This window comes from Acromyrmex echinatior, chromosome 2, assembly GCF_024713525.1.
Source record: "Acromyrmex echinatior isolate Ae372 chromosome 2, ASM2471352v2, whole genome shotgun sequence".
Taxonomy (NCBI): domain Eukaryota; kingdom Metazoa; phylum Arthropoda; class Insecta; order Hymenoptera; family Formicidae; genus Acromyrmex; species Acromyrmex echinatior.
In genome coordinates, this window is record NC_141853.1 from 26059545 (window position 1) to 26120492 (window position 60948).

At 34.4% G+C, this 60948-nt stretch overlaps 3 protein-coding genes and 2 long non-coding RNA genes across 10 annotated transcripts in view; 3 read left to right on the forward strand and 2 right to left on the reverse strand.

Moving 5' to 3' along the window:
• Nucleotides 1-13639, forward strand: part of LOC147910709 (uncharacterized) — a 96224-nt gene extending 82585 nt beyond the window's left edge. Inside the window, exon 2 of the long non-coding RNA XR_015544095.1 lies at nucleotides 13068-13639. This is a non-coding gene — a long non-coding RNA (uncharacterized LOC147910709). The remainder of the gene's footprint in view (nucleotides 1-13067) is intronic.
• A 10818-nt stretch (nucleotides 13640-24457) lies between these two features.
• drosha (ribonuclease 3 drosha) lies at nucleotides 24458-47481 on the forward strand. Of its 3 annotated transcripts, none has more exons than XM_011067154.2 (11): nucleotides 24458-25923; nucleotides 27360-27603; nucleotides 27675-27869; nucleotides 27955-28033; nucleotides 28175-28312; nucleotides 28391-28811; nucleotides 29216-30167; nucleotides 30234-30443; nucleotides 30512-30834; nucleotides 31003-31148; nucleotides 46606-47481. In XM_011067154.2, the coding sequence occupies exons 1-11, from the start codon at nucleotides 24989-24991 to the stop codon at nucleotides 46800-46802; spliced, it is 3840 nt and encodes a 1279-aa protein (XP_011065456.1). In that variant the 5' UTR covers nucleotides 24458-24988; the 3' UTR covers nucleotides 46803-47481. The 3 variants fall into 3 exon arrangements, with proteins under 3 accessions (XP_011065456.1, XP_087258956.1, XP_011065455.1); XM_087402830.1 differs by having other exon boundaries at nucleotides 24458-24856; nucleotides 24996-25923; nucleotides 27955-28312; XM_011067153.2 differs by having other exon boundaries at nucleotides 27955-28312.
• Nucleotides 31322-32800, reverse strand: LOC105152726 (uncharacterized). Its single transcript, XR_015544086.1, has 2 exons — nucleotides 31975-32800; nucleotides 31322-31519 (listed from the first exon to the last, which is right to left on the reverse strand). It is a non-coding gene; the product is annotated as an uncharacterized LOC105152726 (long non-coding RNA).
• A 464-nt stretch (nucleotides 47482-47945) lies between the features above and the next one.
• On the reverse strand, nucleotides 47946-50175 carry LOC105152725 (pseudouridylate synthase TRUB2, mitochondrial). Of its 4 annotated transcripts, none has more exons than XM_011067151.2 (5): nucleotides 50015-50175; nucleotides 49688-49788; nucleotides 48523-48931; nucleotides 48298-48434; nucleotides 47946-48229 (listed from the first exon to the last, which is right to left on the reverse strand). In XM_011067151.2, exons 2-5 carry the CDS (start codon nucleotides 49737-49739, stop codon nucleotides 47970-47972), a joined length of 858 nt encoding a protein of 285 aa, XP_011065453.1. In that variant the 5' UTR covers nucleotides 49740-49788; nucleotides 50015-50175; the 3' UTR covers nucleotides 47946-47969. The 4 variants fall into 4 exon arrangements, with proteins under 4 accessions (XP_011065453.1, XP_011065454.1, XP_011065452.1 ...); XM_011067152.2 differs by having other exon boundaries at nucleotides 49688-49805; nucleotides 50015-50168; XM_011067150.2 differs by having other exon boundaries at nucleotides 49688-49843; nucleotides 50015-50168.
• Nucleotides 50176-58161: 7986 nt separating this feature from the next.
• On the forward strand, nucleotides 58162-60732 carry LOC147910713 (uncharacterized). Its single transcript, XM_087416681.1, has 6 exons — nucleotides 58162-58225; nucleotides 58374-58616; nucleotides 58807-59383; nucleotides 59441-59526; nucleotides 59711-59914; nucleotides 60545-60732. Exons 1-6 carry the CDS (start codon nucleotides 58162-58164, stop codon nucleotides 60730-60732), a joined length of 1362 nt encoding a protein of 453 aa, XP_087272807.1.
• Nucleotides 60733-60948: the final 216 nt, after the last annotated feature.

Consider the following 60948-nt stretch of genomic DNA (forward strand, 5'->3'; position numbering starts at 1 on the left):
TAATAGAACTTCAAAGATAATAAAGAGTTTTTACAATAACGTAGATTTAGATATGGTGAACGCCTTTTCTTAATTAGTCGCTAAGGAGAAGATAATGTGACCATGATATCGATTATCTTTTTTCTTAGAGTGAAAAATAAAAATTTTTTGTATGTATGGAGTTGTGTACTAAATTTACTAGATAAATATTGTAACTAAATTTATTAGATAATCATCGTAATTAGCTAATTTGTTTTCAGGGCATTTGTCTTAAAAGCTCATTTGACGGTACTCTTGCTATTTTACCGAACACTAATTCGTATGGAGTATGTTTCGTAGCCTCATGGATGCTAGTTGTAATTAAACATGGCTAAGCCAATCCATCTGTCTCATTGTTTCTGTTCATTTGCGTATTGTTTCAAGTATTCTCCTAATGCGTGATGTGGTCATTCTAGGGATCCATTTGACTGAGGGTGAAATGCAGTTGTACGGAATTTACGGGTTCTGAATATTTTTGCTATTTTCTTCATTAATTCACTGATAAAATTTCTCCCTTGATCGGTTAATATAGCTTTAGGCGTTCCTAATACGCAAATAAATCTGTCGACAAAGGCTTCTGTTATTATTGTTCTGCTGTTTCTGATGTTTGATCCAGTAAAGGTATTCTCATGCAAAATTTAGTTAACTGATCTTGCAGGGTTAAGATATATTCATTACCTCTTCTGGTTTTAAGTAAAGATCCTACGATATCCATGGTCCTACCTTATAAAAAATGATCCTGTATCGGTGATTATCATAGGTTGTTTAGTTTTTACTCAAACTAGTTTTTTTAACTGACATTGTAAATATTGTTGTATGTATCATTGAATATCGGACTTTAGATTTTCCCAATGGTATTTATGTTTTATTCTGTTATATATTCTGTTATACGTCTTTGTGACATCTCGATGTTTTCCCGTAGGTAAACAATGCATTTCTCTGATTATCGTAGATCGAAGATCTTTAGATGGGAATTTAACTAGTCCATTGCATATAATTAATTTGATTGTTGAATCCATAACAACTAATTGCAATGCGGTTTTGATATTGGCATGTTGTTAATATAATTGGTTTTAGCAATGCTAACAGTCTCTAATTTTAAGTTTTCAGTGACAACTGTAAATCTTTTATTACGGCGGAAATCTAGATGAGGGTCATCGTCGGTCCCTGACGTTGCCTTTTGCTGATAGGCAAGACTAAATGATAGTGTTTTTTGTATTTTACGACTTTGACTTTACCTAGAGCGAGATCTCCTAAGGGAGAGATCTCGTTTCTTTCAAATAGTTCTTGTGAACCTGAATCCAACGGTCTTCCATTGGTGTCGACAAAATATGCAACGTTATCCTTTCGCAAAAATAATAGCTCGCGAGAATCGAGAATGTTGTTTTTGATTATTTGGTCGTTAACAATAATAGGCTCCGTTTTTCCTTTAAATTTCTGAATTTTATGTCCTTCCTCAAATTCTTCTTTTTCTTCATTTTCCTCTTTATTGTCGCTTTGTGCATCGCCTTCTCCGTCCAATGAGTCATTTCTATCTTTTATTCTTTCCGTTTCATTCTCTTGAAGGAAATCTCTGGGTAGCTTATCCTGCTAGGCATCTCTTTTTTTTGCTGTTTGGCTTCGAGTCTGCATTTTATTATTTCGAGGAGTATTGCGCGTTGTAACCTTTTCCATAGCTTGTTGCTCTTGTGATTCTTCTGTCTCTTTTTGTGTAAGAGATGTTGAATTCATACCCTCTTCAGATGGATGATCGTTTGGTAATAAGTCTTCAAATGGTTCGTCATCAGTCAAATATAATTTATATATAATTTATATATAAATATTTTTATATTAGGTGTTGGAATTAATTCGTAGCGTTTTTAATGAAAGAATGTTATTTATTTCACATGAGCATTAAAAAATACATTAATGAAAGTACTTCCCATCACTTGTAAAACGCTACGAATTAATTCCAACACCTAATATATAATTTAAAATCCTCGTCCTCTTCGTCTTCCTCATCTGATTCCTTTAGCATTTTTGAAATCGTTTCTGCATCTTTTGGATTATTAAGGTTCAAAGGCTTGTGATGATTAATTATATTGCATTTCGCTTCTTCCGCAGGTCTACCGGATAATGCATCGATATTTACATTAGTTGTACCTGCTTTACATACCACATCATAATCATATTCAGCTAATTTTAATTTCCATCGTAGTATTCACATGTTTGCGTCCTGTGCCTTTTTAAAACAGAGAAGAGGTTTGTGGTCTGTAACTAAAGTAAATTTCCGTCCATATAGATAAGGATGGTAGTCTAAAATGCTTGACACAATACACTATGGCTAAAGCTTCCTTCTTATAAATGTCGTATTTTATTTTGTTTTCGGTTAGAGTTCACGAAGCATATGCTATTGGTCGATTTTTATTTATTTCTCCCTGTGATAGGATGCCTCCAATCGCTATTCCGGAAGCATCAGTAGTTAAAAGGTTTGGAAAAGTCAGGATATTGTAAGACAGGTTCTTCGCACAATTTCTCTTTTAATGCTTGGAAGCAGTCTTCTCAATTTATTGTCCATTCAAATTTAGTGTCATTTTTTAACAAATTGGTGAGGGGTTTGGTTAATTTTGAAAAATTGGGTATAAATCTTCGGTATAAATATCCGGCTAATTCAAGAAATTGTTTGATATTTTTCGGCGTTTTGGGCCTTGGAAATTGCCTTACAGCCTCTAATTTCTTCGGATCGGGTTTAACTCCTTACTAATTACATGCCCCAAATAAATGACTTCGGTTTTCAAAAATTCGCATTTGTCAGGTTGTAATTTTAAACCAGCTTTGCGTAACCGTTCTATCAACAAATTATACTTCCTTTTGTGTTCTTCTAGTGAAGCAGCATAGATGACAATGTCATCCATATATACAAATAGTTCTTCGCCTTGCAACTCTGATAGTACTAAATCCATTAATCGTTGAAAGATAGCGGGTGCTACCTTTAATCGATTCTTTAATCCGAAAGGCATTCGGTCAAATTCATAATGACCGAAAGGAATTGTAAACGCAGTTTTATGACTGTCAGCAGGATCCATCTTTATTTGATGAAATCCGGATGCTAAGTCGCATATCAAAAAATATTGCACTCCGCCTAATTGATTCAGAATGTCGATAATGTTAGGTAACGGGTATGCGTCCTCGACAGTTTTTTTGTTTAAAGCTCGGAAATCTAATACCATTCTCCACTGTTTGTTTCCCTTTGTGTCTTCTTTTTTAGGAACTATTCATATAGACGTATTATACGGTGACTGAGAAGGTTTTACGATGTCTCTTTCTAACAATTCTTCTATCTGTCTATTTATTTCTTCTTTATGAATTTGCGGGAATTTGTATTTGTCGCGTATTCATAGGTCGATCATCCGTTGTAGATATTTGATGTTATAATATATTTGTTACTGACAACTTCTCTCCAAGGATGTGAAATCTGTCCTGGCTGTCAGTTATAAGTTTCATTACACTTGTTTTTTCCTGGAAACTCAAATGCTCCAAACTCAATAGTTCTGTAATTTCTGTGAGTCTATCCTTTCCGATTTTTTCCGATACAATTACATGACTGAATAACATATATATATATGACAAGAAATAAACATTCGCGTGGAATATTTTTCGTAAGTTCGTTTCGACATTCCTGTTCAGTTCTTTCCTTGTGTTTTGACTTACGTTTGCGCATGAATTTATCTATCATTTCTTGAGATTGATTTTGTGTAGACGCTAAGATTTTTGAAAATGGTTTATTTCCATTCGAATTACAAACATTTATATAGGGATTACATGATTGGATTCTTTCTAGAAGTTCATCGATAGTAATATGAGAGGAATCATTTTGATGATTATCATTTTTTGCGGGAATTCCAACTCTTGGTAATTTAATTTTTTTTTAAGTGGAGCTCTTCCTTTGGCTCCCTTTGACAGAATTGAGCATTGCATAGCGAAATTTGATTATTTAGCTCCTTGCAATCGACAGGAGTAGAATTTAACAGGGAAGTATGGAAATTTTTCTCTGCAATTCCAGAATTATTTAATTCTTCAGGAGAAGTTTGATAACTTCCCTCTCCAAGGATTTTGGATTCTAAGATTTTGGGTTCGGAGGAGATATAGAAATATTCCCCTCGATGAATATTTGGAATAGAATTTTTTCTTGATTTTTTAATTCCTCTCATTAATTTATTCTCATCAAATACCTCAAAACATTTCATGTTTCATTTATTTTTTTGTTACTCTTATCTCCTGTCATAACGACTACTGTGCGAGAATGCACCGCGCGAAAAGATTCGAGTGAGAGACCAGCACACGGCTGGTATGATACACGGCAGTAAAGAGAACTCAGTTTCTTCTCAATTTAACAAAAGAATTTTCTTTCATATGCACAATTACAAATTCAACAAATATAATTAATTAAATATTAGATTGACAGAATATTAAATGCGGTCACCTTTTTCCAATACAATTTGGAATCACGGTGATGAAAAATCTCGGCGATTTTCCTCGGCACTTCTCGACAGATTCGTCTTATAGCGGTTTCACTAAGCGGTTAGCACGGCGATTTTACGAAGCGAGATTATGATTCTAAGAACTCTAAGAACTGTTAGACTCTAAGAACTTTTACAAGTAAGAAGGAGGACGGCGAGATCGAAGCATTTATTGCTTTCGGCCTGAGCTTTCTTTTTTGGGAAAAATCCAATAAAAATTTGCCTCATCGTAATTATTACGTGGCATTAGGTATACAAAATTGATTGGCGCTTTGGATTCTTTTCTAACGACGTTCAACGTAACAGTCATGCGCGACAGAAAATCCGTGCGTGGGATTGGTGACAGCGCGTGACGTATTCGTCGGAGCGCGGCGCTCGCGTGCGCGAATTGAATCGTTCTAGAATTTTCGATTGTCCGTTGCCGGTAACGACAACTTGTTTGCGTGTAACGAATTGTTTTTAAAAAGAACAAAGAACGACGAATCGATGATTTTAACGAAGATTAAGATCATGCTTGAGATGAAATCACGAGCTCAATTTATGCATGCGTTCAATGACAATTAATGTCGGTCGACTGAAAGAATTCTTGCTTTTCTTTCGAATTACCGATCTCAAACAACTACGTTTCCGTTCGTAATTCTGTCATTATTTGGACTGGCATCGTTACTAAAGTCTTCGAAATGGATTTGGATATCCCTTGGATGGGTAAGACAATTTTGTGCATTTGCAATTTCGTTTTGATTATCACGCATTTCAATGGTTGAACTATATTGTCGAATAATTCAGTCAGGAGTTTGAGGCGCAAGGTCGGTACTTGTACCTCAACTTCTTCGTCTAGTGCTTATAACGTTTAAATATGACGTTTTTCAGAAACGTTTTCTACTATTGTAGTCCTAGATAAATTCCATATGCTATTTTTAATTTCGGTACATATCCTATTTTTATCTCCGGATTTCCTATTCTCACATAAAATAAAGATTCTGATCGTGATGGTGCGATGATGGTTTTTGGTGAAAAGAAAGGTATCATAACTCCTTATACATCTAAATATCCCTTCGCGTAGTTAATTTTCGAGGAAGTCTGTTTGAAGAAATCATTACCTAATATTCTGGATTGTAAGATTGGAAAATTATTTGATACAATATGAAAGGTAATCTTTTCTCCAAAGGTAAAATTATTTCTCCCAGCGTATAAATGGGATATTCGTTTATGCCATTTAATTTTAGAATATCGCTATAATTGACAATACTGTCCTTAGGTACAAAATTTTCCTTGATTATGTTTGGAAACTGATATCTAACATAAAAGTTACGGGTGATGTTGACTCGCAAAAGTTTACCTGAACGGTAGGTATGCGACTATGCTTGTCGAGGTTCACAGTTACAGAACGCATTTCTAACGCGTTTTTGCCTACTGGCTCTTTTTCGATGTCGACGGGTGTGAGACTCGCTCGGACTCCTGTGCCACATCCAATTTCGAGGGGTCGCCGGAGTTTCCTTGTTCGTTTATCTTTCTTCGGTTATTGCTTGCAATTCGTAATTCAAAGTTTCGAGGAGATGCCCTTGCCTTTTACAATACTGGCAAAATAATGAGTCTGATGCAGCGTTTTGCCCTATCTTAGATCGACAATTTTTAGCATTATGCCCAAAATTGTTACAGATTTGATATTTTGTTTTTTCCAGCAGTTATTAGTCGAATGACATGGCTTATCACACCACTGACAGATTACAGAAGATTTGTTCTGACTTTTGTTATTATTAGTTCGACAATTTTTGGCGTTATGCCCTGATCTAGAACATATTTGATAAAAAATATTATTTCCCTGTAAAATGTTAACGGATTGTCGTGCTCGACATTTGTCAGCGCTGTGTCCGCGTTTCTTGCAGATTTGACATATTAAAATCTCTGTTCCAAAATTTATTAATTTTCTACAGTTTGAAGCTAAATGTTCTTCTTGATAACAAATCTGACAGATTTCTTGTAATTTATTCGTATTCAGTGCTTTACTCGATGCACTTTCCTGATTCTGTCGCAAATCTATCATCGAAGTTCTTTTTCTATTCGTAACGCGTCGGCTATCGTTTCTTAAACGCCTAAATTCCTTGTTATTCTTTGCTCAATTTCTGGTTTCAATCCTCTAATAAAACACTTACACATGTTCTTTTCTAAAGATGTTTTAATACTTTGATCGGAAAAGGCATTTCCTAAAATTTTATGAGCTCCCATTATTTGTTTTCCTAAAATATTTACCCGATTCGGGTATGTGATTACGTCTTCCTCATTCTGTGGATAAATACAGCCTAACTCGCCTTGCAATTCGTATATATTTTTTGAAGCGTCATAAACTTGTTTTAAATATTTGGTTAATTGTGCCACACTGTTAAAGTCCTGATCTTGTATAGTGCGGCGCGTTTCACTCATCATTCTTGTCCTTATGATTTTTTGTAAATTGCGATTCAGCTTCATCTGGTAACATGGATTTTGCTTCCTCGCATTCTTCGATAAAATAGTTTAAAGAGATGTTTTTGCCGTCGAAAAAGAGTATGGCTTCGACAGCGTGTTTTAAGATAGCAAATAAATTTTGGTGCGACATGGTTTCGTCAGATCCCCTCGATTTAGGGATAGCCACAATTGTTTTACGTTTACTTTCAGACATGATACCATCGAATTCGTGCGCGGGTTGAGTGATAATGTCCTCTGAGTGATAATGTTCTCTGAGAACCGTCAAACACAAAAGTTTTAGAATTATCTGAAATCTCTGATTCATTCAAAGAGAAACCCTCCGATTCAGATTCAGATTTGAGGGGAGTGGAGGTGTGTAATGTGTTTTGTGTACTCGACTTTAACTTATTCAGATTTTCTGTAGCAGTTTTATAAAAGCTTTCTATTTCAGATTTACTGCCAGAATTTCATTCCCGTCTTCTAAGCACGAAGTCCAATCCCGGGATCAATCAAAAAGATTAAGTTTCTTGACCCAAAAAGTAGGACCGACATTCGCACTGTCCTTCGGAACAAGTGTCATAGCGTCCCTTCGGGACATTGACCCATATTCTGGGACCGAAAAAGTGCGTGCAACTTACAGATATTCGCCTCTGTGCGTATACTTGTGAGATTGAGTCTAGCCTTCCACACCCTCTCCATTCTCCCTCATTGTCTCCTTCACCGAATTCCTAAGGGTTTGAACATAACGGACCAAATGAATTTTTGGGGGCTCGTCTGGGATACAAGTGCGATCTTAGGTGTTTAAAGAGAAGTGAATGCGATTGATTCCAATAAATGACAGCTAGGGATGACAACTAAATATACACAGTGCGACAAATATGTTCCCGGACACGAACCACATCTCAGCAACCAGTGGCGACATCTGTGCGTTCAAACATGCATTTTAAAGGTTGAACATTTTGCTATCATCTGTCAAAGTTTCATTCATTTTGGTTGACATATAACGAAGATATGACAGTTCATGTTAAACAAGATTTTGGTCGAGGTAGAAATTTTAATATGGAACAAAGAGCAGTGATTAAATTTAACGCAAAACTTGGTAAAAGTGCATCAGAAACATTCCGATCGATGCAACAAGTTTACAGCAGTCAATGTCAGGTCGTACAGCTGTTTTTGAGTGGCATAAGCGTTTTTTGGAAGGCAGAGACCTTTGAAGATGACAAAAAATCAGGACGGCCAATTTTGGTTCGAACACCCGAAATGATCGAAAAAGTACGTGATTTTGTTGCAAACGATCGCAATGCATCACTGAAAATGATGGAGGAGGCTTTAAGTATCAGTAGAGAAACGATTCGAACCGTATTACATGAAAATTTGGGTAAAACGAAGATTTGTGCGAAGTTTGTTCCACACACATTAAGAAGCGATCAAAAATCAGCGATCAATTATTCCAGAGACATCGTTGCAGCCGCAGAAAATAATCCAAACTTCCTAAAATCAATTGTTACGGGTGATGAAACATGGTGCTTTCAATATGATCCAGAAACTAAGCGTCAAAGTGCGGAATGGAAGTCAAAAAATTCATCACAAGCAAAAAAGTACGAAAAGTTCCATCAAAAATCAAGACAATGCTCATCACATTCTTTGATAACAAAGGTACTATCCACAAAGAGTTTGTTCCAACTGGCCAAACAATTACTGGTGCATATTATCTCGAAGTTTTAAAGCGATTGATGGGCAAAATTCATCGTATTCGCCCTGAATATCGTGATCCAGAAAATTGGTCTTTGTTGCATGATAATGCACCGAGTCACACTTCATTGTCCGTCAATGTTTGACTCGAAATCGTGTCTCTGTGTTAAACCATCCACTGTATTCACTTGATTTGGCCCTCTGCGACTTCTCATTATTCCCAAAATTGAAATTGAAATTGAAAGGACGCTTTTTTGATGACATTCCGACCATCCAATCAGCTTCTACACAGGCACTAGAGGCAATTCCGGAAACTGAGCTAGAACATGCATTTGAATCACTATTGAATCGCTGTAACAAGTGTATTGAAGCCAGAGGAGAATATTTTGAATAATAAAACCAAAAAATATGTATATTGTTGTTTCAATTATGATTTTCAGGCCCTGTCCGGGAACATATTTGTCGCACTGTGTACTAACTTACATTTATTTAATAATAAAAAAAAGGAATATTAAGATTAAAATATTTATACATAATAAACTGTAAAATATTTATACATAATAAACTTTTTTTTTACATATAAATAAAAAAATTTATCCTTGTACATATATTTAATACGTTATGAGATGTGCGCGCGTGTGTGTGTGTGTGTGTATATGCATGAGAAGAGGAAAAAGTTATTGGATATTGGAGGCGAGGAAAGTGGTGCAGGAGCACATCGGGATGAGATACTTGTACAAGACGGCTTGTAAAGGGTGGGGTTCTCTGGGATATAGACTGTGACTATTCTATTTCCTTCGTTATAGGGGGACGAATGTAGTCTAAATAGCCGATCCCAGTCGATCGGCTCGATTGAGGAGGAGTTGGGAGGTGATCTAGAAAAGAGGAGGGAGAGAAAATCCTTCTTCGAGAGAAGAAGAGGGAATCGTTCTTCGAGAGAAGGAGAGGAATAATTTAGGATTTCTCGGATGACGGGATCGATGACAGAGGGAGAGGTGAGATCTAAAGGTTGTGTCTGTTCTAATGTTAATGAGTAGGAGACCTCGAGAAATTGATCATCGGTCGGTTGTGGCGGCATGGTTGTGGCTTGGCCAAGGGAACGGTTCCACCTACTCCGGACGTAAGGAGTTCGTCCCCGTTTTCTAATGGACGTACTATTATAGTACGCACTACAATCCGAAAGGTAAAATATATGTATGTTTCGTCGAAAATGCGTATAAGTGTGTATATATATATATATATATATATATATATATATATATATATGTGTGTGTTTCCATGCGGGGAGACAAGGAGATGAACCGGAAGGAATGGCGACTTATTGGTTAGCTGGCTGTCCACGAGATCTCGAGTAGCTACCGGTTGATATGTAGAACTGAGAAGGTATGTAGAAGGTATGAAGAAGATATGTAAAACCAAGAAGATACGTAGAAGATATGAGTTGGTATGTAGAACCGAGAAGGTCCGTTGTCCACGAAGAGCGCCAGAGTAGTCGCAGTGGGGTATGCCTGATGATTGCAATGACGATTTGCTCACAATTTATCTTTTCTTTTCGCACTCATATGAAACCGCGAACTGGCGTGATTATCGCGGGTTCTGGTAAGATTTCCGCACTGCACGCGAATAGTTTAACTCGCGAACTTCACTGACGTAAACCAAGTGATTTTGAGTTTTGTACTGACGCTCTGTGCTTCCGCGGGACCTCTATTTATACCCCGAAAAAAGGCATTGTGCCTTTTGTCTAGGATGCAAAAGTTAGTTGCAATGTCGCAAGAGATTTGCGATTTTTATAGCGTTGTTAAGTGCATCGTTACAGGAGTTTCGAGAAAAAAAGAAGTGATTTACGTTTTTCTTTAAAGAGGCAAGATTGCTTCAGATGGATGACGAATTCTGTTACCCTCACGGAAAATATGGCTAGGTAAACAGATGATTACTGTGTACAACTAGTTTTGCTTGCAGGGCAACCATTGTCAGTCGCGAGTCTGATCTTAGATAACGCTACCGTGGGAAGTTATCCCATGCGTTTTATGATTTTTTAAGCACGACGTGGCGCTTGTTTTCCTAAGATGAAATTGTTAGTCAGTTTGGGACGACAAAGTTTAGATTTTTACTATTGCGTGACTTCGGTGCATTTATAATATTTTTTGCAATCTGGTCTCTTTTCGGGCCTGCATTAAAGTTGTTATTCCTTCCGGGTTGATTGGCGTTTACTAGTTTTCTGGTCTCTCTTTTCAGTTCTGATCGTTATCAGAAGGCTCCGCTCGAATCTCGCATAGTCGTGACGTGGAGCCGAAGAAAAGAATCGTGGCGTCTGTAGAACGTATCAGTTCGTTTATGGCAATTTTCGATTAGCGAGATGTAGTTTCATTACCTTGAGATATCTAGGATGGATACTCAGTGATGTTCCCAAATGCCAATGGAGATGTGCGTTTAGGCTTCTACTGCTCCTTGGAAAAATTTGGCTGCCGATTTGAGTCACATTAAAGGATGTGCGCGATCACCTTTTGTTAATATTCGATAGTGATCATATTATTATTATTAGCGTTAGAATGAATTAATTAAGAGTATGGAGATGTCCATGGAATACACGCTAATAAGATTAATTGAATATTTAATAATGATTCTTACACTGATTAAACTTTTAATAATTAATTTTACACTAGGATAGCTTTACTTCTAAGTTAACATAGAGATTATCTCTTATAATTAAAACTTATGATTTAGAAATTGGATTGACGTTTTGAGTTAAGACCGAGAATGAAATTTCTAGAAATTGAAGTTGCGAGGATATTCGACTTAGCATTACGTTCGCACATGTGTTATTTTTAATAAGTTAAAGTGGAAGGAGACTCAATTTCCGCGCGTCCACCTTGTACGACACGCGCTACTTCTCTGCTCTCTCTCCTAGCTTTTGCTCTGTGAACATTCCTAAAACCTTCCATAATCATATTGCTAGTTCGCTCGTGATAGGAGAGATGTCAGGTGCGGCTAAATGATGTGGCTACGTTATGGCTACTGTGTCCAATGTGGCGCTGAGCGTGTCTGGACGCCAGCGATGACTAACTAATGGCGAAGGACAATTGGCGGGAAATCGTTAAGTTTGCGAATGAATGTTACTCGTTGATTCTGACTCATATGCCATAAGACGGTTTAATATAAATTTGATTATTTAGAAAATATAGATTACAAAAATAGAGACATGATTGCGTAAGACGGCTCGGATATCGGTATCGCGTTGCTAGGTACGTTGCTTAGAATACAGGAAACTAAGAAAATATACACTATGAGTATTTAGCGTCTGACGACGCTAACAATTATCGAATGACATGAGCAATAATCGATGTCAATCTCGCAGTGAACACAAGGTGATTCTTAATCTTACCGAGTCTTAACCTATTATCTATCACAGAGGCTTACACGAAGTCCGCACGCAGAACGCCATGATACCAGAGAGAGCGAAAGAAAGAACAGTCGGAAAAAAGAATCAACTCGAGCGCCGCAACTAATGCTCGCAGCGCCGCAACTAACGCTCGCAACGCCACAACGGCTTGACGCGTTCGTGTCTTGTGCCGGTGATTTTATTAGAAATTATTCTTGGACAAAATTAAAGTTATTGCAGACGTGACAATAGACTAATTACTGGTTTGGAGCAGCTATGCCGCCCCCAACAAAAAAAAATAATATATCCTACTCGCTTGAGACCTAATTGCCTAAAAGTTGCAACTTAGGATGCGGTCCAAATATTTGACGTTACAAATATTTAAAAATTTTTGATTGACTAATCGGAAGAAATAATTTTACTAACTGACCAATCAAAAAATGCTTCGAAATATTTGTAGCATCAAGTGGACTGTAGTCTATTTTCACAAACGTAAATTCTATCTCCTGAAGAGAAAAGGAAGAAAGATGAACTGGTGCAAAAGTTCAGCCAAAAAGAACAGGCCTCTAGTCTATACACCTCACTGTTTATATGACAGATTTTCTAACAACTACTTTTCTTGGAACGAAGTAATTTTGTTATGAATGGTCAGAAAAAAACCAGCGATAAATTTTTGATGGTAATTATATTAATTGTGTTGTGTAAAGTGCTGTAAAGTCCAAAATGTCATATCAAAATCAATATTACAATTGGACCTGTCAAGTTGATGCGATTGTACACAACGAAAATAAAGCGAAACTACGACAAAATAGACTAATAACATCTGTATGCATTAATGAATGTTCAAATTTAAAAAGAAAATATAAAAAAGGAGATTTTGGATAGATTCTTTATTTGAAAGATAATGTGAACATGGATTTAAAAAAAATTATTATTAAAAATTATCAACGAATAACCAGTTATATGCTTCTATTTACCCATTAGTTCAACGACGGTATTCATAGTCTATTCTTATTTCAAGACTGTCTTAAGTACAGGGTGGGCCATCTATTGGTACGTTTTTGAATTTCGTCGTATGGCAACACCGAACGAGCTACAGACCCGAAATTTTGACAGTTTATTAGTCATACCGTCCGCGGCACGAAACAACATGTTTTCTCTTGAAGAGCGTTTTGAAATTTTAAAAACTTATTTTCAAAGTCAGTGCTGTGTCGCCGAAACTGTACGAATTTTGAAAAGAAATATGGGTCGTGATAGAGCACCCACCGAAGGAGCTATACGCAAATTGGTGAGGAAAGTTCGTGAGAAAGGGATGTTAGTGGATGACAGAAGTGGTCCCAGAGCTCGGACAGTGCGCACACCCGAGAATATTGAGGCTGTGGTCCAAAGTGTGAGACAATTCCAGCTTTGAAAAACAATATTACGACTGTTTTGAGTGAAATTGGCGCCGAGGTAGTCCAAAATGTCATTAATAATTGGGGTGACCGAATGGCATACTGTAAGGCCAGTAGAGGGAGCCACATGAACGAAATCGTTTTTCATTCTTGACGCGGATACTTTTAGCTTCACAACAAAAAAAAAATTAATAAAAAATATCAATGTATGCTCATTTGATCGCATTTTTAAAAACGTACCAATAGATGGCCCACCCTGTAATATCTTAAAACGCTAATACGGCCCTCTGATTGGTTCGTGACTCCTTAAAACTGTACTTAAGACGGTCTTAAATATAAGAATGAACTATGATCGATATTCATAATTCAGTTCTTATATTCAAGACCTTCTTAAGTTCAGTCTTAAGATGTCACAAACCAATCAGAGGGTATTAGCGTTTTAAGACATTAGATGGTCTTGAAATAAGAATCGATTATGTATACCGGCCGAATGCTTTTTTCCATGATCATTTCATATATGCCACAAGTATGTACAACAGCCATCTAAAAATTTTATGAAATTATCGCAAATAATAACAAATAATATAATAATTAAATAATAATATAATAATTAAATAATAATATAATAATTAAATAATAATATAATAATTAAATAATAATAATAATTTAATAATACGATTAAATTAATATAATGTATTGAGCGATCATAAAGAAAAGTCTGTATAAATAAAATTGGAAATAAAAATAATCAGAGTTAAATGAGGTAAAATCGCACGCAACACATTTTTTATTGATAAAAAATTTATATTTATTTATTTATTTATTGTGATAATTATTTAGGAATATGGGCATCACTACGAAACTTCATAAAAATATATTTATTTGATACGTTTTCATTCAAAATGGAAAAATCTGGCAGAAAATGTGATGGTATGCTTCACGAAGCGAATTATTAAATGTTAGAGTTGGCTAGAATTCGGAAATATTACTCGAATGCTCCCACATATCATTTTATCTTTGTGTTTAACATTGGATAACAAGATAATACACTCGGGTGACGTTTACATTACGCAGTTCTAATAATTATTCAGATAAATAAAACTCGTTTTCCTTACTTAAATAATCGCTTAAAACAGACTGTTGCATTTTTCTACTTAATTTTATTATATTCTCTCATTTCGAATGAGTATATTTTTATCAAGTTTTGCAATGACATCCATATTCTAAGGCTACATTCCTGTCTGACGAAACTTTTGCTCGAAATACTAGTATACGTTACATGTCTTATATATATTTCAAGTAAAATTTTCTTTAGAAAGAATGTTTTGAAATATAACTTAAATAAATCCCTTGTAGAAAAGTACTACTGAGCACTAGGAGTATTTTGAGGCACTAGTACTGAGATTTTCTATGTATCCACGTTTCGGCAAGATATAAAATGCAGGAAATGAGTATACATCACAGAAACTAACTATTAATAACTCTATTTAAAAAAAAACGCTTTCAGAGACTCTACACTCTGATCGAGCTAAGAATAAGTAATGGATTTCATTTACATATGTCTTTTTATAGAGATCGCATCATTTTTCCTTACTAAAGTTTCCTTACTAAGTCACTAGATAACAAAATATTGCGAACTGCCGCCATTTTAGCTTCATGACGTGCGGTTATTCAACATTTATGTATGATAGTATTGTAATAGTACAGTCATATATAAATTTTGAATAACCACGCGTTTATATATTGTAAGAGAAAATAAAACCTCACAGATAAAAAATTATATCTCACAGATTACAGCCCTTTTCAACAATGTTTCTTTGTCAATTAATTATCATTTTTCACGTCTATCGCCTATTGGCACGCGAAATAAACGAAAGTCTGTTTCGCTGCGGTTTTTGCAATTCTCAATACAGCAACCGAGTGTGTGTGTGTGTGTGTGTGTGTGTGTGTGATTTCAATTAATGATTCATCTCTCATTGCATTGTTGTCTCATTTCCGGTTTTGTTGCTGGTGAACTTTGTAACAACAGTTTTGCTGACGCCTAACCATTTGCAAGACTAATGACTATTGTATTGTATTTTATTTTATGTTATGTCTACTACAGTCTATTGTATTACATTTTATGTCTATTACTCTGTTAACATGTAGTCTTTCTTATAAAGCTTCGCAATAAATAAATTCCGAAAAAATTATTTGAACTTAATTGGATCAAAATAAACATTTTTTGTCTCTTGGATTTTGTTGATAAAATCAATAGTTTTCGAGATAAAAAATGTCAAAATTTCAAAAATAACTACCTTTGATTTTTTTCTCACAACTAATCATCCAATCAATACGAATAAAAAATGAAAATATTTGGCCAATCTTAAGCTATAACGAAAATTTTATTTTATTTTGATCCGTACTGTTATTGACAGTGAAAAACTTTATTAGAATAAATCGCGGACGCTTTATTCCATTTTGCATAAAGAAGCATTTGATCACTACTCGTTACTTATAAAAAGTTTACACACGCTATTAAAAACAGAGATAACCGAAAATGATTTAACGCAATGCGAGTACGATCTAATAAAATTTATAGGATATTACGAAATATATTATGGAGTAAAATATATGACATTTAATGTTCATACTCTAAAGCATATAGTTGGAACGGTTAAAAAAAACGGGTCCTCTTTGGACATCATCTACTTTTGCATTCGAAAGTAATATTTATTACCTAAAACAGATGAATAGATCAACAGATGGAAAAATTATTGGAAATTTTACACTTTAAAACAGGATATATTAACTATTCGATACTCGCAATTTACGATTATTATACTTACGAATTATTGTATTTACGAATTTGTTTCAATACAAATATTAATCCATGTCTTATACATATAATAGCAATAACATTGTTTTAGTTGGTAAAGGCTATGTAGTAAAGCTCAATAGAAAAGTTTACCGAGCATATAAAAAATGTATCTTTAATGGTCAAATTATTCACAATACAAAATATTAGAAAGCTTAGCAAATAGATGATATAATTCAATTAAATTCAGGAGAATATGGATATCATTTTAATAGAAAACAAAAGTCATTTTAAATTAGCAAAGATTGTAATATATTTCAATAGGCCTTTCGAAGTTTTACACATAGAAAACAAATAACGACTGATATTCAAAATTGTATAAATAAAAACGTCTTTAAATCAAAAGTAAAAATTAAATACAAAAACAACAGTTAATAATATTAGGTGTACAAATAAGTTTTAAAGCGTTTTTTGTGTAACATATAATTTAAACTTAGAATTCAAATATTTTCGCGCTCTTTTGATATGTAGTGGCGCTTAATGTGTACTATTAAAAAACATAATTGACTTCATAAAATTGGAAATTTAATCTCAAAATTAAACGGTTTTAAAATGGCGAGCGACAAGCAATTTATTCGACACTGCATTCGATACAAATTTCATCAAGGAAAAAGCGCTGCTAAAGCATATGAATCAATTTGTTCTGTTCTTGGAGTCAATGTTGTATCCAAAAGTACGTGTGAGTTTTAGTTTATGCGATTTAAAGAGGATGATTTTGATGTTAGCGATAGAGAACGTAGTGGTGCTCCTCAGAAGGTTACAAACAATGAATTGCAAGCATTACTCGATCAAAACTCATGTCAAACACAAAACGAACTTGCACAGCAACTTGGAGTAACTCAACAAGATATTTCAATTCGTTTACGGCAGATGGGAAAGATTCTGAAGGAAGGAAAGTGGGTGTCGCATGCATTAAGTGAAAAAAACAAAAATGATCGTCTTGAGAAGTGTTTGAATCTGTACAATAAACAGCATAGAAAATCTTTCTTGTGGAAAATCATGACTGGTGATGAAAAGTGGATTTTTTACGATAATTCTAAAAAGAGAAAACATTATGTGGATCCAGGACAACCCACTACATCAACGCCAAAACGCAACATCCACAGCAGTAAAGTTATGCTACGCATCTGATGGGACATGAAGGATGTGCTATATTATAAACTGCTCCATCCGAATGAAACGGTTAACAGTGATCGCTACAGTAAACAATTGATCCGTTTAAATCAAGAAATCGAACGAAATCGTCCATTTACTGGCAAAGGAAAACGTCCTGTGAAATTGCTTCATGACAACGCTAGGCTTCATGTTGGTAAACCTGTAAAGGAAACGTTGCTAGCTTTTGGTTGGGAAGTTCTGCCGCACCCGGCGTATAGCCCAGACATAGATCCGCCCCCTTCTGATTATCATTTATTCCGGTCAATGCAAAACGCCTTGTCCGGTGTACACTTTCGAGCATTTGAAGAAGTGCGAAAATGGGTGGATAATTTTATCGCATCGAAAGACGAAATCTTCTTCGCTTCTGGAATTCGCAAGCTGCCCGAAAGATGGCTAAAGGTCATAGATAATGATGGAGATTATTTTGATAATTAAGTGTGTTTTCGTTTCTAAATAAATAAATATTAAATTTCATTAAGAACGCTTTAAAACTTGTTTACACCTAATATATATCAAACTATTATCAGTATATAATGAACTATTATCAGTAATTAAGAAATTTGTATATCTGGTATTAACAAGTAATAACTGATATTCAAAATTGTATAAATAAAAAGTCTTTAAAACAGAAGTAAAATACAAAAATAACAGTTAAAAATATATATCAAATTATTATTAGTAAAAAACATAACAAATATAACTAATAAAAAGTACTTATTATTAGATAGTGCGCCAATTACAATTAATATATAAATCTGGAAAGATGAGATATCCTGATAATTGGAACTCATCTCCAAAGACATCTCTAATATGATGTCATGCGACAGTTCGAAACAAGTAAATGAGATCTATGGTAGGGAAAAAGTGAAAGAAAGGGGTGGGAAAAGCGATTGGAGTATAGGAAAATAACTGTCGGATAGAGATTCGGTATCGATTTGCTTGTTTAAATCTTGATCGACTATACTATTAACTATTGTTTTTGTATTTAACTTTTACTTCTGGTGATAATTTAAAGACGTTTTTATTTATACAATTTTGAATATCACTCTGAGGCAAGAACGAATAATTATAGCATTAGTATCTCAACTTCATTTTGTACATTAACCATGTGCACCATTACAGATACGTGCGTACGTGCGTGTATACGCCGCGTAGCACCTATGGTGTATATGCGCTCAAGATTATGATCCGACATGATCTATTTTGATCGTCACTATCATCGTTGTCGTTGTCTTCGTCGTCAGGGAGATGCGAATTCAGAACGTCAAACATCCGTCACGCTTACTCTTGTCCTGCTGTTGACATACCTGTGTATGTGTGTGTACACGCGCACGCGTGTGTGGATCTCACAAAACATCCACTAACAAATTGCTGCGGAAGGAACACTTGCGCACGATACCTGAACTTTATACTTGACAGATAAATCAGACATGAGAACGATGTACGCGGGAATTCCTTCCTCTGCTGGAACGTTCGGTCTTAATTTTTAATTTTCGATATGTCGCTGATAAATATCTACCGATTGTGAAATTAATGATTTGAGATTTCGAATTATCCTACGTGACGCAAAGATAGATTGGATTTGGCTATTTAATTGAGAATCCTCTTCTGAGGGAAAACCTTTTCAGTATAGGGACCATTATTGCTCTGACGTTTTCAACAGATAAGAGATAAGTCGAGTCTTAAATTGGTTCGAAAAATATCCCAGTAAAATTGTGATCCACGATACACAGTGAGTCGAATTATTTCTCGTGCTCGACAGAAGGGACCAATAAAACATTAGGTTAGTTGAAATTGGAACACCAAAATAAAAGAATTGAGAGAAACATTGCTTATATTTTACAGAGTAATCTAAACGATAAATTGTCCCGCGCGTTCCGACACGACTGCTATGCGCAACACGCAGGATCGTTTGAAAAGGCGTAATTAGGCTAAAAGTGTATAGTGTTGCCAGTAACATCGTAAACAAGCAAGGTTCTCGAACAAGCATAAACGCTGCATAAAAGTAACCGCTGCACTGTAGCTAATTATCACGAAAGTAGAGTGGGCGTTTATACGCGCAAATGAAATTACATTTACGTCGGCAATGTTATTGTTGGCAGTTGGGACAAATGTATCGATCATGTGTACCATTCCACAAGTCGCGCCAGTTTCGAAGTTGCCGAATTAATTAACAGTAATTCCGCGTTCCTCAAATGTACGCCTCAGTTGAAGTCAGAATGAAATATTGATTTTGATTCTTTGACGTACAACACAATTTTCGCGCGGTTTATAGGGATCAGTTGAATATAGAGGTAAGTAGAATAATTGAGGCTACATTAAAAACAAAACATGCAAGACATGCGTAAACGTGTCTGAGCACGCAGCAGCGACTGCCGCTAAAGTCTGCTGTAATATCTTGTTGCGAACACATCTGTGATAGAAATTTTGCCACAATTTTAAAAAATCGTACACCTAAGTAAATATTTTTATTCTTAAAGTTTTTGTTTTACAATTGTATATGATTGTCTGAGATATTTGATTTTTACTTAGATAGTAAGTGTAGTTTTTAATAAAGTCCAACAGATTTTTTTTGTTTATATGTCTTTGTTATCGTTTATTGTTAATATTTTAAAAAATGAACGGATGGATATAGTAGACTAACTACAGCATGGAACTATATGACTCATTTATTGACGACTCTTATTGTACTTACTCAAAATTTTATTCCTTTAAAAAGATTTTACTCAGTAAATGTTATAAGTTTAGTTCTTTCATGTCCAATCTCGAAAATTATGCTTATTCGACGTGTTATTGCACGAAATGAACAAATTTTGCAAAAAAAGTATTGTTTTGCCCTGCGAAGCGAATGTTTGTGTTGAAAATATATTTTTATAAAAGTTTTATTAATATGTAGCCAAAGATGTAGCTACATTAATCTTTATTTTAATAATCTTAGTCAAATTACCCCGGTCCCGGGATCAGATGGAATGCATTAAAAAAATGCATTTTTTTCATATTGGTAGTCAGCTTCCCCTTATTATTAAAATATTATTGGGAGTACAAATTAGTTCGATTAATTTCCCAAAAGCTGGCTCTGGCTGTTGTGAATGGTTCATAGTGACAACTGATTTTGGCGTTTTCAGAGAGGTTAGACATCTGCTAATAATATTCAGTTTATATCGCTTTGAGTTTCATACAAAAACCTTGATTTTTACTGTGTTTGAAATGTCGAATTTTGTGTTAACTAAGCAGCATTTGCGGGAGGTTCTAATTTTTTGCTTTAATTGGAAGAAAAGTGTAGCTGAAGCCCATCGAATGCTTGTCGAATTTATGGTGACACTGCTCCAACTGATAAATCATGTAGGGAATGGTTTCGACGTTTCAAGAATGGAGATTTCAGCGTTGAAGACAAGCCTCGTTCTGGACAGCCAAAAAAATTCGAAGACAAAGAATTAGAGGTATTACTCGAAGAAGATCAGAATCAAACGCAAGAGGAGCTTGCAGAATCATTGGGAGTAACTCAACAAGCCGTTTCTGCACGATTGAGAGCCATGGGAATAATTCAAAAACAAAGAAATTGGGTGCCTTATGAACTGAAACCGAGAGACATTGAAAGGCGATTTTTCACTTGCGAACAGCTGATTCAAAGATAACAAAGAAAAGATTTTTTTGCATCGGATTGTGACTGGAGATGAGAAGTGGATATTCTACGACAACCCCAAGAAGAAAAAATACTACGTTAAGCCCGGTCAATCGTTGCCATCGACCTCAACATCAACACCAAAGCCGAACATTCATGGTTCGAAGATCATGCTCTGTATCTGGTGGGACCAAAAGGGTGTTGTTTACTATGAGCTGTTGAAACCTGACGATTCCATTACGGGCGATCGGTATCGGTTACAATTGATTCGTTTGAGCCGTGCATTGCGAGAAAAACGGCCGGAATACGAGCAAAGACATGATAAAGTTATTTTTATTCATGACAACGCTCGGCCTCGTGTCGCAAAAGTCGTAAAAAAAGATTTGGAAACGCTCAAATGGGATGTTTTACCGCACCCGCCGTATTCTCCGGACGTTGCTCCTTCTAATTATTGGTTGTTCCGAAGGATGCACGATTTGGCAAGTCACCGATTCACTTCTCCAAAATTGGATCGCCTCCAAAGACGAGTCATTTTTTCGAGATGGAATTCGAAAATTGCCTGAGAGTTGGGGAAAAAGTAGTAGCCAGCGATGGACAATACTTTAATTAATCTGTTCATTCATTTTTTAAATAAATGCATTTTTGAACACAAAAAAACGGACCGAACTAATTTGTACTCCCAATATTATCTGACATTGTCAACAAATTACTGCCGGAAATATAACAAAGCCTGCTAGATATGCTGTGCCAGCAGATTAGTAGCAGAAACCGAGCAGTCTTGCATAACCTGACGGCAGATTGAGAGCAGATTGAGAGCAGAAACTGATTCTAGCAGACTCTGCTCGATTTCTGCCACAATTTTCTGACATTGCCTGTCAACAGGCTTTGTCGATAAATCCATAGCTAAATGCGGACAGATGGCTATAGTTTTGTAGTTCAAAATCTGATGATGGAGTTGCTGCCAATTTGGTCCCAAATTGCTAACATTTTACTATCAGGGCAATTATTATTTGTTAATACCAGATATTCGAATTTAATTAATTTTAATTTTATAACTGTTCCTGGATTTTGATGTAAAAAATTTTACGTATGTAATAACTATTTTAGTTTACGACTTACTTGTATAAATTCTCAGTTATGCAGTTTTTTGTTAATTATTATATATTTATAGATAATACTAAAAAATAGCTTTGTCAGCTCAAGTGCACTAGTTTTAAACATTACGACTGCATCCAAGATTGTCTATTACCCAACAATCGAGAATAGATTAAAATAAATGGATTAAAATAGATTCAGATTTTCAGAAATACGGATTCATAAATATTAAAATGAATCTTTTTCAATCCTGAATGCATTTTTATTCATTTATAGAAATTGCATAAAGCAAATGTCAATACCTTTTCAATTCTGAATGCATTTTTATTTATTTATAGAAATTGCATAGAGCATATCTCTATGCTTTTCAATCTAAAAATAATATTAGTATTTTCTGTGCATCGTGAATATTACTCAATTCAGAATTGTGAATATAAAATACAATTTTTTTAATTCAGTTAAATTCAAAAATAATAATCTAATTGAATAAAAAAAAATTTTTATTTAAAAATGGTACCATAAATGCTACTTAAATTATTCAAAATTATAAGTAGGAGATTTTTCGTTTTAATTCAACAAGTTCAAAAAAGTTGTAACGTAAAAATAATATGTTCTTTTGTTTCTCTTTGATTAGAAATAAAATGAATGATCGATGTGAACACTCGCAAACTAAGTTGAATACAGCACGAATTAGATTAATCACGGCGCCCAAAATCGGCCAAAAGCAAGATTAGATTATCCGATACTTACCCAATGTTGTCTCATAGTAATGTAAATTATTTATATTTTATTATATCTATTAAATTATGATATTTTTATTATATTTATATAATTTTGTGCACTGATTTAGCTGGTTGTAATTGAAGTAGAGAATGATAACACATTTACCAATTGAAGAAGAGTAGCGGGTAACGTAGAAGACTCACAATCCAGAGGTCTCAGGTTTGAATCCTACTAAGATGCGTTTTTTAATATCAATTTGAAGTAGCTAATTTCAGGTATAATTATTATAAATGTCTTAGAAATAAAATTTGTAATCCTTAAATATAAATGTTTTTTTTGCGAATATTAAACTAGTGTCAGCTTGGATCGAATCCATTTCAATCCATTCAATCCATTTTCATGAATTTAAGTATGCATTAAAAAAATTTTAATCCATTTTAATTCATTCTCGTTTGCTGGATAAGCAGAGTATGTATATTTACAATTTCAAGTCTTTTCCGAATAATGGAATATCTATTTTTAAATTATTTTACACTTTCTATATTGAATAAGGCTCACAATTATATATAACCAGAGTAGGACGCTATGAAGATTTCTACTATGAACCCAGCAAACGAGAATGAATTAAAATGGATTGAAATTTTTTTCTATCCATTGCGTATTTTAAATAACAAATACTTTTTTGGATTTAATTGGATTCATCTGGATTCAATTAGATTCAATTGGATGCAATTGGATTGAAAAACTGTATTTCCTATTCAAAATTTTGAATTGAACAATATTCAATGTATTGTGTGTGCACAGAAAAAGCTAATATCATTTTTAAATTAAAAGATATGCTCCATGCAATTCCTATAAATGAATACAAATGCATTCAGGATTGAAAAGCATTCATTTTAACATTCCTGAATCAATATTTCTAAAAATCTGAATCCATTTCAATTCATTCTCGTTTGCTGAGATAACATTGAAAATGACTTAATTAAGGTTGAAATGTTTGTTTTAATAAACTTATGTTTTTGTAGTTAATCCAGCATTAAGATCTAGTTTGGCTCGTAATCCTTGTTTTATTTTTAATAATAATATAAATAAGATAATAATAATATATTATTATTTATATTATTTATACAATAATAAATATAATAATATAACAATATATTAGAGTAATATAATATTTTATAATATTAAAGAAGGCAAGTAGGTAACAGGTTAGGCTTCGCTGCGTTCCTTCGCTCATAGGCTGTGGTCAAAGTCTCGCTACAAACACTTTGAAAAACATTTGATGGACGCTTTGAATCAATTAGAAGAAAGAATTTTACAAACTGACCAATTAAAAAACGCTTCAAAGTGTTTGCAGCATCGCCATCGTTGACCATACTATAGTTCGACGTAGCTTAGTTTCCACCGAGAGTTAAACTAGAGGAGAATGTAAGAACCAACTAACAAGTTGAGCATTCCCCTGTCGTTCGACTATAATAGGGGAATACTCGACTGTAATTGGTTGGTTCTTACATTCTGATCCAGATTAAACCCTTGATGGAAATTAGGCCAGTGTTGAACTATGAGTGATACTTCGTTTGAATGGAATCAACGGAGTGGGGGGGGTCTTCGCCAGCGAAGCTTCGTTGCATGAAATGGCATCTTAAGCATTGCCGCATTGGCGCGTTCTGTATGCAAGAGCTATTATGATTTATTGCGGTTACGAATGTGATTAAGTGATATAATTAGTAATGGATATAATTAACAAGCATGAAGTAGTTATGAAGGAAGAAGTATAAAGTGTGTTAAATAATGTATTATTTTGTACCAAAAGGAATTGGTAAAGTAATATGTAAAAGAGAACTGAAAAAATAATCTGAAATTAAAGGTTATTAAGAACATGAGGAAAATGATTAAGATACAGAAGCAACTGTAATGTGTCAAAGTTTTAATGCTTAATACACTTAATTTATAATTAAAAAAAGAAGTATTGTCCAACAGGTATAAAATAAAAGATGGAAAAAGTTTGTACTAATAAATTTTTGTTCTGATTATTTGAATAACATGTTATATATGTTGAGCTTTGCATCTTTTCTTAAAAATTACTTTCAAGAGAAATAATTTCGCATAAAAATGACAGATCCCTCAATGATGAATACGGACCAGACATACTGTTGGAATACCGAGATGTTTCAGCAGAACACACAATATTATCCAACTTCTCAGATATCAAATTTTTCTGACTATTCTCAACCTCCCAATTATAATTCATCATATTCCTACAGCGTACCTCCTCCAAATATTTCTCTTGATGTATCGAACATTCCTTCTTCAACTATATCAAATAATATTCCTCCTGATGTTAATTTGACAAATTCAATGTACTATGCATCTAATACCTATCAAAATGAAATCAATTTCTCCAATAATATTCCTTATCAGAACCAAATGAATTCACAGTGTAGCAATCAGTATTATGGCAGAATGGATTCTGCACAAGAATATATGAATGAAAATTATGCCAATTGGAATACGAAATCTGAAAATGTATACAATGATAATACTGGTAATGAATGGTACTCTAACAACTCTTCCACGAGTTGGACAACATATGCATCTACTTCATGGTATGATACAAGTACAACAAAGTATAATGACAAAGAGAGATTACATCTGACGCAAACATATGAAGCATCGCAAAAAATGGAAGAATGGAGGTACAATAACAGAGAAATATCCAAGCATACAGTTAGTAAACAGAAATCTAAAAGTCCACATGGTACACATGAGAAAGTATACAAATCACAATATGAAGATTACAGAGACAGATATCGTTATCATAATAGGGAAATATCTAATTTGCGAGACTCTTCACATGATAGCAAGCATTTTGAAAAATCTAAACAACATGGAAGTCATACTTGCTCAGAAGAATCATACATAAGCAATAGAAGTAGGAAAAGATCAAAATCACGGGAGTCTCATTTAACCAAGGACACTATATCGACTAATAACAGTAAACGAACAAAAAGTCTTACTGAGAGAGAGATATTGTTAGAGAAATATAGGTAAGACTTTTGTATATTATAAAACTGATTTTTCTAGAAAAAAGAAATCGATTACTGTTGATTTTTATTCTGTACAATCCTACATGCTTCCTACATGCAAGAATTATGTAGATTTATTTATTGTTACTTATATTATCAAGAAGAGACATCATTTATAAATAAATAAAACTGAATCTACTCATTCATCCATATCTTTAACTTATTTCCTTTATAGATCTACTTAAATTAATTAAACTAGCTACTTAACCTAATTATTGTTGTAGCCTGAGTCTATCACTGTCACAAAAAAACCAAATCTATACAAACATTCTCTTTCAATTTACTTATATTATATATACACAGTTTTGCTTTTTATAACTTTCTCAGTGCTTATTATTTAGTTATTTAGTCACTACTCATTTTTTCTCTTTTATAATACTTGTCCTATGTTGTATCTATACATCTAGAATCAATTCTACAATGAGCTCTTTGTTTCCTGTTCTTGCTTTTTGCCTCTTGCTTCTTTCCTCTTTACAACCGTTTTATCGACCATTGTTTTTCTTGTTATATGTTTCTTGTTTCTTCCGAAGTTTAACTTTTATTTCAGACGACATAAAACAAAAAACCGGATAAGAAAAAAAACAAGATGTAAAAAATAGCAAAAAGCAAGAAACAGAAAACAAAAAGCACATTGTAGAATAGCCATTATTGACCAAAAAGGCAAGAGATAAACAGAGACAAACAGCAAGAAAACAAAGAGCACATTGTAGAATTAGCCTAAGCCTTTTCTCTTCCCCTTCATTCTCTTTGTTTCCTTTCTATTTCTTTTCTTTTTATTTCTTTAGAACATTTAATTGTATTCAATTCTTCATTCTAAAGCCTACTTCACATCACCTTATCCTTGCCCAATTTTTTGAACCTGCTTGTCTTCTGATACTCGTCCATACAATCTATTTCCATACTGCAAAATATATATCTTCAATGCTTTTTCTTTAGTCAAAATTTATTTGCTTCTATATTCCTTGTAAGAGCTATACACAGAGCTATACAAGCTATATACAAAAGTCATGTAATTATGTACATAACATTTTACTATTGGATTGAAAATTTTTGCATCCAAGCTAATTTTCTTTATTACCAAATAATATCGCATTATAACATTATATTTGATAGTTGTGAAAACATGGAATCTGATAATCCCGTGTTTAACATACAATTATCAAGAAATAAGTTTGAATTTTCTTGTCAAAAAGATCAAGAAAACGATTAATTTTCGGATTTTTGTATTTCGACATGTTAATGCTCAATTTTATTTAACATCTCACATTTTCTTTATTGTACTGATGATGGTCACGACTTGACCGAAACGTTTACATGTAAAATTTTAAATATATGACTTCTACGAAAAACATTTTACTGTATGCTCCTTATTTATGTTTTATTTTTTTTTACATTAGGCGTAATTATTGTGCAACAAGTAAGGACATAAAGCGAAAACTAAATGAATTATCAGTATTGGGATCTAAAGGTTTACTTGAAAGTGAAAAAAAGATTTGGACACGCACATCGCCAGCAGATTTGTATTATGTCAGGGATGAAAATAATTCAAAAATAGTGAAAAGTACTTTGAAACTACAAGAATTATGTGTAACATTTAAGAAAATGTTAATAGACAGAGCAGCTGCAGCGAGAGAATTGCAGGTATTCCCATAATTATAAAGAAATATAAAGAAATTATGTATAACTATTATATAATATGTTATCTCATTTAGCCTCCTTATGAACCACCTCCAAGAAAAACAAGAGCACGTCTTTGTCGTCATAAATCTGAAGCTTGCAGTAGCAGCTCTTCATCCGATAGCGACAATTCTATGGATGAAGATGACAGAACAATGGAAGAATTAATGGCAAAGAAACAACATCCACAAAGATTGCATCCTGAAATGTGGTTTAATGATCCTGGCGAAGTAATATCGAGAAATGTTTTATAAGTAATTTTTTTTTACATTGGCCTTAACATTTCAAAATATAGTGTTTTTTTTTAAATTATAGATGAATGATGGTCCATTATGTAGATGCAGTGCAAAATCGAGACGTTCAGGTATACGACATGGGATCTATGCTGGAGAAGGTGCGATAAACAAATGTGATTTAAATACGAACAATGCAGATAAATTATATCATTATAGAATAACTATTAGTCCACCGACAAATTTTCTTACAAAGACACCGACGATTATTAAACATGACGAACATGAATTTATATTTGAAGGCTTCTCCATGCTTTCTCATTTCCCATTGGTTAAGTTACCTACATGCAAAGTTATAAGATTTAATATTGAGTATACAATTCTATATATAGAAGAGAAATTGCCGGAAAATTTTACAATACAGGAACTAGACTTCTTTCGTAAGTAGTTTGTTCTAATACATAAAAAATATTTCTCTTCTGTTATCTAACTTAACAAAATATTTTAAATTTTTACAGAGACATATTTATTTAAAGAGATTTTGGAACTCGTAGATTTTGATTTACATGCAGCTCAGGACAAATCTGGCTGCGGACAGTTTCATTTTATGCCAAGATTTGTACGTGACTTGACTGACAATGGTCAAGAGATTCTATCAATGAACGAAGTTCTGAATTATTTGATAAAGAGTAGTACTCTCTTAATAGATCCAGACAATCTATCAAGATTAGTGGCGATGCCACAATATAAATGGCAAGATTTTGCTGATGAGGTAAAGGGAATGGTTGTGACTTATCCAGGCAAGAAACCGTGCAGCGTTCGTGTTGATCAATTGGATAGAAATCAAGAAGAATTGTGCAATAAGACACTGCTTACTTATCCCGAAATAGTTCATTTTGGTATTCGTCCACCACAACTTAGTTACGCAGGAAATGCAGAGTAAGTATCTTACAGGATAAGCTGGTACAATTTTAAATCAATAAGATTAGAATCCAATTTTCGAGATTTGGTTTATTCTTGTTTGTACCTTTTAGTAGTTTTTACATAATGAAATTTTTGCATCAATATATTTCGATTTTCGATTAATTTAAAATTATATTTTTCTGATTATAGTACATATATATACATTGATTATATACATTGCAGTACATAACTTTATTTTAATACCATTATGCGTACTAATATAGAGTAATTTTTACATTTTTTACCTTTTAAAATAATTATTAAATTTCTTAGAAGTGATCAATAAATTTAATGAATGCCATAAGAAACCTTTCTTTCAATTTTTTGTAAATTACATTTTTCTTAATACATAAAGCTTCTATGAACATGCTTTTTACTAGTTACCAAAAAGCCTGGAGAGATTACGTGAAATTTCGACATCTACTCGCAAACATGTCAAAACCATCCTTCGAAGATAAAAGAAAATTAGAGGCAAAGGAAAATAAATTGCAAGAGTTACGTACTCAGAGCAAAATGAAACGCGATGTCACGGTCGATGTCAGTTCCGAAGGATTTTACAGAACTGGCATTATGTGTGATATTGTACAACATGCGATGTTGATACCAGTACTAGTCTGCCATTTGAGATTCCACAAATCTCTGGATAATCTAGAACGCACGTTAGGATACGAATTCAAGAACAGGTATCTACTCCAACTAGCTCTTACGCATCCCAGCTACCGCGAGAATTTTGGCACGAATCCGGATCACGCGCGGAATTCCTTGACGAATTGTGGCATAAGACAGCCCGAGTACGGCGATCGCAGGATCCATTATATGAACACGCGTAAGCGTGGTATCAACACTCTGATAAACATAATGTCCAGATTCGGCGCGAAAACGGAAACAGAATCATCGATAGCGCATAATGAACGGTTAGAATTTCTTGGTGATGCGGTTGTTGAATTCCTTACTTCCATTCATCTCTTCCATATGTTTCCGGATTTGGAGGAGGGCGGTTTGGCTACTTATAGAGCAGCAATTGTACAAAATCAGCATCTTGCCGTATTGGCGAAGAAACTGAATTTAGAAGAGTATATGCTTTATGCTCATGGTAGCGATCTCTGTCACGACTTGGAGCTAAGACATGCAATGGCGAATTGCTTCGAAGCGTTGATGGGTTCACTATTTCTTGATGGAGGAATAGAAGTGGCTGATCGGGTTTTTGGGGAGACGCTTTTTAAGGGTGAAGAGGATCTTGCTAAAGTTTGGGTTAATTATCCACGACATCCTCTTCAAGAACAGGAACCGACAGGAGATAGACAATGGATTTCCAGCTTTGAACTGTTACAGGTATTAATCAGCATTTAAACAAACTTTCAACTATGAAATCACTTTTTTTTTATCTTATGTTATCAGAAATTAACCAAGTTCGAGGAATCAATTGGAATAGAATTCACTCATATTCGTCTTCTTGCTAGAGCGTTCACAGATCGTAGTATAGGATATACTAATTTAACATTAGGATCTAATCAACGACTAGAGTTCCTAGGAGACACCGTGTTGCAGCTTATCGTTTCTGAATACTTGTATAAGTACTTTCCGGAACATCATGAGGGACATTTATCGGTAAGCATTATTCGTAAATTGTTTTGATAATTTTTTTTTCTATTAAATTTATAATCATTTTGTTGCAGTTATTACGAAGCTCTCTCGTAAATAATAAAACGCAAGCAGTCGTTTGTGATGACCTCGGTATGACTCAGTATGCGCTTTATGGAAATCCAAAAGCTGAATTGAAAACAAAAGACAGAGCAGATTTATTAGAAGCTTTTCTTGGCGCGCTTTATGTCGATAAGGGTTTAAAGTATTGTCACGTATTTTGTGATGTATGCTTCTTCCCACGTTTGCAAGATTTTATTATGAATCAAGACTGGAATGATCCAAAGAGTAAATTACAACAGTGTTGCTTAACTTTAAGAACTATGGACGGTGGTGAACCAGATATTCCCGTGTACAAGTAAGTTTTTATTTTTTTGCCTATGAAAAAAGCCTCTATAAAATTACATATGTGTACATAGTATTTATTTTTGCAAATGTCTAAATTTTCTTCCTAGAGATACAAGGAACAAATGATGCAAAAGATTTATTTTTATATGCATTCTTATGTGGCTTGCTTTTTCTTTAGAGTCATCGAGTGTAAAGGACCAACTAATACAAGGGTTTATACAGTCGCTGTATATTTCCAAGGAAAACGTTTAGCTACGGCTTCAGGACATAGTATTCAAGAAGCGGAAATGAATTCTGCCAAAGAAGCTTTAGAAAAATCACAAGGTACATAGAAATAAAAATAATAATTATATAGAATCGAAAATAATCAATAATTTACACACACACACACACACACACGCGCGCGCGCGCGCGCGCGCGCACGTACATACATATATACACACGCACGCTCGCACCCACAAATATGGAATCAATATTAGGAAAAATTAAATTCGTCATTGTACTTTTTCATACAACTTTTTAATATTTTAAATATTGGGTCATCTAAAAAGTATCCGCGGTTTTTTGTCACTAGATGTGTGTTGATGGTCATATATCTAATGACAAAGTACCGGTAATAAATGGTGGATGTTAAAAGCGGACATCGAACAATAATTAAAACATTTTTTTCTTTTAACTGCACTGCTCAGAGGAATCTGCAAGGCACAAAAGTATACGAGTCTTTAAAAGGATGCTGGTGCGACAGTCGAATTTGATCGATGTCGATAAAACAGATTTTTAATTCCAAATAAAATATTGGGCCATCTAAAAAGTATCCGCGGTTTTTTGTAGATGTGTGTTGATGGTCATATATCTAGTGACAAAGTACCGCGGATACTTTTTAGATGACCCAATATTATGTGCATCGAAGAAAACATTACATACATTAATTGAAACATTACATACACTCACCGACTAAAAGGGTTGCAACAATTTTTTTTCTACGGTTTTCAGAATATGCATAATCATCGAGCTGGTCCTTATTTATGGATCCATAAGTAAGAATCAATCACTCAATAAACAGACTGCATTTCAAAACTCATTAAAAAAAATTGTTGCTTTTAGTCAGTGAGTGTACATTAAATAAACCAATAAGTAAAACGTTAGGTACATTTCTTGCTCTGCTATATCCTACATCACATGAATGTGAGGTTATAAACACTCAAATCGTCAACATAGTAGAAATACAAGGATATTGCGCATCCCAAGTATACCCAGCCAATGAAAATTGCAGCTTGACTTAGAGATCCTAAAAGTAGAGATCAGCCAAAGCCCGACATGATGTTGTGAAATCGGAAATCACGTGATCTTGGAAATACGCACCAATATATCAACGCCAATTTCAATGAGAATTTTAATAGCAAGCTGTGTCGCTTCTCTCACTCTCATCGGTTTCATAACAATATGGCAGAGCCAATCATAGATCAAGTCTACAGTTTGGTCGATCTCTATTTTTAGGATTTTTAGCTTGATGCGTCATCATTAAGCGGCAAATTTGAATTGTCTAATAACATTAGCACAATAACATTAATGAATTATGTGCAATTTGATATTAAAATTATGGAAAAGTGCAGAAATGTAAGTTAATTTTTGTTGTTATTTACAAATAGATAAAGTATAAATGAAAGTATTTTTTTTTGAATATTTATATTAAAAAATATTAAAGGATAAAATTTTCAACACAGAGTGACATTTTAAAGCCAATCAATATTTTAAAGAGTTTTCATGTAAATGTGTAAAAAAATAAAATGCTTTGCACATACAATTATATGTATTAATGTATTAATTTAATGTATTAATTTAAATATAAAAATTGTCGAGGGACAGTTTATATTTAATAATGGAGAAAAATTTTGAGAAATTATGAGAGGAAGATTACGTACAAATAAAAAAACATGGAACATTATCAAATATCAGATTCAAATATCAAATAACAAGCTTACTATCAAATAACCACAACAATGATCTCACAATAATGTCAAACAGTTGTGACAGCGAGCAGTCATATCTGTGGCTGCGTTCGGAAACGTCACGCGGATGCTTCCGATACATCATCTGCCCTTGTTTAATATTAGGTGCCTTCGAAGTTATGCATGAAATGCATAATGCATCATTTGTCTTTATTGTTCACCAAATAATAAAGAAGGATAAAACGATACATCATGCGCTTCATGCGTAACTCGGAACGCACCCATTTAATGTGTAGCTATTATATCGAAGCACTCCGAAAAGTACCGAGTCTACACGAATATGACGTCATCAAGCTGATGCGCGTAGAGTTCTAAATTCGTTCCACAGGATGAGAATACTCTTGTATTTCTACCATGTTTCTCAAGTCATTTCTCTTTTAAGCTTCAAAATCATAATTTAAAGATCTCATGTGATATTCTTATAAATTATAAATTATTCAAATATGAGAAACTACTTTTTGACCTGTATAGTCAAAGCTTAAGGCAGCTTAAGATCGTCTTGGTCAAAACTGTCCTTATTCAATCAAGATCGTCTTGAGATCATAACAATTCATAGTCACGAAATAAGATGATCTTTGAGAAGAAATTCTTCTTTAAAGCTCCTGACTACTCAGCCAAAAAACTCTGCGTTGACACAGAATCAGACGGTGGTCTGGCGAAATCGGTAGCCACACACTTAAACCCATGTCCGTCTGCGGCACGCCGAGCATGAACGAGCATGAACAGCGAGCTCCTCATACTAGTTACTTGTTTCAATCGAAAATATTTTCTCGGCAATTTCGGCTGCTCGGCGACTCTAGGCATCAATAAGGAGCGGAGAGCATTCTAAATAACATATAAGTTTTAATAAATTATAGTAATAGTATACCCCTCCCATTAATCCAAAGAGAATAGTATAAATCATATTAAAACGTAACAGTTTATGTTTATGAGATATTTAATTGTTTATGATTTTTTATGCGCGTTACATATCCTTTCTTCATAAACTCGAGTAGCAAGAATAGTTTAGTAGAAGTAGAATTTTACCGGGAAAAAATTATAAACCAGTATTTCTTTTCAAGTCTCAAAAGGCCATCAGAAAAGAAATGCGTATGTTTGATGTATGAGACTCCAGACTTGTGAAGAAAATACGTAAAAAAAATCGAATAGTTGCAAAAAGTACTTCTTTCGCTTATGAAACGAAAGATATTGTATGGAAAAAAATTCGGTATAAAAAATGTATTCGAAATACTTACAAAATGAGACGTGGAACATTAAAATCAATCTATTAGTTTAGTAGAAAAAAAATAGAAGACACTGAAAAAGATTTTTTTTTACTCGTTCTCTGTTCATTGAGATTGAACCGCTTTGAAATTATCGTAAAATGTAGCCCTTGTAATAACGAACAAATCTAGTCCTGAACAAGCCTGAAATCATTAGTTTTTGCAAAAAGCCATTTATTCATTAAAAATCTGCGGAAAACTTAATTTCTTCATTTTTAAGCAATCGTATAGCAATTTACAGGGGTGATTTTTCTTCTTCAAGAGTTGCGCTATCACGTAATAACAAAACGATTTTTTGCAGTTAAACTATTATAAAACGACTTTAAAAAGTGGGTATCTTTTTCCGTATAAAAAAATGAAATAATTTCGTTAATATGCATCATATCAAATAGCCGTGTAAAGCATTCGAAATCTGACATTTTTCTACGAATTTAAAAAAAAAAGATTACCCTCCGATTATTAGGAGCTGAGATAACCATTTTTTTTTCCCTTCAAAAAATCACTGTGGCTCTAATTTTTAAGATTAAGAGTTCCGTCTATCCAATTTGTATCAATTTGTCAAGGAAGAATTAAATTCACTGTTTAAAAAAATCTCGAATTATAATCATGAAATTTTTAGTTTAAAAAATTTTTTTTGTTTCTTGAATTTTTATTTTTTTGATTTATTACTAAAAAATCATGTTTGAGTATGGAATGCATGTCTGATTAATAAATTTAAGTCACATTAGCTACGTTTCTTTATTTAACATGTTGTAAAAAGTGTCCAATTGGACAATTAATGTATGTAAATAATTTGTACGAAATTATCAGTACAAAATTGTTTTTGTGAATTTAATTGTGATGACATGATCAAATATAACATATGTAAATAAATAATTAATAAATAATTTAAAAAAAAAAATGTTAGTCAAATGTTAGTAAAGATATAACACTAACTTTCACAAATATAGAGTAAATTGATGTTACACGAAAAATATATTTTGCAACTATATTCAATAGTTACATTAACATTTGCAAATTGTTTATTAATTATTTGTTTATATATATCATATTTGCATCTGCAATTAAATTCACAAAAACAATTTTGTATTGATAATTCCGTACATATTTAATTGTCTAATTGGACACTTTTTTACAGCATATTAAATAAAGAAACGTAACTAATGTGACTTAAATTTGTTAAACATGCACTCCATACTCAAACTTGATTTTTTAGTAATAAACAGAAAAAATAAAAATTTAAGAAACAAAAAACTAAAAATTTCATGGTTACAATTACTTTGCGAAACATTTGGTTAAGCTATTTGTTTGTATCTCGTCGAGCTATCCCAGATTTAAAAAATCATGTTTCCACATCAATTATTGCTGAAAAAATGTAAATTTAGCAAATTTTACCACGCGCGAATCACCGAGCGGCCCGATCTTCTCCATTCAACAGCGCGCCGGCTTCTCTCACTCCGCCCGGCGCACTGCCTCGCGTTCTTCAACGTTTCAATGGTTTTAAACAAACTTTTTCGGCAGCAAAAAATTGGAGAATTTTTTAATAGCAAGTTCAATTCTTCCTTGGCAAATTGATGCCAAACGGAACTCTTAATCTTAAAAATTAGAGTCACAGTGATTTTTTGAAAAAAAATTGTTGTCTCAGCTCCTAATAATCGGAGAGTAATCTTTTTTTTTAAATTTATAGAAAAATCAGATTTTGAATGCTTCACATGGCTATTTGATATGATGCATATTAACGAAATTATTTCATTTTTTTATACGGAAAAAGATACCCACTTTTTAAAGTTTTTATAATAGTATATTAAAGTCATTTTATAATGGTTTAATTGCAAAAAATCGTTTTATTATGAAGTGTAAACGTTGCTGCAATATTTCGAATCACAATCGGCTCATCTATGAAGCATTGGATGATTTCTAAGATAAATGTGACGTTGCTGTAAAGTATATGTACATTTGTCTACTGGGAATATTTTAACGAAAAAAATTTAATTATAATTTAATTTGTTTTTTTATTTTTAGAATGTATTTATTAAGAGAGAGAGTTTATTAATTATTTTTATATACATATTCTTATACTTATATAACGCAATTATAAATATTCTTGAAAACGCATGGAGTATCGACGATTTGAATCCATGGTGGTAACTTTTGAGATAGCCTACCTATGCTAACATTGAGTTAATAAGCGTCGCACGCTTATCTGAACACTTTTTTAAATTTGGCATATATTGGATTTTATTTTGTCATTCATACTGATCATGTATGTAATATGCATGTATTTATATATAGGGTGTCTGATAACTCTTCTGACAACGCTCGTGGGCAGGTAGAGTGGACTAAACTGATTGTGAGATGAAAAGTCCTCTACCATTTTACAATTTTTTTAGTTAACAAGATATTAATTATTAAAAATCGCCGAATATTGGTTTTCAATAATTTTTTACTCAAGTATTATTAACTTTACGAAAAAATAGACAAGAGACAAAAATTGTTTATTTTCTTATAGAATTGTGACAATTTTTTTAGATTTTTTCAGAATTTTTTAGTACCACATTTTCTCATGTTGGTAAAAATATTATAGTTGCCAATAAGAAAATGCAGTACTAGAAAGTTGATAAAAAATTCTGAACAAATTCTCAGAAAAAAATTCTACCTGAGGAGAAAATAAACAATTTTTGTCTTTTACTGTATTTCTGTAAAGTTGATATTACTTGAGTAAAAAATTATTGAAAATCAATTCGGCGATTTTTAATGATTAATATCTTATTAACTATTGCGAAAATTGTAAGATATATAGTAGAGGACTTTTCGTCTAAACTTTACGAGGGCAAGGTGAAAAGTTCTCGGCCTAACCCATAGATGGTACTGCTACAAATAAATGTATTTTTAAAGTAAAAAACTTATTCTTTCACTTCTAGGCCGAGAACTTTTCACCTTGCCCTTGTATAGTATATTTATCTTACTATAGTGTCTTACTTCATGCAGCGTAAAATAAGGAAAAATTTACAATTCATTTATGCTTACTATGTTATTACATCACATCAAGATTACGAATTCTTTCAACAAAATTCGTACATCAAAATCGACATTTGTTTATCAAAATTTTAGAGTATATTTATCTTACTTTATGCGGCATGAAATAAATAAAATTTTACAAATCATTTATGCTTACTATGACATCATATCAGGATTACGAATTTTTATGCGACATAAAATAAAGAAAAATTTAAAAATTATTTAAGCTTTATATAGCATAACATGATAATTGCAAATGTGCATCATTATATAATGTAATTCATTTAATTATGTATGATGTAAATATTTCATATAGTGATATTATAAAAAGAATATTATAAATCTGAAGATATATTTTCATACATATGTTTTTGTAATTCTATAACAAAAAATTTAATCATTCAAATAACCTAAATTTATATTTACCTTAATATATACATTTTTATAATGTCATAAATAATCATAAAATTGTTCTAAATTTTCAGTAAATCAATTTGTGATCATCATACAAGTCTGGATATCTATCGTTTTATAAGCGAAAAACGTGCTTTTTACAACTATTCGATTTTTTTTCACATATTTTCTTCTTTCGTCTCGAGTCTCAAACATACGCATTTTTTTTTTGATTGCCTTTCGAGATTTTCGTGAAAAAAAATGCTGGTTTATAATTTTTTTCCAATAAAATTCTATTTCTACTGAACTATTCTTACTACTTGAATTTATGAAGGAGGTAGATATATAATAGATATATGAAAAATCGTAAACAATTAAATATCTCATAAACTGTTGCGTTTTAATATTTATATTATTCTGGATTAATGGAAGTACGCTATACTACAATTTAAACTTATATCTTATTTAGAATGATCCTCGTCCCTTATCGATGTCGAGCTACCGAGCGGCCGAGATTGCCGAGAAGGCATTTTCGGTCGCTTGAAACAAGTGTGAGAAAGAGTTCGCTGTCTCGTTCACTCTCGGTGCCGACGACGAGCACACATATATGGGCTCGTGCTTGTATGTGTGTTACAGAGGCGCACCATGAATGGTTAAACTTGTAGGCGTGGAAAAGTGACGTTTTGATGACAAAATTTATGTTACATGTCATTTCGTTATTATTTGCTTAATTGTGAAAATGTGACTTGTTTCATACTTATCAAAGTTGTAACTATCGATGAAAACTAAAATTATCTTGGAATTTTATATGTAAAAGCATATATTTTACTCGTTTTAATAGTTGTCAGACCGTGTGTTTCTGCCTGAATGTAGGCTCACTTTACGTGCCTTTTATGACCATTTACTGACTGTTAAGGGAGGAAAGGACAGTTTTCATCGATTTTTTCAAGTTTAAAATGATCTCGTCATTTCGTTTCATCCAAGTTGTCTTTATTTAAAAATGGCATGCACCTAAATTAATGTGTCATTCCTCGCTTCTGACGTCACGACTTATTATGGCCCATCGAGCGCGCGGGCCGCGAGGAGCGAGGCTTACCGTCGCGAGCATCTAAGCTTAAAGGGTGCGGTGCGCCTGCTAGGCCATTCCCGCTCCTCGCGGCCCGCGCGCCGTGCGCTCGGTGGGTCATATCTTTGACAATAGTAAGTCGAGCGGACGCGCGTATTCGGCTATCTTTAAACGTTAATATCTCGTTAATTATTGCGATTGTTAATTATTACAAAATGGTAGAGGATTTTCTACTCAATTTAATCCACTCTACCTGTTCGGGACAAGTGGGGCCGTATATTCATGACACCCTGTATATTAAAGCTTAAATCAAGCATTTCTTTAAAATAGATGCTAACTATGAACGCGACTCCGCCGTTGTCCAAATTCCTATAAATTTTGAAAAATGTTACAAATGTTTCATAACGTATTATTAAATTTGTTAATTAAAATTACTAATATTACCTAACGATTTAAATAAGTAAATCTATCGCGAATCGCGTTTCCGACTTTTTATATATGCTTGTTTTAATATAAAACATAAAATATCATATAAAATAATCTTCTAATATTACATTTATATAGGATTCTTCTAATATTAAATTTATAAGAATCGTTCGTTTATAATCGGTTAAATCTCGATCTCAAAACATTTCCCGTACGAATTTTGGCCACAAGTTTATATTATCAACATTTTGGACAGCGAGCCAAGGATTTTTATTTAATTGCTTTATTAAACATATCACTTTTCAATACAATCAAATAAGAGTTTGCAGCAGAGAAATATCTTGTCTACAAGATCTTACCTACAAGAATTTGTGATCACACGTGATCATAGCGCATGATCATATCTATACATTTAGTCAGTAAGACAGATTTCCTAACTTTAATATTCAATATCTCGGTTCGCGGGATATTTTTTTATTGTCAAATACATATTTATTTTTATGCAAAAAATTCAGTGTATCTTTAAAATTTGAGATGAACGAGGTTTTCTTAACATTTATTATTTTTGCTTAAGTCCATCTCGAACACGTATTGGCGAAGACCTTCATTTTATTTATTATACAGGGTGTCCCGAATTTAAATGGCTAAACTTCGGGAGCGTGTAGAGGATCGATAAACTATAATAAAAAAAAAAGTTCTGTAGAATTTGCTCGTTTTGGAAAAAAATCGCAAAAAAGACAAAACGTTTTTATTTTTATACTTTCTCATTACTTATTCATGTTGTATTTATTTACTTGCTTAATGTAGATATTGTTAAAGTGTTGGCCTCTTGCAGCAATGCAAGCATTATATCTAGTACGGACAGCTCGTATTGCAGCCAAACACTGATCTGGCGATATTTGGTGCACTGCAGCCTCGATTTGATTTCTCAATTGTTCTCTTGAGTTGACTAGCGACGAATAAACTTCCTGCTTCAAGATCTGTGTACGAGGGTAAATCAATAAGTACCTGTGTTAGTAATGAAGACGCAAACTTTTCACAAAATTTTTTTTATTTTTCAACGTAGTCCTCTTTTAGGAAGATACACTTTTCCCAACGCTTCTGCCATTTTTTTTAACCCCTCAGAAAAATACGATTTGTCGAACTCTGCAAGATAGGCCTCTGTTTCGGCGATGACCTCATTCGATGTGAATTTCTTTCCACCGAATCATTTTTGCAAGTTTGGAAACAAGAAGAAGTTACAGGGGGCTAAATCCGGAGAGTATGGTGGATGCGGCAGCAATTCGTAGCGTAATTCGACCAATTTGGCTGTGGCGACTGCGGAGGAGTGAGCCGGTACATTGTGAGCAATCGCGGCCCATCGGGCCAACAGCTTTTTCATTCCCAGTTATCATGCAAAATATTGAATGCCGTTCCGTACGACACGCCTATGGCCTTTGCTACTTCATGCACTTTCGTTCGGCGATCAGCGAGAATCATGTCGTGGACTTTTTAACGATTTCCTCAGTAACCTGTCAGGCGGCCTGGGCGCTCCTCATCAAAAACAGACGAACGACCACGTTTGAATTCGTTGAACCAATATTTGACGGTTGTTATAGATGGTGAAGAGTTCCCAAATATAAGAAACGAATCACGGATCGATATTGCTCTTTTTCCATTGTATCGGAAAACATTAAACACGCTCACTACGAATTGCTGTCAAATCAAGATTATTGCAAGATTATTGACTTTGAAATTTTATATGGCGTCGTTTGAAAGATGATAGTACACGATGGCAATGCCAACTTGCATCAGCAATGTCGCCTGTCTTGAAACACGGGTACTTATTGATTTGCTCTCGTATACATATAAAGGGTGAGGCATTTTCGTCCTAATGGATATTTTAAAAACTAAGAGAGATACAAGAAAAAATTTTATATGAAATTCTCAATCTTGATTGAAGGCTTCAAAAAATAAATTGTGGAAAGATAGAAAATCAATGCGAGCCAGCATAGAGTTAGTATTGACTATTAACTTAGAAAAATCATTCTTAAAATAAATCATAATATAAAGGCATTTCAGTATCCTCTTATAAATTTAAACCATTCTTTTGTTTCTTAATATAAATAAACTCTGACAAGAGAAGTGATAATCGCAAATTGAAATGAATTATATATTATTGGAAAGATCTTGCCGAGTAAAGTTCAGCTGTACAATACTTCGCTTGAATGGCGCCTCTAAAGGGCGCTATGTGCAATACAAGTTATCAGTTTGATAAAATTTTTGTGTTCCTATACTCGTCTGAGTCAACTCCGATGACCTTGACATTGATGTATGTTGTCAAAGTCATGATCTGGAATGACCTCCAACATTTTTAGTCATTTTAACTTATTACCCGTTATTGACTTAAATAAGTTTTAAATGGAATGTATGAAAGATGATCAACTGTAGCAAAAAATATAAGTAATAAATACTGCCAATATTTCATTATGGATACTCTAACCTCCATTATTTGCTGGTAAAATATTATCACGACCTCAAGTGCGCTATAGGGAGGCTATGGTAGGATTTTGCACTTCATTTTTCTATTTTTTATTGGTTTTTAATTTTCTAATTTTGTATTTATTTTTATTTTGTTTTTTTTTAATTTTTTACTTTTAATGTTTTTTGGGTGCCATGTTGCATCCGCTATTTCGAATTTTGAAACTTTGATTCTGGTATTACTAGCGATAAAAAAACTTTTACAGATAAATTTCCATGTAACGTTTTTTCGAACGTTATCATTACCATTAGTCTTTTTGCTTTTCTTTTTCTTTTTTCACTCTCTTATTTTAGATTCTGGAATAAAACGAAAAACGCAACAAACATGTTGAACAGCAGGATACCTATCAGGAAAAATGGTAATTCGTAACCAAATCTTGTTCATGCAGGCCCATTTGGAGGGAATTCCTGTTCATGACTAAACTATTCGGCGGTGGGTTCTGTACCATACTAAGCTGATTGGATTGATAGATTTCAAAGCAACGGGTCACAATTTTAAGATAAATTATGAAAAGAAGAGCATAAGGAACCACAGCACAAGTTATAGTTTGTGATATTTAATTATTATTACATCAAAAATTGATTATTACAATAAAACATTAAACGTTTCGGCCACAATCTGGCCATCTTCAGTAAATTAATAAATATTCTTAAGATGCAGAGTTACATCAAGTTGGAATAAAATTCAACCGTCGTGTGTTATAATTGTAAAAAACGTGTCTACTTGTATGCGACGCTGCTTCGTATAATAATGTTAGAACGTCAGAAGTCATATCATGAAAAGTATAGAACGAGAATTTCCAGATTCTAATTTAAAATAATTTATTCTATCATTAATATCTTTTAATCGGAGTATAAAACAATAGAATCGTTATCTGTTTTACAGCAAAAAATATAACGATGAATCTCAAGTATAACCATTGCACAGATAGAAATTTGTCGTGACATTATGTGTTGTTATTGGTCATATATTTTACCGCTATTTATATCCATGAGTCAAACAGTTTGGAAATGATGCTCTTTTTTTCATAATTTTGAATTTATAATCACATTTATTTTTTATGTTTTTTTGAAATTTAAGATAAGTTTTGATTTTAACATAAAGTAAAATAAAATAAAAATAAATATAAATAAATATAATGAAATTAAAAAATTAAAAACCAATAAAAAATAGAAAAATGAAGTGCAAAATCCTACCATAGCTTTCTCATAGCGTACTTGAGGTCGTGATAATATTTCACTAGCAAATAACGGAGGTTAGTATCCATAATGAAATATCGGCAGTACTTATTACATATTTTGTGCTACAGTTGATCGTCTGTCATACATTCCACTTAAAACTTATTTAAGTCAATAATGGGTAATAAGCTAAAATGGCTAAAAATGTTGGAGGTCATTCCAGAGCATAACCTTGACAACATACGTCAATGTCAAGGTCATCGAAGTTGACTCAGACGAATATAGGAACACAAAAGTTTTACCAAACTGATAACTGAGTAGCTTCTCTGTGGCGCACTTTGGGGTCGTGATAATATTTCACCAGCAAATAACGGAGGTATCCATAATGAAATATGAGCAGTATTTGTTAGATATTTTTTGCTACAGTTGATCGTCTTCCATACATTCCATTTATAAAACTTATTTTGTCAATAATTTTTTTAACGAGTAACAAGCGACGGCTAAAACATTGGAGGTCATTCAAGGTCATTGACAACAATATCAAGGTCATCGAAGTTGACTCAGAGGAGTGTAGGAACATAAGAGTTTACCAAACTTCTATTGCACATAGCACCCTCTAGAGGCGCCATTCAAGCGAAGTATTGTACAGCTGAAGTTTATTCGGCAAGACCTTTCCAACAATATATATGTAATTCATTCCAAAATTTGATTATCACTTTATGCACTTCCCTTGTGAGATTAATCGCTTGTAATTCTTTTCTTCATCTAAAATCTCGCATGCTGACAAAGGAAATGTAGTAGTAGCTCTTGACAAAATTGATGTAAATAAAATGGAATTTTTGCTTTCGAATACTGATACTATTGTTAAACGGAATCCTTCAAATAAGGTATTATGATTAAAAGATTTAAAAGATTTGTTAAAAACTTGGAAAAATCGAGAGTTTCTGATCATATTTGTAATTTTTTTAAACTCAACAAATCCAACATTACCTAGTTGAATGCTCTTTGTATTTTATGTTTGTAATTTGCGAGCCACTAGTGAATTTATCAATTTTTCAAAAATAACAAAACGATTAGCTTTGCCTACGTGGGATTACATAAATTAAGTTCTTTTATTAGAGTTCAAAAGGACAAATTACATTCTTTTTTACATTCTAACGCAGTATATAAAATTAATTGTTTTGTAACGCTTTATAGTAGGCTAAACGAAAAGATTATTAACAACTAGAATATCAGAACATCGTAATCACATCAATAGACGTAATCAACACTTAATCAACACTAGGTTATTACGGAATATAGATTTGAATTTAATCATGATTTTGATTGGAACAATGTCAAGATTTTAGATGAAGAAAAGAATTACAACAAGCGATTAATCTCAGAGTCTACTTATATTAAGAAACAAGAGAATAGTTTAAATTTACAAGAGGATACTGAATGTTGGATTCTTTATATTATGATTTATTTTAAGAAGAATGATTTTTCCAAAATTAATAGTTAATGCGCATACTTTGTTTTTATAATTCGTTTGACTTTTCGTTTTCCTTTTATTTATTGTATTATTCCCCCACTTAGTAACAATTTCGTTTTGACCTTTTCACACACTCTTGAAATGTCTTACTGTACACGTTCTAAATTATCTGACCATCATCAATATGTAATGTAAGTGTATCCAGTTTCTTTAATATTTTTTGTATTAGTATTTTATGTCTTTTATTATTTTTCATGTATAACTGTATATTATAGATAATGTAATTCGTTTGAGTATTTAGTTAAATACAGACAAATTCTGTATTTATTATATTGACGAAATAGTAAGCGGTCAGTACATTTAAATTTACACAATTAAATTTTTTCAAAAACATTGAAGATGATCCAATAATAAGGATCGAAACGTCTGTAATTTTATTTCATTCCGAAATATGATATTTTTACATACCAACAACCTGTGCTGGCTCGCATTGGCATTCTATCTTCCTTTTATATGAAAGTTATAGGTTTTCTTGAGAAAAAGAAGGTGGAAATAATGGATTTTGGATAAGGTGCACTATTAAGGTCAGGGCAAGGTCAACATGAATTTTTTTAATGAAACCTCCCATTTTTCATTGCGTATTTTTATAGCACACTTCGAGAGTTTTTCAAAACTATAATAAAATATTTTTTCATGAAGTACTTTTCGAGTTATAAGACTTGAAAGTTACTGTATTATGTAACGGAAATCAGTCAGCTAGACGTAATGATGTAACAGTGATGTCAATGTACTTCTTGGTATATATAATAATAACTATATAATAATTTATCGAATCGTTATATAATAAAACTTAAGCAAAATTTTTTTGTAACTTGATCATCGAAACGTTATTAAGCTGTTAATGCGTCGAACATCGAGTCTCATTTGACGAGTTTGATTTAATGCAAAAATGGCTTAAACCGAATTTTAAAAGTGATACTGTATGTTTTTTTGATCGCTCAACACGATGCAATCATTTAATTGTACGATATATGCCTTAAGAAATACAGCCCGAGATTAATGTAATGTAGTGTGTAATAAAAGAATGATCAAATTTTGAGTTCAAAGTCGATTTTAGCAAGATTCCAAGCAAGATCCAAATGAGTCGTTACTCCTTTCAAATTGTAGGTCTGTTCACTCAGAATAAGATCCAGTTGGAATTTTCCCGGGATCTCTTACAGGGCCTTCAAAAATTGCATTTAACTGAATTATCAAACGTTTTTAAGGATAGAAAAATTTTTTTTACAAATTCTAAAGTATAATTTAACGATAAAAAAAACTCCATTAGAAAATGAAATGAGTACATAATATTGGGTCATCTAAAAAGTATCCGCGGTACTTTGTCACTAGATATATGACCATCAACACACATCTAGTGACAAAAAACCGCGGATACTTTTTAGATGATCCAATATAAAAAAATATGATTTAATAAATTAAAATAAACTACATATTATATATGTAGTATATTTTTTTTATTATGTATTCATTTTATTTCCTAATAAAGAGTTTTTTATTGTCAAATTGAAGCATTTGAGAATGTCAAAACCACAAAGCAATTTATTCTAGAACTTTTTTAAGGATAGAAAAAAAATGTGTTTTATTCTTATCATCCAGTTAGATGCAACTTTTAAAGGCCCTGTCGAAGGTCCTGGGAAAATTTCAACTGGATCTTGTTTTGAACGGACTTGGGTAAACAGACTTACAATTTGAGGGCAGTAACGACTTATTTGAACGATTTTTGGGACTTTGTTAAAATCGATTTTGAACTCGAAATTTGGTCATTTTTTCACATTAATCGGGCTGTATTTCTTAAGACGTATATTGTAGAGTTAAATAAATTATTGCATCGTGTTCAGCGACCAAAAAAACATATAATATCTCTTAAAATCCGATTTAAGCTATTTTTTTGCATTAAATCGAAACATATATTAAGGAAAATCGAACATTTAAATCTTTGATTTAAAAATCGTTCACACACACAAACACACACACACACACACACACACACACATATACACTCACTAGCGACCTCTAAATCTTAATATTTTTTTGATAAAAATTTTAGGGGTGTCCTTTTGGCATAAAATGGAAACTTTTGAGTTAAGTGGTCGATTAAAAAAATTTTTTTTCTTAGCAGTACATACAGAGTGAATCAAAGTCGTTGAATCAACTTTTTACCCTAAGAGAAAATAATTGACTGCACATGTTATAATTCAATTAGGTCGATAAAGTCGATAATTTTTTCATGATTCACCCTGTATAATCTTAAAATTAAAACTTTATTCAAACATATGAACAAAGAATAAACTGTTCTTTATATTTAAAGTTTAGAAAATAGTCTATTTAATTATAATGTTACAATTTTTAATGAAAATTTGGATTACTTTTGTAGATTTATTCCCGCAACTGGATCATCAAAAACGTGTAATAGCAAAAAGTATGAAGATGCAACAATGGCCGAACAAACAGAGAGTAAAAGGAAAATCTGAAAAAAGATCATATGACAGATCCGATGATTCTGATTGTAGCCAAAGTCGGAGAAGAAGTCGTAGTAGGGAACGTATTACTTCAAAAAAAAGAGAAACTTAATAATTTCTTATTATCGTTATTGATATAATAAAAATATCAAGATTTTCAGAAAAAAATACATAGAACATAATATAAAAATTTTTACAATTTTACATGTATAATTTTCTAATGTTTGTATCTTTTATTCTACAATATTTTATGACACAATAATTTCAAGTTCGTCATATTGAAATTTCTTTTCAGAAAACACTCATTAGGTAAACAATAATTAAATATTGACAATAGAAAAACATTGATTGCTAATATAACTGAACCTTCTTTAGACTTAACAATATCAAGCACAGCACATCTCTTTTTATATCTTTATACTCAATCTTTTACTCATCCGATTCTGTTTCAACTTATAACTTACAATCATATAGTACGTACCATAGTGTTATAGTTGTTTTGTGTCATAATACCTTATTTAATTAGTTCCTGATAACTGTAAAGCTCTTAAATTTAATTAAGAGAAATCCTATTTTCGATCAGAGCGGATTTTAAATATTTCGGATTTTTAAATATTTAAGTATTTTAAATATTTCGGTGTGAATTTATATACATATCAATTCTGCAAACCATGCGTTATCTTTTTTAATCTAGAATCATAATCATGAACAAAATTAAAGTAATTAATATCACATATTAAATTGCTTGTCAATTTAATAATATTGATGCTAATAAACATCTTATAAGAATACCTTATTAATATAATTTGATGTTAATAAGAATCCCAACTGCGAATAATTTATTGCGAAAAATATGTAAAGATCTCAGTTCTTTTGTTTTTTATGAAATATCATTAGCCCTTTCATATAATGGCTGCATTCAGCATTTTGCAATATGATTAGTTTAGATATATAAAGAATTAAAAGAATCAATTCGTATCGAAGAATTTTGCAATAGTTGCAAAGCTACTTTCTCTGCTGAATGCAGTCATTGATTCGATTTTTGTCACTTTGAATGCGCTACTTCGCGCTACAAATACTGCGTTGCACATATGTTATTAATTATATTATTAATTATGCAATTTAAGAGGTATCGATTTTATTTCCATTCTAATGTCCTATTAAACTAGATTATTCTTTTATGGAATGAAGAATATAATATGTAATATAAATCATAGAAGTCTTCCTTTTTACTATATATGGATTATTATGTACATTTGATCAGTTTAGAAGATTTCAATTATTTATTTCGTTCTATCAATATCGGACTATCTTGTTTCAACAAATACCTATTTTCATTAATTATAGTGTTACACTGTACAATATTATTACAAAAGTTTTCCAGTTCCCAATGTTTTTTCAACAGGGCAAGATTTAGATCAAACAAAGCATACCGGAAACACTGTATTTGAGTACACGTAGCAACACTATGGAGCTGCATTCCCAAATCATGAACCAAAGTTTTCAAATATGTATCATTCTCATTTATGCAAATAATTTCTGAAAAAGGTAAAAAATGTATTATTCACATATGGCTTTATACATTTAACAAATATTATTACATTTACCTAATGTGAATTCAGGAGATTTAAAATCTATACATTTTATATTGTATATCATTGGAATGTTTTTGTCAATAGGTCTTATCGGACCTTGCACAGCCAACTCATATGCAGCTTGACTCTGTATATCTAATCCACATAATCTAGGAAAAAGACATAATTAAACTATAATACTCCATGTATATTAAGTCATAATTAATTAATGTCATATATAACTATCATACAACATACTCAAACATCTTTCTCTGATGAGCAGCTTGCATGGAAGCGCATATTTTATCAATTGCATCCCGCTTAATGTATTTATATGTAGACTTCTCGACAACTTTTCCAGTTATAAAATATGTGTCTGTTGCCTGTCCTAAGAGACCTTTAACTCTATAACTAGTTGGAGATTTGGACTCTTTCAATTTGTGAACCCATTTGGTACCATCATTAATACCGCAGATCATGAGACCAGACATATCTCTGCTCAGATAATTAGCGCATACCAATACGAAGTCTTTAGGTTGATATCGTGGACCTACGACTAATGGATGATCCATATAACTCGGATGTGTAAATACTTTCATCGTCTTAGTTGTATCACCTTCTATACAGATATGTTTGATTGGTTGACGTACACACATACTGTTCAAATCTAAAAATTAAGAATTGTTTTTGATATAGTTTATATACTTTTTTTTTAATAATAAGATCACCTCTTCTCCAAGTAGCACATCAACGCCTGCAAAGCACATTATATGTTACTTGGAATAATATTACAAAGAAAAGTAAGAAAGTCCAAACAAACAATAAAAGAATATCAAATAAGAACAAACATACATTTTACTTTAATCAAATCAAAATAATTCAAGAAGAAGTGAATACAAAAAATTAAATGATAATTAAAAATGGCAAAAAGGAAGAAGATAAAGAATAAAAATTATGAATCATGTCCGAACAAATATACATAACAATAAAAAGTGTCGAGAGAGAGAGAGAGCTGCTTCTTTCAGTTGCATTATTTTATATTTAAAATAAAACAATATATTGCTTGGAAAAATAAAGAAACAAGGAAGAATTGAATTTAAAAAAGTATGAAATAATACTTGGTTTTGTAACCATTATGAGAGATATATATAACTTTCCAAATGAAACTTGAGACAATAATCACATGTAATGTATCCACTAATGATGGCTAAGAATGGTGCCGAAACATTAGTTATTTATTGATTAATAAATTTGATAATTTTGTTGGGCTCCAATTACTGCGCTTGACTCTCATTGCCAGTGTACTTTTCCTTATTTATTTTTAATAAGTCTTATTTCATCACTTCTTACAATGAAATAATATTATCCATTATTATAGAATATATTGATAAGAATAAGTTTTAAAACATAAGGATATTCTAACCTTCACAGAGACGATGAATTATGGTATCCCGTGCGTCTAAATATGTGACCATTGGTGGTTTGTAAACAGCAAATATTCCATTTAATGCTTTCCATGCTACTCTAGAGTTGAAAACCAGCTTTTTCATTTTTGAAGACAGAGTATTTATTATCTTGTCTAAAAAATAATAAGTCTGGATCTACAATAGGTGTTTTAAGCCTTAAAAAATTTACCAACTACAGTATGCAAGGAGAATAATTCGATTGTAATTCATCCATTCCTTATGGCTTAAAGCTTAAAAATCTATTGTAGATCTGGGATAATGGGCTTTCTACAATAAATCATTACCTAAGCTTTATGGGTCTGGACACAAGAATTGTCGTAACATTTACTTAGAGACTTACGTTGTAGACGTAAGTAACGCACAAGCTTCACGTATGACGTATAACTTATTACCGTGTTTCCAAGAGATGGCAATAAATTATACGTCATACGCCAAATCTTGTGCGTTACTTACATCTACAACTTAATTAAGTCTCTAAGTAAGTGTTACGACATTCTTGTGCTCAGACTCTACATGCATTCTACAATAAGTTATTAATCATAAATCAGAAGTTAGGGGTTCCGCACAATAAAAGGAACAGAGAACAGAGAACAGAGAATAAGAATTTCATCCTATCAGAAATCATGTATTGTGGAATATACAGTTTTTGATAGGTTGAAATTTTTGTTCTCTATTCCCTGTTCCTTTTATTGTGCAGAGCCCTTTAGAAGGAAAATTGATGACTGTGATTGGTCAATTTCCAACTTCTAACTTCTGATTTATGATTAATGACTTACTGTAGAATGGCTATTAGTTCTTAAGCCATAAGAAATCGACCAATCATAGTTAATTTTTCTTCTTATATTCAATTGTGATTGGTCAATTTTTTACGGCTTAAGAGCCATTTCACACAACTTGCATAGCCGCATAAACATATACATAAAGAAAATCATCCAATTGCATTTTGTCTTTATGATAGAAATGTGATTAGATAATTTTCTTTATGCAAGTTTAGCCCTAAGACTTAGAGCTTAGATAATTACTTATTGTAGAAAGCATATAAAGTGGGGAGCACAGATTCTTGTATAATGCATAATGCATGCTGTATGAGCGAATTAACCAATCAAAATCTTTCTTTTCCTTCCATTTCACAAAAAAGAAGAATTTCGATTGGTTGATTCCCTTATGCATTGTGCACTATGCGTTATGCAAGAATCTGTGCTGGGATTATAATTAGTTTATATCCACACAACTTACATATTATAGCCACATAGATATATGCATAACGAAAATTATCTAATTGTAATTAAAAATTATCTAATATTTCTCCTATAAAGACGCACGTAAAATGTGATTGATAATTTTTGTTATGCATACGTTTATTCGGCTATACAAGTTGTGTAGATATATTCTAAGGACCGCACCACACACAAAATGACATAAGCTGCATAAGCATAACATAAAACTACTGGACCATTGAATAGCTTTTAGTTACGCATAAAGTACATAATGTATCATTTTATCTTTCTTTATTATTCAATGAACAACCGAGACAAATAAAGATTATGAGTTTCGCAGATTTCCTCCGCGTCCAAATCCATTTTTGGAATGCCAACATTTCGTGAACCTTATAGTCTATTCCATCGGGCGAGGAACAACCTTATACTGAGTTGTTCTTCCGAGCCGTTTCTTTTATATTACGCTATTTGTTGGTAGGGAAAAGAAGAGAATTGTAGGTGGGAGGAGAGATGGGGGAAATTGGAATATCTTCAACAATTGAGAGAATGGTTTTTCATATTTTATTTATGTTGTAGCCTTTGGCCCGTATTCAGAACGCGCTTATAATTATGTTAGCGCGCTAGCATGCTATAATTTACGTTACGCATACTGTAGAATTTCAGAAATAAAAGTGCGTTCTGAATACGCCATTATTTCTATTTAGAATGTTAGAGTATTTTTGTATGGCTTCTCTATACTTTCTTAGAAAATATGATATAATGTTGACTATTGTGTTTTGTCAAACAGTATTTAATAATAAGGTTCCTCGAGGTGGCGCATTGGATGCACACGTGGGTTCATTCGCTGCAATATTTTACGGGGCTTTTCTTGCGTAAATAAGTTTGTACAGCGCTTTTTCGCTGTAGTTTGGCCTGCTAGCTGGCGTGAGTCTGTATTCATTTTTGCTCTCCTTTATCGTGTCTCTCCGCGAATCGCGTTCTCTCGGTCCCATGTCAGGAGGCTCTCGGCATCAGGGCGGGAGGGGGGGGGGGGAATTAGAGGCCGTCGTTAAGTCTATAATATCGCGTAAATGACTCCCCCCCCCTCTCAATCGAATCGAGTTCTTTGCTTTCTCCTTTTTCCTCATCATCTTCCAATTCCGATCTTGATGCGTATTTGACAGACAAACCTCTTCGGACAAGAATATGAACCGAATGCTTATTAATTTGATGGCGAAAGCCGCCGGCAGTAATGGCGGCGGCGGTGGCGTCCTCCTCCTACCAGCCTTTGTCGACGACACAGCCATTAATTCGCCGCTTCCTGGACATTGATGAGAGAATTAGCCACAAACGTAGTGCTGAAGTAACAAGCGAAGGGATGAGATCAAAGGTTTCGGCCTTCGATCCGCCTCACTCTAAGAATAATCATTCGAACAGCACATCTGAATTCCCCCTGGGTGCGTCAGCGTTGGCACCTGCCAAAACGAGGAATACCTCTATTAATAAATATTCTAAAAATGACATTCCTCCCTTTGTCATATATGTATACTCGGACAAGTCAACGCCGATGCATTTTTCTGTGCTTTCTCGAGTCTGTCATTTCTGAGTCTATCAAGAGTGATATTCTTCTCATTAAAAGGCTTGGCGCCGGTAAAGCTATAATAGAAGTCAAGTCTGCAGACGCGGCTAATCGTTTGATCTCTAATCCTGTCTTTGATAAGACGGCCTTTGAGCTTTCATTCCATCTTTTAAAGTCCTCTGCACTGGAATTATCAAGGGCATTGATCAGTCTATGTCGCTGGATTGTCTTAGAGAAAATCTAACCTCAACGGTCGAAGTACTTGACGTACAACGCTTAAACAGACGCATAATAATCAATGGCAAGGCTACTTACACGTCCTCGCGAACAGTCTGTATAAAATTCGCAGGACAATCCGAAGGAGGTAGTTTTATTTAATGCTCTCTACAAGGTTGATGCATATATTCTAAAAATTAGGATTGTTACGTTTGTTACAGAATTGGTCGTATCGGTTGCGACTGTAAAAGTATCAAACCAAAATGCCTCTTCTGTGGATTCACTAGAGAAGAAGATTTTTGCTTAAATGATCAGGCGCATGTCAAGTATATCAATTGCGAGGGGGATCATCTCGCAACCTCGCACACATGCCCTATTATTATTAAGCACAAAACTATTCTCGGCCTGGCCGCGCAGGACAATATTCCTTTTGTGGAAGTTAGAAAAATAGTCCAGTAACTTCCCTCCTCCGCCTTCTCACAACACGTTTCTTGATTTTAAAAACTTTCTTTACCTCCAAAGTCATACTTCTTCTGTGCACAAAATTTTATAGTTATGTGCTAAAATTCTCCCTATTCTGCATCTAACCTCTCCTCTATGGCACCACTAACTTCATACAATCATTTCTAACATCTTGACTATGACGACTCAAAGGATCCCTTCTCTCCTAATCCTCCCATAAGCTATGCCAAGAAGGCAGCGTCGCCGTCTCTAAAACACGGTCAACCAACTTTTTTGGGCCTCCCCTCCAGAGAAACCATTAATCCGAAAATTAGAGTCTGTTGCAGGGAAATACAAAATTTTTCTGCATCATCTTTGGATCACTCAATTCAACGTACAAACAAAGCAGGATATTCTCAGGATCACCTAGATCTCCTGCTTGCATCCAATGGCCGTAATGACACTAACTATGATGCAAAACATTATTATATTAGGTGCGCAACTAAGTTCTCGCTGTTATTTTGATGAAAATGCAATTTATTGTGAAAAAATGGTTACAAATGAATCATTGAAAGTATTGCCCATCGCTAGCTACTACTTTTTCCCATCTTTCTGGCAGAGCTTGTATACCATCATGAAAACTGTTCATCTTTTGAAGCTATCCACGAATCAAGCCATTTTTGGATGTCTTCATAAGAGTCGAACTGCTGGTCAGCCAGACCATGTGCCATCGAACGGAACAAGTGATAATCAGACGGTGCAATATCTGGAGAATATGGCAGGTGGGGTAGGACTTCCCATTTCAGCGTTTACAGGTACATTTTAATGGGTTTGACAACGTGAGGCCGAGCGTAGTCATGTTGTAGAATCACTTTTTCGTGCCTCTCCGCATATTGTGGCCATTTTTCGCGTAGTGCTCGACTCAATCGAATCAATTGAAGTCGATACTGTTCCCCAGTGATGGTTTCGTTCGGTTTCAACAGCTCATAATAAATAACACCGACCTGGTTCCATCAAATACACAGCATAACCTTCGCAGCGTGAATATTCGGCCGAGGCGTCGACGTAGAATGACCGGGCAGCCTCCATGACTTTCTTCTCTTTGGATTGCTGTAATGAATCTATTTTTCATCACCCATCACGATGCAATGAAGAAAACCCTTCCTTTTTTGTCGCTGGAACAGTTGTTCACAGACGAAAAAACGACGCTCAACGTCCCTTGGCTTCAACTCATAAGGAGCCCAAGTTCCTTGCTTCTGAATCATTCTCAACGCATGCAATCGCTTGGAAATGGCTTGGCGGGTAACTCCTAATACTGAAGCAAGCTCTTCTTGCGTTTGGCACGAATCCTCATCGAGCAATGCCTCCAATTCAGCGTCTTCGAAGGTTTTTGGCCTTCCTTCACGCGGACGGTCGTCAACATCGAAATCACCGTCTTTGAAGCGACGGAACCAATCTCGGCACGTTGTTTCACTTAGAGTAGCATCTCCGTAAACTTTTTGGAGCTCTCTATGCGCTTCAGCCGCCGTTTTCTTCGAATGAAAGAAGAAAATCAATACTTCCCGCATATGACGATTATTTGGCACAAAATCAGACATTTTCACACAACCAAAAGAATATGACGTAAAAACAAAATCACTAATGTTTCAAAGCGGTTTGTTTACCATATGTTTAAGCTTGGTTCATGACGTTTAGGTTATGTCAGAATCGACCAGCACTTACTGCTGGAGCCATCTGTTGACAAACAGCGGGAACTTAGTTGCGCACCTAATATATATCACTCAAAGTAAGCGATAAAAGGTCTCCATGCCCACCACCCATAGAGAAATCGACTTCAAATGTAGATATGATCATTCAGAAGATTATAAACTTCCTCGAAAACTGTGAATCTCTGGTTAACATTCCTGCCGTCACTGGCATGATATCCCCCATCATTTCTCCATTTCAAAAAATCTCCGAAATTCTATCCACTCTTGGTTACTGCTCCTAGTACTCTATAAGTAATTTACATTCCTCCTCTCTTAGTAATGCTGACTTATTAGCAATGTATAGTAATCGCCTTCACCCGCAATAAGCATTCACAATTATTAGAATCCTACAATGGAATTGTTGCGACATTCGTGGCAAATTTCCTCAATTACAACATCAGCCGACAGTTTGACGTTTTTTACTTGCAAGATACCCTGCTTTATCTACCCTGCTTTACTACGCCTTTTCGACTTTCGCCTTTTAAGGCTCCTGACTACTCAGCCAGGAACACTGCGTTGAAGATGGCGACACGGAATCAGATCGTGTGGCGTTGCGAGTGTTGGTCGTGGCGCTGCGAGCGTTAGCTGCGGCGATGCGAGCGCCAGTGGCGGCGCTGATGCGATCGTTCTTTCCGTTTCTTCTTCCGTTCGCTCTCTCTGGTGTCATGGCTTGCCACGTGCGGACTTCGTGTAAGTCTCTGCGATAGTCAGTAAGTTAGAACTCAGAAGTTAAGGTTCTAAATTACTTTGTGTATTCCGCGAGACCGATACCGATCACCGTTCATGTCTGTGATAATTATTAGCGTCGTCGGATAATTACTTAGAGTGTATTTTCATAGTTTCTTGTATTGTAACTCCGCGACACAATGCCGGTATCCGAGCCGTCTTACACGCGCAATTACGTCTCTATTTTCTAATCTATATTTGTATTTAGTATTTAGTTAGTTTAATATCAAGTTTGTATTAAATTGCCTTATGGCATAAAAATCAGAAGCAGTGAGTAGCACTCATTCTCAACCTAACGATTTCCCGCCAATTGTCCTTCGCCTTTGGTTGGTAACCATCGGCGCCATATTGCACAGCAGTCGCTCCAACAGCCCCAAACTGGTGACCCCAACGTGATTGCGTGGCGTTTTTGCGCGCGTTTGACCTCTCTGTTTAACCTTATGCGCGCGTTTAAATAAACCGCCGACATGCCGAGTGGCTCAAGCGATTCCCCTACGCGCAATCAGGACAGCGCGTATCGTCGCGTGTATCGTCGCGTATAATCGAAATACCTGTGCTTACGGCGAATCGGAATTAAATCCATGCCGTTTTGAAAAACGAAGCCAGACCTCTGGTTCGTACAAATGGAAGCTCAATTCCTCACCGCAGGCATAACTGTAGTTGACACGAGGTATAATTATGTGATACAATGCCTTGACGACGACTCTTTGTCCGAAGTTAGCGATATCATACTCAATCCGCCCGCGATGAATAGGTACGCGCTCAAAGATAGGTTAGTGAGAAGCTTTGCGGACAGCGCCGAAAAGAAACTACAGATTATTAATTAGATTATTAAATAGATTGATTTAGGTGACCGCCGCCCGTCGCAATTGCTCCGTCGGATACGAGATCTCGCGCAAAATGGCGTCAGAAGAGGTGCTCAAATCTTTATGGCTATAGCGCTTACCACAACAAGTGCAGGCTATACTAGCGTCTAGCAAGCACGAACTCGAAGAGCTATCGCAACTAGCAGACCGAATAACGGATGTGCTATCCACTGGCGTTAATGCCGTCGCAACGGTTGCGCCAACGAAAGCTAATTCGGTAGATCCGCAATTATCCGCAATTATAGATCGGGTAGATTGGAAGCTCGTTTATCGCGCGACAGATTACAGGCCTCGCGAAATTCTCGTCGCAGAAGCCGTTCAAGGTCACGATCTGAGAACAAGCCGTGCTGATATCATCGACGTTTCAGCGGTAACGCCGTCAAGTGTACGCAATCCTGCAGCTGGAAGCCGAAAACATCAACGAAATAGGAAAACTAGAAGTCGAACTATCTCCGACGGCAGATGGTTCGACAGTGGCGAATCGCCGTTTGGTCGTCCGGGACCGCGTCACCGGCATTAGATTCTTGATGGATACTGGAGCGGATGTCTCGACTATACCCGCCTCAAGACGCGACCTTGCGCATATTGGAAAACAGGTGCTCTACGCAGCAAACGGAACGATCATCTCTACATATGGACAGAAATTACTGCGGCTCGATTTGGGATTCCGCAGGGTTTTCCAATGGCCCTTCGTTATCGCCGAAGTGGATACATTCATAATTGGCTCGGATTTTCTGACGCGTTATAATCTGCTGTCTGAGATCCGGCACAAGCGGCTGATTGATGGCGACACGTTCCTCCAAGATCAATGCACAGCTTGTTAGTAGAACCGTTCCAAAGTTGAGAGCCTTTGCCGATGACTGCCCTTTCAAAGAAATTTTAAACGAGTTCCCAGAGATAACCCGAACATCGATTACGCATAAAAGCCGCACATGGAGTAGAACACGTTATCGAGATAACGGGTCCCCCGGTGTCAAACAAAGCCAGACGACTCTATCCGGAGAAATTAAAAGCAGCCAAGCAAAAGTTCGAATATATGATGCAACAGGGTTTATGCTGACCTTCCAAGAGCCCTTGGGCCAATCCACTACACCTGATTCAGAAGAAGAACAGCGACTGGCGTCTGTGCGGGGATTACCGCAAGCTCAACGAGGTAACCGTTCCGGACCATTACTCAAGTCCATTTCTACAAGACAGCACACATTTCCTACACGGTAAAACCATATTTTCCACAATCGATTTAGTACGCGCATGTCAGCAGATTCCAATCCGCGAATCAGATATTCCGAAATCACACCATTCGGGCTTTTCGAATTTCCATACATGACTTTTGGACTTCGTAACGCAGCTCAAACTTTTCAACGATTCATGGACCGGGTAACCGTAGAACTCGATTTCTGTTTCACTTACATTGATGATATTCTAATCGCTTCGCAGGACGAAACCCAGCACAAAGAGCACTTAAAGATTCTGTTCGATAGACTGCAACAGCATGGAATCGTGATCAACCCGAATAAATGCGTGTTCAGGCAGAAGAGCGTCAACTTCCTTGGGCATGTGATCAGCACCGAAGGCATCAAGCCCTTGCCCGAAAAGATCCAAGCAATTATCGATTTCTAGGAACCAGCTACTGAAAAAGGACTTCGACGATTTCTGGGAATGCTCAACTTTTACAACCTATTTCTAAAAGATATCGCAAGCATACAGGCACCATTGCTAAAGGGTAATTTCTGGGCGTAAACGCAACAACAATGCGAAAATCGAATGGACTTCTGAGCTCAAACAATCCTTTCAACGAGTCAAGGAATATCTCGCTCAAGCCACCTCGCTCGCATTTCCAGACAGCAATGCAACACTCTCGTTGTAAACAGACGCCTCAGACAAAGCAATCGGCGCGGTATTGCAACAGTACAGCAACGGATTTCTACAACCACTCAGCTTCTTTTCAAAGAAACTCACGCCTACACAAACAAAGTATAGTGCATATGATAGAGAACTATTAGCTATCTATGTTATGGATCATAAATCTCATTTATGCATTCAAGAAGAAGTCAGAACAAATGTCGCCAAGACAAACTCGTCATCTACTCTTCATTTCGGAGTTCACAACCGATGTACGTCACGTTTCAGGCGCCGATAACATGGTAGCAGATGCATTATCTCGCGCCGACATTATCGTGATGCCAACTAGTCTCGATATGCAGGAGATTGCAGAAGCTCAAGTCTCGGATGATGAGTTGCAGCAACTGAAGTAATCTACATCAACGTCTTTGAAGCTCAAAAAGTTTATCTTATCGGAAACAGCATCCAATATTTACTGTGACACTTCAGAAGAAGAGATCAGACCTTACATTCCTGGACCACTACGAAGGCGAGTTTTCGATATGGTGCATCAAATGTCGCATCCAAGCGGCAGAGCAACTCACCGGCAAATTGCGCAAAAATTTATGTGGCCTTCCATGTCTAAGGACATTAAAGAGTGGGCCCGCACTTGTCTAGCATGCCAACAATCTAAAATTCACCGTCATAACCACATCCCACCTACCAAAGTACCAGTACCAGATACTCGTTTCGAGCATGTACATATCGATATCGTCAGTCCTCTACCTCCATTCAAAAGTTTCAGATATTTATTAACAATGATTGACCGATTTACTCGTTGGCCGGAGGCTATTCCATTACAGGATTGTACAGCAAACACGGTGGCGAAGATGTTTTTCACTCACTGGGTAGCCAGATTCGGAGCTCCACGCTTGATCACGATCGATCAAGGCTCGCAATTCGAAGCGCAGCTGTTCGACACATTAACCAAACTCATTGGCTCTAAACGTTGTCGGACAATTGTATATCATCCGGAGTCGAATGGCATCATCGAACGATGGCATCGCTCTCTAAAAACAGCATTAATGTGAAACTCAATGGATTGATACACTGCCAGTAGTATTACTAGAACTGAGAATTTGAAAGAAGATCTAGGCGCTTCGGTAGCGGAATTAGTGTACGGCACTACACTCAAGGTACCAGGTGAATTTTTCTCCTCTGAAGAAATGCCGAGCGACCACGAATTATCGTCGAAGATTTCCGCGTAATTAAAAGTAAGCGTAATTGCAAAAGTTGCGGCCTAGACCAACTTCTCATCACATTAGACCTAAGCTATTTTTTCACAAAGATTTGTATAATTGCTCTCACGTTTTCTGCAAAATTGAAGGCAACAGACGTCCTCTGGATCAACTATATACCGGACCGCATAAAGTACTAGAGCGCATCTCGGACAAAGTCTTCGCCATTGAAATCGACGGCAAATCCAGCAACGTCACGGTCGACAGATTTAAGCCCGCGTACGTACTAATCCAAGGCTCAGAAACTACTTCGTCCACTGCATCTTCGTCTTCAACTGACATTCCAGTGCAAGGTGAACCAAAAACATATTCTAGTCCAGCACAACAAAGCGAAAGATTATTAGTTTTAAGAATTAATTCGCGCAATGTTACGTTAAGCAAACCAATATGTATAAGTTCTGTTTGTTCCATTTATTTTTATTTTTTTTTTGTTATTCTCGTTCTAGCGATATTTTAACCAATATTTCTTTCTTTAACGTTTACACTGGGAGGAGAGTACTGTGGCGTTGCGAGCGTTGGTCGCGGCGCTGCATGCGTCCGTCGCGGCACTGATGCGGTCGTTCTTTCCGTTTCTTCTTTCGTTCGCTCCCTCCGGTGTCATGGCGTGCCGCGTGCGGACTTCGTGTAAGTCTCTGCGATAGTCAGTAAGTTAGAACTCAGAAGTTAAGGTTCCGAATTACTTTGTGTATTCCGCGGGACCGATACCGATCACCGTTCATGTCTGTGATAATTATTAGCGTCGTCGGATAATTACTTAGATTGTATTTTCATAGTTCTTGTATTGTAACTCCGCGACACAATGCCGGTATCCGAGCCGTCTTACACGCGCAATCACATCTCTATTTTCTAATTTATATTGTATTTAGTATTTAGTTAGTTTAATATCAAGTTTGTATTAAATCGCCTTATGGCATAAAAATCAGAAGCAATGAGTAGCACTCATTCTCAACCTAACGATTTCCCGCCAATTGTCCTTCGCCTTTGGTTGGTAACCATCGGCGCCATATTGCACAGCAGTATCGCTCCAACAACCACAATGGCGGTCTGGCGAAACGGTAGCCACACATTTAAGCATGAGCTCACGTCCGTGTGCTCGCCTGCGGCGCGCTGAACGAAACAGCGAGCTCCTCATCACACTAATCACTTGTTTCAAACGACCGAAAATGCTTTCTCAGCAATCTTGGCCGTTCGGCGGCCCTAGACATCAATAAGGGACAGGGAGGCATTTTAAATAACATATAAGTTTTTATAATTTATATATTAATTTATATATAATTTATATTTATATATTATATATTATTTTATATTATTATAGTAATAGTGTACT

Coding starts and splice junctions, on each gene's coding strand:
- drosha (XM_011067153.2), top strand. CDS start 24,989: ATGACAGATCCCTCAATGATGAATACGGACCAGACATACTGTTGGAAT. Junction 27,604..27,674: donor CTGCAGCGAGAGAATTGCAG/GTATTCCCATAA, acceptor TATCTCATTTAG/CCTCCTTATGAACCACCTCC. Junction 30,168..30,233: donor CCAGCTTTGAACTGTTACAG/GTATTAATCAGC, acceptor TTATGTTATCAG/AAATTAACCAAGTTCGAGGA.
- LOC105152725 (XM_011067150.2), bottom strand. CDS start 49,814: ATGAAAAAGCTGGTTTTCAACTCTAGAGTAGCATGGAAAGCATTAAAT. Junction 48,932..49,687: donor AATTCATCGTCTCTGTGAAG/GTTAGAATATCC, acceptor CTTAATTTTTAG/ATTTGAACAGTATGTGTGTA. Junction 48,435..48,522: donor CATCAGAGAAAGATGTTTGA/GTATGTTGTATG, acceptor TCTTTTTCCTAG/ATTATGTGGATTAGATATAC.
- LOC147910713 (XM_087416681.1), top strand. CDS start 58,162: ATGCTCAACTTTTACAACCTATTTCTAAAAGATATCGCAAGCATACAG. Junction 58,617..58,806: donor TTTCGGAGTTCACAACCGAT/GTACGTCACGTT, acceptor TATCGGAAACAG/CATCCAATATTTACTGTGAC. Junction 59,915..60,544: donor AACTGACATTCCAGTGCAAG/GTGAACCAAAAA, acceptor CATAAAAATCAG/AAGCAATGAGTAGCACTCAT.